The 59,182-nt window shown below is 41.8% G+C and overlaps 1 protein-coding gene across 1 annotated transcript; it reads left to right on the top strand.

Moving 5' to 3' along the window:
- The first annotated feature begins 3,576 nt into the window (after window positions 1-3,576).
- On the top strand, window positions 3,577-49,768 carry IGSF22 (immunoglobulin superfamily member 22). The gene is made up of 22 exons (XM_032232931.1): window positions 3,577-3,679; window positions 6,233-6,364; window positions 9,352-9,488; window positions 9,951-10,050; window positions 10,812-10,851; window positions 14,420-14,591; window positions 15,436-15,549; window positions 18,141-18,303; window positions 19,132-19,404; window positions 22,574-22,858; window positions 24,722-24,846; window positions 25,041-25,182; window positions 27,938-28,234; window positions 30,710-31,012; window positions 33,795-33,968; window positions 35,915-36,043; window positions 37,855-38,151; window positions 39,626-39,714; window positions 42,761-42,953; window positions 44,941-45,240; window positions 47,394-47,720; window positions 49,701-49,768. Exons 1-22 carry the CDS (start codon window positions 3,577-3,579, stop codon window positions 49,766-49,768), a joined length of 3,963 nt encoding a protein of 1,320 aa, XP_032088822.1.
- The last annotated feature ends 9,414 nt before the right edge of the window (window positions 49,769-59,182 follow it).

Genomic DNA, 59,182 nt, shown 5'->3' on the forward strand with positions numbered 1-59,182 from the left:
GGTGAGGGTACGGATCCCCACGGGGAGCTCGTTCCAGAGGGTCAGAGCTACCACTGAAAAGGCTCTCCTCCGCGTAGTGGCCAGCCGGCACTGGCTGGCAGATGGCACTCGGAGGAGGCCTAATCTATGAGATCTAATCGGTCTCGAGGAGGTAATCGGCAGGAAGCGGTCTCCCAAGTACCCAGATCCACTACCATGGAGGGCTTTATAGGTGGTAAGAAGCACCTTGAAGCGCACACGGAGATCAACAGGTAGCCAGTGCAGCTCGCGGAGGATAGGTGTTATGTGGGTGAACCGAGGTGCACCCACAATCACTCGCGCGGCCGCATTCTGGACTAGCTGAAGTCGCCGGATGCTCTTCAAGGGCAGCCCCATGTAGAGCACGTTGCAGTATTCCAGCCTGGAGGTCACGAGGGCGCGAGTGACTGTTGTGAGAGCCTCCCGATTCAGGTAGGGTCGCAACTGGCGCACCAGGCGAACCTGGGCGAATGCCCCCCTGGTCACAGCCGACAGGTGGTGATCAAAGGTCAGCTGTGGATCCAGGAGGACTCCCAAGTTGCGAACCCTGTCTGAGGGGTGTAAAATTTGACCCCCCAGCCTGAGTGATGGAATGCTAGCCAAATTGTTGGGAGGGAAACACAACAGCCACTCGGTCTTTTCTGGGTTGAGTACAAGCTTGTTAGCCCGCATCCAGTCTCTAACGGCCTCAAGACCCTGGTTCATCACGTCCACCGCTTCATTGAGTTGGCACGGGGCGGACAGATACAGCTGTGTATCGTCCGCATATTGATGGTATCTTATCCCGTGCCTCCGAATGATCTCGCCCAGCGGTTTCATGTAGATGTTAAATAGTACGGGGGACAGGACCGACCCCTGCGGCACCCCATATGTTAGGGGCCTCATGGTCGATCTCTGTCCCCCGACCAACACCGACTGCGACCTGTCCGAGAGGTAGGAGGAGAACCACTGCAAAACAGTGCCTCCCACCCCCACCTCCCGCAGTCGTCGCAGAAGGATACCATGGTCGATGGTATCGAAAGCCGCTGAGAGGTCAAGAAGAACCAAGATGGAGGGATGACCTCCATCCCTGGCTCTCCAGAGATCATCGGTCAATGCGACCAAAGCGATGATTTTCCCTAAGGCTCATTTTTACATATCTGAACCAGCGGTGGTTGCCAATTTTTTTTACCACCGGTTTGGGCGTGCTCCTGCACATGCTTGCACGTGCCGCTTCTGTGGATGCACAGAAGCGTCCGGACGGGTGGGAAGAGTCTCCCGCCACTGCTATTACTGGTTCGCCCGACCCAGGCCGAACTGGCAGTAGCTCACCTCTGATCTGAACACTGTATTGGTAACATGTTTCCCCTCTGTCTTCTTTTCTTTTCAACTCCCAAGTTCCTTCCGCATGTGCTTATAGGGCTTGTTCTCAAATCTTAAAGGCAATAATCTATGTTGTCCTTGTCTAAAAATGTTTCAACTTTTCAATTTAGAAAAAAATAGTATCAAGAACTATAAAATATTACATTTTTCAGGAAGGCCCTGAAGGCATTGAAGATGTGGTTCTATTAAAGGCCTAGGAATTGTAGATGGATACAAACCAAATCAAGGGGTTGGTGTGATTGTGTTTGTTGATGTCACCGGGATGGGAGGGATTATGGGTTCCGTGATGTGCATTTTTAGTTTTGTAACTTGCATGGAGTCAAGTTGAGCGACCATATAAATTTGTTTTAAAATACTCCTTTATAGGAGACCATTTGTAATTTATTTTGTAATTTTCAGAGTTTTTATATTTTGTTTTCTTTTTAGATAAGTTTGAATTTGTATATTTGTGTTGGAATTGGAAGAAAGGGCTGAAGCTTTCAGTCACACATCTTCAATGTGAATGAGCCTGGGAGATAGTATTATTGAAATTATTTCAGTTATTTACATCTTAGTCTTTTAATCAACAGAAAGGCAGTGCAAGTTATGAAAGTTGTCTTTGTCTCATATATTGGAGCTTGGGTGAAGATGTCAGTTGTGCCACCTGAAAGTGGTAGCACCAAGTAGGTACCCCAAAGTGGAAAGTAGATGCCTGATGGAAAGTAGGCCTGGGGCTGTTGACCTTAGGGTTAAGGTCCAGCCCCGATTAGAACGTATGTGTGTTGTGAATTTTAAAACTATTTTTTTACTTATTTTGCTTTTCTTTTTTCGTTGTAAGCCGCCCGGAGTCCTCCGGGATTGGGCGGCCTATAAATTTAATAAATGAAATGAAATGAAATGAAAGTCCTGGGAGCAGAGATTTGAGATATGTGGCCTATGGGCATAGCCATTTCTCCACAGTGCTTCTTTTATTAATTGCTCTAGAATCTTTATAGTTATTAATACCGTACATATTGGTTTGCAGTTCCTTGGATCATCTTCTTCTAAAGACAAAGACCACATTTGCCCATTTCCAGACATTTGATATTTCACAAGTTTACCAAGATTTCTTAAAATTATGCATCCATATTAAGCCAAACATTTTTTTTTCCTTCCCCCCACCCCCCGTGTTCTGGACAGTTCAATCTTTTTTCAGATATGTACCCCTTCCTTATACGTGGTAATCTAAGTTATTATTTTTGGTTTCACCTTGTTATTTTGTTAATTGACTAGTATTGTTTTTATTCCTCTGTTATCCATCACAGGAACATTCAGGCTGAAGATATGGGATAAACTGAGCCATCCTTTCCAATGTCAGTGCCTTCCAGATGCTGGGTTCCAGCTGCTTGAACTTCCCTGACCAGTGGTTCTCAGCCTTGATCAATTGACAATATATGGACATTACATGAGGGCTGGCTGGGGAATTCTGGGAGCTGAAGTCCACACATCTTCAGGTTGCTGAGGCTGAGAAATATAGACTTAAGTCAGTGGTTCAATCTTTTCTTCACTACTGGCCCCCTTTAAATACCATTCCCTCAAGTGCAGAGGCCATTAAAAAGGTGCTAGAATGCTAACGATGGAACTAAGAGATAGAGAGGAATCAGAGTACTACAAGGTATGGAATAGGTGGCTTGAAAAGAGATGTAAAATCAGTGCGTAAGGGATACATAGTAAAAACAATAAAAGGAGATGGTATGTATCTAGAAAGCAATAGAGATGGAAATATTGTATATACACGTATATATTGTAAAAATGAGAACGTATGAAGCAAAGAGGAATATGTATAAGACAACAGGTTGCAAAAATGGAAAACCTGAAAATTAGAAAAAAGAAATACCAATAACAGAAAGCTGCAAAAGTGTAATTGTGATTTTAATGTTTGGAAAATGCTGAATAAAAACACTTTTAAAAAAAACCTTTTGTGGCCAAGGACCACGGACCCCCCAAGACTTAACTCAAGATTTAAATCACAACATTTCTTCAAGCATTCACAGATCCCGTGTGATGACATTGTGTGGCCCCTCAGGAGTCCACGGACCACAGGTTGAGAACCGCTGGTTTAGATCAAGACCAAACGAAATAGAAGAGGTGCTTATATTAAATGATTAAAATGACTTTTTTTCCCCTCCTTCCACAGCTCTTATAAATTTTGTAACCTGTAAAAACATCAAAGTCATCATGGCAACTGCAGTCATGCAGATGAAAACTCAGGTCCAGCAACATTACTCCTCTGCCTCCAGCTCAGTGCAGCATATGACTCAGACAACCAAAATCACAGAAGGCAAGTACTGTAGTTGGATAATTATCTCCAGGAGTCAGGATATTTAAAAAAAAAAAATGCTACAGCTGTTTTTAAAGAAGGAACTAAATACAGTTATATTCATTCATTCTAAGTCAGCTAATGTAGACAAGTTGGTTAAATCTCGGTCCCCGCAAAGGATGTGGAACCGCTTTTTCACAACTACCCATCAATATTACTATCATCGGTACTTTTGCTTGCTCCAGGCTTTGTGTGTAGGAACTGTAATTCACAATTATGATTAACTTCCTGAATCTAATGTTTTCCAAATGGGATGTCTGTTATGGTCTGCAGTCCTAACAAACTGGTATTGCAGATTGCCAATTGCCTTTTAATTCTGCCATCCAAAACCAACGGAAACTCTCTGGGTGTCTTATATTTGTTACTTATTTTGATATTTCTAGGCTGCTTTGATACTTGCCTGCCCGCATTTGCAATTACACTTAGGCTTATATACCCACTCCATAGAGCCGTGATGGCGAAACTATGGCACGTGTGCCACAGGTGGCACGCAGAGCCCTCTCTGTGAGCATACGTGCCATCGCCAGCTGCTCTTCTGGTTTCCAGTAGGCACATGTGTGCTAGCCAGATGGTCTTTGTGGGCACCAGAGCACCAGAAAATGGCCTGAAAATGGCTCAGAAATGGCTTTAAAAATGTCCCCAAAACAGTCCAAAAATGACCCCAAAAAGGCCTGAAAACAGCCTGAAAACGGCCAAAATTAGACAAAAAACAGGCATGTGCATGCCAGCCACCTGGTCTTCATATTTCCGGTGCTCCGGCACGTGCACATGCATGTGCGTTCTGTGTTGGGCACTCAGTACCAAAAAGGTTCACCGTCACTGCTATAGAGCTTTACAGCCCTCTCTGGACAGTTTACAGTACCAGCATATGACCCTCAACAGTCTGGATTCTCATTTGGAGTTTGATCCTGACTAGCTCAAGATTGACTCAACCGTCCATCCTTCCGAGGTCAGTAAAATGAGGACCCAGATTGTTGGGGGCCATATGCTGACTCTGTAAACCACTTAGAGAGGGCTGTAAAAGCCCTGTGAAGTGGCAAATAGTCTAAGTCAGTGGGTCTCAACCTTCCTAATGCCGCGACCCTTTAACACGGTTCCTCATGTTGTGGTGACCCCCAACCATAAAATTATTTTATGTTTTCCATATTTTTTTAAATATGTGTTTTCCAATGGTCTTAGGTGACCCCTGTGACAGGGCCGTTCGACCCCCAAAGGGGTCCCGACCCACAGGTTGAGAATCATTGGTCTAAGTGCTATGGCTATTAGCTAAACTGCTTGGTAGTATAAACAAGGTATGCTCCGATTTCTGTCTTAATTTGAACTAAGCACAAAATACATCGGTTTGGGGAATAACATTCTGATTGCTATTACAAGTAGTCCTCAAATTATGACTTTTACATATCTGAACCAGCCCATTATGAGCCCAAAATGTATGTTGCTAAGGGAGAAATTTGCTGACTATTGCCCTATTTCATGACCTTTCTTGCCTCAGTTGTTAAGTAAATCATTGCAGTTGTTAAGTTAGTAACATGCTTGTTAAGTGAATCTGGCTTCCCCATTGACTTTGCTTGTCAGAAGGTCGCAAAAGTGGATCACATGACCACAGGACACTGCAATCATCATAAATATGAACCAGTTGTCAAGGGTCAACAGTCATAAGTGTGAAAAATGGTTATAAGTCTTCTTTTCAGTGCTGTTGTAACTTTGAACAGTCACTAAATGAACTGTTGTACATTGAGGACAACTTGTATATGGCTTAAAATCCTAAAATAACTCTTGTTCCATTTTTTCATGTCCTCTTACTTTTTTTTTTAATATAGCCATAATTATTTTTTTTCTTGGGGTCATAGTTGTTATTTAATAACTTATTTGAAATCTTGGATCTTTAAAACTCTAAATATAAAATACATGTATATATTTTATTTAAAAATTATATCTAAATAATAGAATCTCTAAATATTTAAAGATTTTGTATTCAAAGACAACTTGTAAAATATTCAATATAATTGTCTGCTTATGAGACAAGATTTGAATGCAAATGATTATAAGTTTTTTTAATTGATTATTAAATACAGACTCAAGCAAATTCTTGATGTTCTTTTTTCATAAATTGGAAAGGGTCCAAAGCATCAGAGAGGGCATGATTACATTAATAGCAAATAAATCCAATAGATATAATTTTTGCCTTCTTACTTGTTCTTTGGTGAAGGTCATGAGAAGATGATGTAAAATGACAAAATGATAACTTCAAAGGAAAGAAGGCTGGGGAAGATGGGATCCTTTTTCACTTTTAAACAGAATTTGTGGTGAATATTGAACTGTGAGATATGTTCTAAAGGTTATTGGAATGATTACACATATTTCTTTTAGTGCTTTGGTATTTAGCCTTCCATTGCTGGAAAAAAACATGAGCAGTTTTTTCTAATTATTGCTTTCTGGAGAGTTTTTTGGAGCTGCTTCTCAGATTAATGAAAAATATTATTTTGTATGACACATGCCTGCTTCTATCTGCAGAGGAAATTGTTTCCAAGAAATCCTCTTCTTCTGTAGAGTCCTTCAGCATGGTTTCCCATTCTGTGGAAATCCCTGCAGGACAGAGCATTCCTGAATTTCTGGAGAAGCCTCAGCCACTGACAGCAGCCGAAGGTAACCTCTTATTCATCCTGCATACTAGCCTTTCCCAATATATCCAGGTGTGTTACACCATAACTGCTTGGTTTTCTGCCACATTTATGTTCAAAAGAAAAGAATAAGTAGTCATTCTTAAGTAGAATACCAAGATTTCCAGCATTCATCTCTTCCTCACTGCCACAATTGAAACTATTCTAAAGTTAAATTTGGGAGTCAACGGTAATGGGGGGTGGGACAGAAAATTGGGAAGGAGGGGTTGGAATGAAGTCACTCCAACCGTAACATTTTGCTGCAGGCTTGACTTATCTCACAATGAAAAGCTGAAGCTGGTCATATGAAAAGACTCAACAAACTGTTCTCCACCATTCTCCTGCAATAGAGAATGCTAAATTGGTTGGTTGGTTAGTTTGTTTATTGAGTTTCTAGGCTGCCAGACTCCTAAACAACTTTGGACAGCTTCACAAATTAAAAGAATATATAAAAGCATTTCAACATCCAAGGCAGAGATGGTATTCAGCCAGTTCTGACAGGTTCTGGAGAACCGGTAGTGGAAATTTTGAGTAGTTTGGAGAACCGGCAAATAGGTTAGCCCTTCCCCCGCTGACTCCCAGTCTCCCACCTGATCTTCTTTTGTTGCCCTTAACAGGAGAACAGAGCTGGAAAGCAGGTTAGCAGGATTGGGAGGGAATGGGCATTTTGCAGTATCCTTCCCCTGCCACACCCACAAAACTATGCCACACCGACAAAACCACATCCACAGAACCAGTAATAATTTTTTTTTAATCCCACCACTGATCCAAGGGATAGTATAAATTCCATCCACATCCATCCAACTGAAAAGTTATATTTTCCCCAACACCCTAATCCTAGCCCTGGGGGGTAGGGGAAGCTCATTTATAAGATAGCTTGAAGGTGGGCAAGGGGAGAAGCTTTTAAATGTGTGGGGGAAATATTGTTTCAAAGGACCAGTGCTGTGACAGAGTGGCCTCATTTCAAGATCAGATCACTTCATAGATAAGTGAACCAATTCTGTTGGAACACATAGAATGGATCGTCTAGGAGAAGGACTGGCAGAGACAGGTAAGGAGTTAAATGAGACATCGGTTATGATTTTTTACATAGCCACAAGCAAATGGTGTTGACCATTATCCAGTTCTAACTAGGTGCTAACCATTAGTCTGGGAAGATTCCTGTGCTTAGACTTTAACAATAATTTATCTGGAACTTCTGCATGTGAACCTGGCTTTTTGCACCTGATAGGTTAAAACTGCAGGAGAAAGCTGTCCTTCAAGTAGCTAGGCTATACTATACATAGCTATACTATGTAAATTTTCTAGGTAATCACTAGCATCTTTAATTGCACCTAGCATGGGTGTTACATAGGCAAAGCAAGGCTTTTCTGTCATTGTTGCATCCACCTGTAGTTTCTCAGCAATGTTTAAGCAAATCTCATATTCAGTGCATTATAAGGCAGTAATTCCCCCATGTGGTAACTAAGGCATGAGTCTCATAAAGAGGGCTTCTTAATCTAGGAATGGGCACAAAGAATGTACAAGTTGAAGGTGTGGCCATGGCTTCCACTCCTTATCAAGCAAGAGCTGAGAGTTCAGGAAGACCTCAGATTGCTCCTCAGTCCTGATCAAAGGTGGAAGGTCCCTGCCAGAACTGGGAGAATCAAGCACCCACGGGCACTTAATCTTCCTCAGCTTGAATTTGACCCTGTTCCTCTCCATCCAGGCAACCTCCAGATATTGAGATAAGACTGTGCCTGCATCAGTCAAGGGAGTCAAGATGTACCACTGAGTATGTAGATCTTGGGACAGGTATTAATCATCAATGTGCTGGCGATACCCTACAAAATGCTGCTACCCTACAAAAAGACCTTGACTATGTGTCAGAACGGTCAAACAATTGGCAGCTCCAAATCTCAACCAACAAATGCTCTGTTTTACACATTGGCAAACAAAATCAAAACACAAAATACAAGCTGGGTGGATATGACTTTGTAGACAACCCCCACTCTGTCAAGGGCCTCAGAGTAGTCATCTCAAACAATCTAATTGCCAAAGTTCACTGTAACAACATTGCCAAAAAGGCATTAAGAGCTTTAAATCTAATCCTGCATAGCTTCTTCTCCGGTAATATTGAACTGCAAACTAGGAAATACAAAACTTTTCCTAAACCAATTCTTTAATACAGCTCATCTGCCTGGAACCCGCACTGCATATCAGACATTAATACAATCGAATGAGTCCAGAGATATTTCATGAGAAGAGTCCTTCACTCCTCTGCTTACATCAGAATACCTTATGACACCAGACTTGAAATTTTGGCCTTAGACAACTTAGAGCTTCGCCGTCTCCGATCCAACCTAAGCGTAGTACATAAAATTATATGCTACAATGTCCTACCTATCAATGAATACTTCAGCTTCAAGAGGTCTTTAAGGGGTGTGCATAAGCACACCAGAGTGCCTGCCATCTCTGTCCTATTGTTTCCTTGTATTTATATCCATTTCATGTATTCATAATCATGTTTATAAATATATCTGTTATCTAATTCATGCTTGATGAAGTAAAAAATAAATAAAAATAAAAATAAATACCCGACTCCAAACAGATGGCTAACCTGTCTTGTTGATCTCATTTAGTTGTTAAAGAAAGAGGCTAGGAGTCTTGAGGCTCCCTGAAAATTGTCCGCAAACGTGCAAATCTTGGACTTGGACTTAATCTTCGTAAATGTCAACGTCCACAAGGCAGTGACCGTTGCATTGTGAAGGCCAAAGGCAGAATGTCACGGATTACAGAGTTGTTTATCCGTGTGTTGTCCTACCATTGGATTCTCAGCTTGTTTCACGGTTCCGTCGCCACGGGAACCAACACTCCTCATTTATCCGGGCTTGTGACCGGCTATGGTTTCCCATAGGCTGGGTTAAACGTGCAAATCTGATACATTCAAATGCATTTGTTGTTCAACTCTCATTCTGTGTTGCTTGCCAACAGGAGATAAGGCTATATTCCGAGCTAAAGTGATAGGTAACCCCAAGCCCCATGTTACATGGAAAAGAGAAAGCGGGGTGCCACTCAAAGAGGGATCAAAGGTATTTTTCGACAGCATCAATAAAGAGTACGTCCTCAAGGTAAAAATGTGTGGCTTTTAAAAAGTTGCTTCTCTCTTTTGCTTCTTTCTCTGCATTGCAAAATAATGCTTTTTTTATTTTCAAGGGTGTTTCTACCATCTTATTAAAACTTTCTTTAAATTCTCCTTTGTTGAACTGAAATATGTCCACTTTCTACAGACTATGCCCCATTTGACCTCTAGAGTAGTGGTAGTCAACCTGGTCCCTACCGCCCACTACTGGGCATTCCAGCTTTCATGGTGGGCGGTAGGGGTTTGCTGTAACTCTGCTTTATAAATTTTATAAAGTAAAGTTACTTCCCTACTTTATAAATCACCATTACTGTGGAACTGGTGGGCAGTTAGAAAATTTTAATACTACCAGAAAGACAAAAGTGGGCGGTAGGTATAAAAAGGTTGACTACCCCTGCTCTAGAGCATTAAGGGTGCTTTCATTTTGATCTGTGTTGTTTTTTCATTGCAGTTAGAAAACCTCACAAGTGCAGACGGTGATCTTTATAAGTGTGTGGTTTCCAACAAGCATGCCGACATTATCTATACAGTGTCCCTGATTATAACTGAAGGTAAACAAGAAGCATACATTCAGAGTTGGGAAGAAAAATAACACCCCGTTTTCAATTGTCCCAAAGGTGCTTTTTTCAGACGACAACTGGACTTTCTTGTTTTTTCTTTGGAGACATTTCACTTCTCATCCAAGAAGCTTCTTCAGTTCTGACTGGATAGTGGGGGAAGGAAGGATTTATATTCCTTGCAGACAGCTGGTAATTTGCATCCTTTTAGGGTCGTTGAAGCACTTGGAGGTTTAAGAGAATCTTTACAGACTTTTATCCCATTTTCAAACTAGAACAATCCCTGTACCTCTTCCTTGAATAAAGGAACTGGATACTCCGAGGCAATGTATAATAAGAATATAATAAGGACCACAGATCTTTGGCCCACAATTTGCAACAACTCCTCTCTCCCCAACTTAACCAATTCTAGATATGTTAAAATTGTTGCTCCCCTCAATTATGCTGGCTGAACATTTTGGAAGTAGTAATCCCAATGTATCTGTGTTGAGTAATGAAAGACTGCCATGAGATATCCAAAGCATCTACATCTTGCTTCCTTTACACCAGAGTTTCTTGGCAACTTTAAGAGGTTGTAGACTTTGACTCCCAGAATTCCCCAGCTAGATGATTGACTCAACTTGCTGACTGGGGAATTCTGGGAGCCGAGGTCCAAATACGTTAAAGTTGGCAAGATTGAGAAACCCTGCCTTATACTTTTGGCTTCTTGGACTAATCCTCTTTTTTTCTCTTTTTTTCCATGATTTTTTTTAAAGGCCAAGAAAAGATAGATTTCAAAAAAATGCTGAAAAAAAGGTGAGATGCTTTCCATCTCTTAGCTTTAGTCAAACAAAATGTCATATCCGACAGGATCACAGAAAGTCTTCAGTCCCAATTGGGGCTGGGGGGAGACATGTCTTTAAGGCTTTACAAAAAGCAGATAAGGTTGGGGCATCTGTCTCGCTTTTTCTTTTCTATATTCCTACATTCATTCCTATATTCAGCTATTTACCAAACCTGAACATCCAGATTTGTAGCATCCAACATATTTCCTTGCCTCTCCTGAAAAACCCCTATCAGTTTGCAACAGTTTCCCCAGGTGTAATGAAATTGAGAATAACCTTGGGAGAAGTGTAGCCTAGACCAGTGGTCCCCAACCCCCGGTCCGCGGACCGGTGCCGGGCCGTGGAGTACCTGGCACCGGGCCGCGCAGCAGCCGGGGGACATGAACAGCTGCCCAAAGGTCCGCGCGCGCGCTGGTGGAATCCCCGGGCGCTGCTGGTACCGCCGCCACCGCCGCCCCCTGCGAAACCCAAGAGCGGCTCTTCTCCTGCGAGGCGGCTGGCTGAACAGCTGCCCAAAGGTCCGCACGCGCGCTGATGGAATCCCCGGGCGCTGCTGGTACCGCCGCCACCGCCGCCCCCTGCGAAACCCAAGAGCGGCTCTTCTCCTGCGAGGCGGCTGGCTGAACAGCTGCCCAAAGGTCCGCGCACGTGCTGGTGGAATCCCCGGGCGCTGCTGGTACCGCCGCCACCGCCGCCCCCTGCGAAACCCAAGAGCGGCTCTTCTCCTGCGAGGCGGCTGGCTGAACAGCTGCCACCGCCACGCGCCTTCCTGCCTCAGCCGCTCCGTCGCTTCCAAGGAACGGCGTCAGCGGCGGCAGCTTTACTTCTGAGGCGCTGCACACTTCCCCAATAGTCGTCACAGCCCAAGTAAGAGAACGGGAACTTCCCGCCTGGCTTCCAGCCCGCACCGAAAGGGGGCCGTTGGGGTTTTTTGTGGAGCTCGGAAAGACGCGCGTCAGCTGTGCGCGTCCGCCTCCTCGGGGCCACTTTTGCCCAAGCGCCCGAGGCAGCCAACCCTGGTAAGCAGGTGGTGGTTAACTGGCGCCTTTGCTGCAGGTTTTTCTGGAAGGGGCCACTGCCGCTGTCCGGAGGTGACCTTGAGCTGCTCGCTCGCTCTATGCGGGGCTGGTGGGGCTGTGACGCTCGGAGGTGGCGCGTGTGGGAGTGAGAGGCGCGGGGACTGGCTTTCTCCGGACCGGTTTTCTCCGGGGGGGGGGGAGGCGAAGGACCAGGCTGCAGCGCAAAGGCTCCTGGGCCGTGCGCAAAAGCTCCTGGGCCGTGCGCAAAGGCTCCAGGGAAGAGAGCCCCGTGCGCCCCTGCGCACGCTCAGCGGGCCACGGTAAAATTATCAAAGGCTGACTGGTCCGCGGCGATAAAAAGGTTGGGGACCACTGGCCTAGACGACAGTCAGAAAAGAGATATCTCAGCCCACAGAAGGAACGGGATGGGAGTAGAGAAAACATATCAGAAAGGACTTTCCATAGGTCTCCGGAGAATAATGACATCAATCCCCTAGGATACTACAATCCCCTGGATCCCAGAGAGATTGGGCAAAGTTGGGCTGTTCCCAAAAAACTAATTATGTATTGAGCCTCCTTTGATCCTAAATAGTAAAACACATATAAAATGAAGAGGTACCATATTTTTCAGGGTATAAGATGGACCAGAGTATAAGACAAACCAAGGTTTTGAAGAGGCAAATTTTTTTTAAAAAAAGTTTTTGCACTCTGCAGACTTCCCAAAAAAGGCCCATTTTTCACGAAAACAGGCCTGTTTTTTTTAAAAGGCATGAATAGCCTTTAGGAGGCTTGCAGAGTGCTCCTGGGGGGTGCCCCCCCCAAATAAGCAAAAAAACCAGTCCATTTTTCGTGAAAACAGGGCCACTTTTTGTCAAAAAAGGGCATTCATAGCCTTTAGGAGGCTTATAGAGTGCTCCTGGGCAAAATTGAGCACAAAATGGCCTGTTTTTCACTCATTTCTGCCCTCCCCAGCCCCCAGGAGCACTCTGCAAGCCTCCTAAAGGCTCTGCACAGCCATTTGGGGGAAGGGGCGGGGTTTTGGGAGGCAAAAAAATGCTATATTCAGTGAATAAGAGGCACTGAGATTTTCAGTCTCTTTTTTAAGGGAAAAAAGTGTGCCTTATACTCCAAAAAATATGGTAACTAAGGGAAAGAAAGCCAGTTTGGTATACTGGTTAAGAAATAAGCTGGGCCAATCACTCTCTCTCAGTCCCAGGAAGCAGGCAAGAGAAAACCACTTCCAAAATCTTTTCAAGAAAACAGCAGGAGTACCTAACAAACAAACAAACAAACAAACAAACCTCAACCCTATAGTAGAAATGCAAGCAAAGCAGTGGTGGGTTCCAGATTCTGTTCCAACCAGTATGGTTGGAATGGCCCTGGCGTTACCCACATGCCTCCGCACAGTGCATGCATGCGTCGTACTTACCTGCGACGCTTCCTCAAGCCTCCATGATTCTTCAGCTGCTATCGGTATCCGGTGCTCTGGGAAGCCTCCGGTAGCCTGTACCGGGGTATACCGCCTGCAACCCACCACTGAAGCAAAGGTAATCAACTCTGGGCAATCTAGGCATTCCTTGACTTACAACAGTTTATTTAGTGATTGTTCAAAGTTACAACTACACTGAAAAAAGTATAGTTATGACCATTTTTCACACTTATGACTGTTGCAGCATGACTTGAATTTATGACGGTTGCATTGTCCCGGAGTCACGTGATCACCTTTTGTGACCTTCTGACAATCAAAGTCAATGGGCAAGCCAGATTCACTAAACAAGCGTGTTACTAATTTAACAACTGCAGTGATTCACTTAACTATGGCCAGAAAGGTTGTAAAATGGGGGAAAGCTCACTTAACAAATGTCTCACTTAACAACAGAAGTGTTGGGCTCAATTGTGGTCATAAGTTGACTAAGCCTTGAAAAGACTATTGGGAGACCATTGAATTTCTTCAGGACAGTCTCCAAAGTCAGAGAAGCAGTCAGGAAAGCTTTTTTTTTTGCCCAAATTAGCCTGATGGGGACCATTCCTATTACTGTCTCAAGGAACTCATCTATCTGGTTCTGAATATAGTCAGGGAGAAGGAAACTGACTGGAATTGTCTAAAATGGCAGGAAGAGTCTCTTTGCACTGGAAAAGGACTTATAATGTCAGCTGTTGCCCTGAAATGTTTTAGTAATCTCCCATTCAGGTACTAATCCATCCTATCATGCGTCATGCTTTGAGATAGCTGGGTAATACATAAGAGCTTTTCACCTAATTTCATGAATCAGGTTGCTTCAAGAGGCTTTTTCATGATATTTTAGTGGGTATTATCAAGATAATATAGAGAATAATATTGCAATTGGGTAGCTGTTTGGGGTTAAAGTACTTGATGAAATTATTAATGGCTTTCCATTCTCTTCTCCTATAGTTAAAGATGGAACTGTAACTCTGACTGGGGGTTAAGGGAGAAGGGTTCCACAAAAGAACTTATGTGGTTTTATGACAAGCCCATTGATTTTGTCTGTCTGTATGTAGGGGGCTTCCTACTCCAAAGAAGGAGAAAAAAGTGATTGATGAAAAAGAAATGCTGGAGATCCTCTCCCAGGTGCCTAAGAAAGACTTTGAGAAGGTCTGCATGGAGTATGGTTTCACCGATTTTCGAGGACTGCTTAAAAAGCTGAAGGAGATGAAGAAAAAAGAAGTTGAGGTCAGTGATGGATTCACCCAGTCCTTGGATTCTTGAGTTGCCTTATGTGTGTGTCATAATTTAAATATAGGGCCATAATTTTCCTTTAAAGGGCTATATATGCTGTCAGTCTGCTATGGGAAAATGATTTTTTTCCTGACCCTATAATCCCTTTCATCAAGGTGGAATCAGGGCAAATGAATGGAGCTGAGCATTTACTGTCTGGATGCCCTTCCTGATGCCTATGTGGAGTTCGCAGCAGATATTTTTCTCTTTGCGCCCTGATATAGAAATATCTGTTGTTGCCTAGGATTGAACTCTCAGCCTCCTGAGTGCGAGGCAAGGATCTTCATTTCTAGGCCAGCAGTCCCCGATCTTTCCAGCTTGGTGGACTGGTGGTGGGGAGGAGAGAGGATGGTTCCATATGAATGGCAGCTGCATTGCACATGTGCACCCACTGCTTGCACAAAGGGAGCGGTGTGCGAGTGAAAGTGCCTGTCACTCATGCAAATAGTGCAACAATACAAAAGATACGTATAAAATTTCTGCCAGAATATATTCGTTGGTTTGAAGATGCTGAAAGATTATTAGTTACTGATTTTCTCTTATATATACAGCAAAATATAAACACACTAAGTTCAGCTGTTCCTATTTTGGTCAGAGGCTTAACAATGCAGCATCCTTACAAGTAATATGGGAAATACGTTAAAAGAAAAATATTGGATTACAGACTCAAGAGATTTATGGTCAAATCCATGTATCCAACATGAGTATTACACAAGTTGCAATAAGTAAATGTAACAATAAATAAGGATAAGAATAAATATAAAAAATATCTGAAGATTGATCTACTTTTATGTTTCAGGCTATAAAGATTCTAAAACCCTTGGAAGATGTTTCTGCTAAAGTGGACTCTACAGCGATATTTGATTGTATTCTGGAACTCAGGGATGCCAATATGAAGAGGATGTGGTTAAAAGTAACTGTATTTTTATTTATTGTAGCTTATTGTAACTTATGAAAGTTGGGTGGGTGGGTGAGAGCAAAGGCTATGTTTTGTGTACAGCAAGATGACGAATCTCTTCCATTCTGGGAACTGAATCTGGTGCTTGATTGAGGTTTAGAAATTGCAGCTATGTTGACAAGCAGTCCAATATTCCATCCATCATACATACACTTTCACAGTTATTGCAGGCCAGAAAGCCTTATCCCATCGCATCTCAGCATTTCTCTCCAGGTTTCTGTGAGTCTGTTGTGAAAATCAACGGACAACAGTCAGCTTAAGCAAATTTGCTAAGATCGATAACAAAACCTCATTTTTGAGGATAAGGGATAAGGCTTTTTGGCCTAACAACAATGCTATCAATCACCGCTTTCCCCACAACTACCGTATTTTTTGGAATATAAGACGCACAGGAGTATAAGGCGCACCAAGATTTTGAAGAGGCAAATTTTTTAAAAAAGTTTTTGCACTCTGCAGATCTCCCCAAAACGGCCTGTTTTTTTGCGAAAACGGGCCTGTTTTTTCCACAAAAGGGGCATGAATAGCCTTTAGAAGGCTTGTAGAATGCTCCTGGGAGGGAGTGAGGAGGCCAAAAATGAGCAAAAAACAGCCGATTTTTTTTCTCTCATTTCTGCCCTCCCCAGCCCTGATGAGCACCCTGGAAGCCTCCTAAAGACTATGCACAGCCATTTTGGTGATGAGGGTGGGGTTTCGGGAGGCAAAAAATGCTGTATTCAGTGTATAAGACGCGCCCAGATTTTCAGCCTCTTTTTTGAGGAAAAAAGGTGTGTCTTATACTCTGAAAAATATGGTAATTGCTGTTAAGGAGCAACAACACTGAGTAAGATCAATGGAAGGATTGAGTAAAGTATCTCTCCGCCTACACTAAGTCTCTCCTTACCTCCTGAGCCTATTAGCCCTTCATAAGGCCCTGAAGGGTTGTTTTTTTCTAGGCATTTGGACCAAGTAAGTCTTGGTGATGGTGATGTAGTTTTATCCAGGAAGTATTGTTTAATTGGAGCATCATGAGTTTGTACTTTTGTGATGTTTTTAATTATTGTAAACTACCCAGAGTCATTGCTATGAGATGGGTGGCTCTGTCAATAATTTATATAAACAAACTTTAGCCTGATCAGAAAAATACGCAACAAGGGGACTCAGCTGCATCTTATAGATTGTAGGTGAATCAACCAAGGGCCAAATATAGACTTTGATTGTGCAGCTTGTAGCTTAAAGCCACCTTGATGAGAAATTACTTCTGCAAGGCAGCCAGTAAATTTATGTTCCATGAAAAGATGAGGTGGGAGATTTAGTTGCATTGTAATGCATAAGAAAAAAGATAAAGGAATCCCTACAGATTTTACTCCACCAGTCGTTGCCGACTATAGGGGGCAGTGCTCATCTCTGTTGCAAGGCCATTGAGCCAATGCTGCCTGAAGACAATTCCGTGATCATGTGATCAGCATGACATCATGGAGCACTGCTACCTTCCCATCATAGTGATACCTATTTACATCTACTCACATTTGCATGCTTTCAAACAGATAAGTTGGCAAGAGCTGGAGCGAGGACAGGAGCTCATGCCATCACTTGGTCCTTGGGTCTCGAACCTGGGCTTCAGGCTTTCCAGCCAACAAGTCCAGCATCTTAACCACTGAGTCACCACACTGCCTTTTTGCTAATGCATGCCCAGAGGAAAATGCTCTGGATTTCATTTCATTTTGTTCACTTTATCTACTTTACAGAATAGATTAGCTGCAATATACTGTATTTTTTGGAGTATAAGATGCACTGGAGTATAAGACGCACCAAGATTTTGAAGAGGCAAATTAAAAAAAAAAGTTTTTGCACTCTGCAGTCCTCCCCAATATGGCCCATTTTTTGTTAAAAAATCAATAGCATGAATAGCCTTTAGGAAACTTATAGAGTGCTCCTGAGGACTGGGAGGGGGGGCAAAATTGAGCAAAAAACACCCTGTTTTTTGCTAATTTCTGCCCACCCCAGCCCTGAGGAGCACTCTGGAAGCCTCCTAAAGGCTATGCACTGCCACTTTGGTGAAGGGGTGGGGTTTTAGGAGGCAAAAAAGGCTGTATTCAGTGTATAAGACACACCCAGATTTTCAGCCTATTTTTTTGAGGGGGAAAAGTGTGTCTTATACTCCGAAAAATGTGGTACCTCTAAAGTAATTATTGCTTTATGAAATGTCCAGCTGAATCCATGCATTAATTTTGTAATAAATGTCATTGTTTGGAAATTTGAATTTTACTTACCTTGGAGCCAGTTACTGAATGTGGAGTTTTAACCTGGAAGTTGTCATTGCTCAAGGAGACATGATTAATAAGACAGAACATTCATACTAAGAGCTCAAACAGGTATTGTGCTATGAATTTATTTCATCCTTGAGGGTGCCAATCATAAAAGAAGATGATGAACCAGGCGGGGGAGCAATAATAGGGATAGATAGAGATAGATGTAGCTATCTTACAAAGCCCTCTTTCTTATTTCAATAACACGTTTGCCGTGTGTTTACTGAACCTTTCAAAAACATCACATTTTCTTCTTTCTAGGGTAATGAACCCCTGCGCCTTCAATATTCTTTAGGAAAATATGACGCAAAACAGTTAGGCACTAAGTTTATGCTGTACATCGCGAACGTCAATGAACGTGACATTGGTGCCTACTCTTTCGTCATAGGTGATAAAGTTCTGTCTGCAAATTTGCATGTAATCGGTAAGTTTGTTTTCTTTCATTTAATATGAGAATGATGAAAGGTCATGTATTCCACTTGTATGAGTCATAATCGTTATCTTTTCTTTAGAGTCAGGGAGTTGGGAGCTGCATTGAAAAGTTTGGGTTTTGGCATCAAGGACGTCACAAATCTACTGGAAATATTTTTTTCTTAAAAAGAAAACATGTTACACTGAACATCACAAGCTTCTGAATTTTGACAGTCTGGAAAAAGTTGAGAAACTCTAGGGGGAGCAAAAAATGTCAGAGTTTTTTGGGTAAGAGTACATGCAGCTCCCAGGCCAGGCACATATCCAGTTGTGCTACAGAAATACAGATAGCGTTCAACTTACAATAAATATTTAGTGACCGTTCAAAGTTACAATGACGCTGAAAAAAGTGACATGACCATTTTCACACTTACAACCATTGCAAGCATCCCCATGCTCATGTGATCAAAATTGGGGTGCTTGACAACAGATTCATATTTATGATGGTTGTAGTGTCCTGTGGCCCTGTGATAATCTTTTGCGATCTTATGACAATCAAAGTCAACAGGGAAGCCAGGCTCACTTAACAACCATGTTACTAACTTAGAAACTGCAGTGATTCACTTAACAACTGTGGCAATAAAGGTTGTAAAATGGGGCAAAATTCACTTAACATCTTTCTCGCTTAGCAAACAGACATTTTGGGCACAATTGTGGTTGTACGTCGAGGACTACCAGTATGCAGAACTGAGATGTGGAAACTGTATTTTTAAAAGTTTGCCATTGACAAGCATCGACATAACCAGCAGCATTCATTCTGAGTTTTATCTTCTTTTGACAGATGAGCCTCTGCAGTTTTTGTCAGATCTGAAACCCATGAAAGTAACCGAAAGGCAAACTGCTGTGCTTGAGGTCCGCCTTTCCAAAAAGGTCTCCAACTTTGTTTGGAAACTGAATGGAAAAGAGTTGAAGCGGGATGATAAGTACGAGATCATCACCTCTGAAGACGGCTTGACACACACCCTGAAAATTAAAGATGCCCGCCCGAGTGACATGGGGAAGGTCAGCTTTGAAGGTGGAGGCCTGTTGACAGAAACCGAGCTTTTTATTCAGAGTAAGAGATGCCAGGGTTAACTATTTCCTATTGCCTGAGTTTCAGGCAAACAATTGATGCTTTACCTATATTAAAATGATGCTATTTAGTACTGAACTGAAGGTGAAAATAGGATGCTCTGTTTTCTTTTTCTGATAATTCACTTGTTCCTATTTTTACGTTATGTTTGGTACTGAATAGCAGATGAATCTTTGGCTTTACCAACTATTATTAATTAAGCCACATGACAGTGAGAATAAAATACTGAATATCTGAAAGAATTTGTGGCGTAAAACAAAGTATTCAGGGGTTTGGCATAACCAGACGTGGGTTCCGGCTGTCACTACTGCCGGTTTGCTCAGGGACGCGCTGTGGGTGGGCACTTGATGTGCGCTATACATGCATGTGTGGTACTGTAAAAATGCTTCTGCGCATGTGCATAAGCAAAAAACAAGGTGGTGGTGCCTATAGCACCGCCAATAGAACCAGTTTGGGGGCGTGGCCAGTCGAGTTACTATCTACTCAGCCGAACTGGTCTGAACTGGTAGGAACCCATTTCTGGGCATAACAGAGAAACAAAAACACAGTGAGAGATGTGAAGATAAAATATTTTTTGTAAACCTTTCATCTGATGTCTCTTCATTTCAATGTTACAAAATGCAGCGTACATCAAAAGACTGATTTCGAGATGATCTGTTTTTCAACATTGTTTCATTTTCCACAATTCCACAGAATAAGGGAGTATAGAGTTTAGAGAAAAAGATTAGCATAGGAGAACCCCCCTTGGTTAGCCTTTCCTGGCTCACTGTCTTGGCAGACAGCTTGACTTGTTCCTTTGATCCAGAGAATGTTCCCGCTGGAAAGTTACTTCTATGGCATTTCTTATTTTATTCTTTAATTAGAAAACGAGCGGAAGCTAGACACCACAAGACTGTGGGGCAGAGATTGCAATCTTCCCATAACACAGGATCATGCAAGTTCTACTGTCCCAAACATGTAGAGCAGGAGTCCCCGACTCCCTGGTATGCGCCCCAGTGCTGGGTTGCAGCCCATTTGTAACCAGGCCGTAGAAGGGGGGGCACGTATGTGTGTACACACCTATGAAGCTGCATCCCCTCTATCACCACTGTTACCACCACCATTTCTGCCAATCCACCAAACCAGAAAGGTTGGGGATCATTGATCTAGAGAAGGGATATGTTGCTCTAATTTACAAGAAAGCAGGAACTATGATATCTTAGCACTTCCCTGATCAACACAGCATCTCCCAAAATGGACACTGTTTGAGCTCTGTGTCACAGATATGTCTTAGTTATTTTTTAAAAATTCTAGATATTTTTTTGTTCCATAAGCATTCTCAATATTGCCTCAAATCCCATTCACAATTTGTCTGCCATATCTTTCCATTATCTGATACCTCCGTGCCATAAGAGCCTTGTTGCTGTCCAAGGCACTGCAACTGAAACATGTCTTAGTGGTACCATTGCAAATGGCATCCAGTTGGGATGTCCAATTTAGATCTTCTCTGAACTAAGAACAAGCCTGTCAATGACTAAATCCCTTCCCTTCTCTAGTTTTTGACAACTTGGCAACATTTCTTTCCCTTTTTGGTATGCTTGATGCAGCCCTGCCATTTGTAGCTCAGAAGCATCAGAACCGAGTTGATGCTTTTCTGAAGGTATTTATTCATCACAGGAAAGATTAGAAGCATCCATTCTGCCTTGGATGTATGATAATCTCTTTCGAATGAGACTTCTGTTCAAGATTCAACTCCATCTGAAACACTGTCCTAATTCCATACTGCTAATTCATGTAGATCCAAGCAATGTGTCATACAAAGGTGACAGGTTTTATTTTTTACCAAAAAAAGGATTCCTATCTGCTGTTTTCCAAGAGATTCCAAAATTCTTTATTGCTATCCACCAGTTTTCAAAGAGACTCCAGCAGCAGTGATCAATAAATATGTGCTCAGCATTATACTGCCAGTAATGTTCTAAAGCTTGTCTCAAAAGTGCTTTTTCAAAAGGCAACTGGACTTTATTGTTGTTGTTGTTGTTTTGAAGTTGTTTTATTTCTCATTCAAGAAGCTTCTTCGGTTCTGACTGGATGGTGGGGTAGGATTTGGAAGTACCATGGGATCTGGATGACTGAGAATCTCCATAGACATTTGTTGTAAAGCTTGTTCTAAGGAGTAGTTTCTCACAGCACAAAACTTTAGACAGCCACAAACATAGAGTACAGTTAGGGAAACCTTATTAGCTACTGTGGCATTGATAGATATCTATATACCCTTTTGCTACAAAACCACCAGTGTTTTCTGAATGAATATGAAGGTGCCTAAGGGGATCTGTAAAAAAAGATTACAAGTATGCTTTTGATTTTATAGAGAAAGCAAACATATTTATGGGCAATAAGACTATTTTAAGATTCCACATTTATATTTTCATAAATTGCTTCCTCATTTCCAAGCCTTGGTCACCTTTCCATTTCCTTACTTTGCTGTACATCAGCATGCTGCTTGTAGCTACCAATCTTGATTCCCAGACATGATTTGCATAGCATTGTGTTGTGGCCCAGCAGGAGCCGTTGGAGCTGCAAACAGACTCCGATAGCAAGGGGCCTTATGAGTCGGCTCTGGAATAGCTGGAGGACCCTGGACAGGGTTCCGACTCCGAGCAGGGCGCAGAGAGGCTGGTTGGCCACCAGGAGGCGCCTGAGGCGTGGAGCAGCGGTGAGAGCTGAAGGGAGTGTGCTCATGACGTCAGGCCTTGGAGTAGTGACGAGGAGACAAGGGAGGTGGTCCTGGATGCCCAGCAACACCAGGCAGATCGACAGAGAAAACAGCTACGCAGTTACAGAAGATAATTGGACACAGCTGGTTGTAGTTAGGCTCCTCTCAAGATTGTATTTAAGGAGGGACTCAGGGAGGAGTCTGATTTGCAGGATTCAACTTCATTCGTAACACTGGAGAAGCTGTTATCTGTCTTTGTCGAAGTCTGAGTTGCTGCCAAGCTTCTTATCTGTTTGTTGTGCTTGGCTTTCAGCCAGCGAGATTTATGTTTCCTGTTAATAAAGTGCTGTGAAATTCCAGTTAAGCTTGTCTCGGCATTCATTACTGGACGGAGGAGGGGGTCAGAACAGCATTGATTGAACCATACGCAACCAACATCTGTCTTCTCTCTCTCTTAAGGAACACCAATTAAGTTTGTCAGAAACCTGAAGAACGTCCGAGTCAAGGAGAAAAGCAAAGCTTGCCTGGAATGTGAGCTGACCAGTAAAGATGTGATGTTGAAATGGATGAAGAACGGGAAGGTGATTGAAAGATCTTCCAAATTTACCATGACCCATGAAGGGAAGATGGCAGAACTGATCATAGATGATGCCGAGCTAAGTGACTCGGGAGAATATATGGTAATTGCCACACAAGAAAGTGACCCTACAGAATACTACAGCAATTGTAATGTAACTGTGGAAGGTAAGAGTTCGAGACAATACTGTATGCATTGCAGGGGTGAAATTCAGCAGGTTCTGGAGAACCGGTAGCGGAAATTTTGAGTATGGAGAACCGTCAAATACCACCTCTGGCTGGCCCCAGAATGGGGTGGGAATGGAGATTTTGCAATAACCTTCCCCCAGGAGTGGGAAGGGAATGGGGAGTTTGCAGCATCTTTCCCCTGCCACGCCCATCAAGCCAAGCCCACAGAACCAGCAGTAAAAATATTTGATCTTCACTACTGATGCATTGCCCTGGTTTATGAGTGATAAGTTTTGAGTGGAAGAGAATAAGAAGAAGGCTGGTATGGTGTTGTGTGACTTTCAATCTCAAGTTACAGATGATTCCAGCTGCTTCATGAGTACCTGACTATATTCCGTGTTCTTTTCTGAATAAGAATGACAACTTTTAGTGGTAAAGGTGAAGGTGAAAGATACATCCAGTGCATTCTCTTTTTCCAAGTAAACCTGGAAATTTATAGCCAATTTGCCCATGAAAGGATATAATGCAGTTTTGGATAGAGAAACTAAGACATAAATCTAGCGTCTACTGGTTATATAATCATCACTCTATCCACAACAAAGGTTGTTTGTAGCATCTCAACTATCTCCCCTCCAGTCAACAACATCTCTTCTGGTTAGTCAACTAGAGGCAGTTCTTATTCTACAAGGGTAAGGTTTTCCCATCCCCACCCTCCCCATTCATCTGCACCAGGTAAAACAACAGGACAAGCCTTTTCCCCAGAGAACTTTATGACTGAATGGACTTTGAATCAGGCCTCCCTGGTTCAGACCAAAGGGCTACTATAATTTCTGGATGCTTTTGCAGTGTCAGTGCAGGATTCTGGATTGCAGCATCAGTCCTTGATTGGTTGCGTGCTTCCTTTTGTCTGCGTTGGGGAGTGACAGCAAAGCTGCTGGTTTTCTTATGGTGATTGCATGTAGACAAAACGCTGGTGCCAGTAGCAAGCAAACTCTGGTTTGTGTAAGTTCATTAACCCTGAATTCTCCAGAAGCTGTTCTGTGAGTTATAATCATTCTAGCAGTAGTTCTTGATAATGCAAAAACATGTGTGTATGCGCGCACACATACACATGCACACACGTGTGTTCCAGGACAGAACTGTGCATACCTACAGCAAGTCCTGATCCTCTAAATTGGGGGTGGTTGCTTTCCAATTATTTGGCTGCTATCTGTGACATGAGAAAGGAGGGAAGCAACTTCTCCATTCCACAAGGCTGGGTACATCTTCATCCAGCTCTGGTCTCAGTGCTTTTAGATACTTCACTGCTCTCTAGCATCCTGGAAGACTGCTGCAAAATCAGACGTGGTATGGAACAGTGGTGGGATTCAAATTATTTAACAACCAGTTCTCTGCCCTGATGACCAGCTGGGTAGGCGTGGCTCGGTGTCATGTGACTGCATGGGCGTAGCCATCTCAGTGTCACTCATGTCCATGGGCACTTCGCCTTAGCTGTTACAATGTAATAAGGGTTAACCGGAGAAGTGGTTTCTGTAAGCAGGGCAATAAAGATTAGGCTAGAAACAACACCAGAATGTTTCCTTCCTGCCTTCTTTACAGGATTAGCCCTGTAAAATGGGAAAAAACAAAGATTTCTTCCAACAACCGGTTCTCTGAACTGCTTAGAAAGTTAGCAACCGGTTCTCCCGAATAGGTGAGAACTGGCTGAATCCCACCACTGGTATGGAGGTACACCAAGACCGATAGCTTTCTCTCAATTAATCCGCACTAGCTTAATGAAGGTTATTCTTTCCCATGCTTATCTCATTCATAAATCCATCTTGGGCCTTCCCTGTTCTGATTTCTTTCCTCCTCTATCCTCAGAGAGATTTGCTACAGTCAAGAGTGGCTTATCAGATGTCCAAGCAGCTACAGGAGACCCAGCGGAGCTTTGTGTTGTCCTGAATGATGAGAGAGTGGAAGGTGTGTGGCTGAAGGATGGCAAAGAGGTAAGTGGTAAAGAAACCTGGGCCTTCTAGAATCATAACGTTCATACCTCAGGGCTCAGCTGAGGACTCTCATGGGAAAATGGGCATCATGCTAAATTAGGATACTTGAATAGGTCCCAGGGAGACCTGAGTCACGCAGTGGGTTCCTGTTTCTAATTAGAACATGTATATTTTTCAAAAAAATATTTCTGCAGATCACAGATATGAGAGGAATCCAGATTGTCAAGCAAGGAGCTGTGCACAAGTTGATCATTGACAAGATGGGTGAGGAATTTGAAGGGAAGTATACTTTCAGAGCAAAAGGAGCAGAAAGTGAGGCCACCGTCAGCATCGCAGGTACGGGATCCTCTCTGCTCTGGGATTGTACTTCTGGCTTTACTCTTCTTGGGCTTCCATTACAAAAACATCAATGGTTGTATTCAGCCAGTTCAGACCGGTTCAGGCGAACCGGTAGTGGCGACCTGCAGGTGAGCCAGCCCACCCGCCCCAGCTCTATGCCATCCTATTTAGCCATGTTTTCTTAGTCACATGCATATGTGCAAGCCACGCACACAAGCAAAGCGCATGCGCAGAATGCACGCATGCACACGAAGCGAGCGTGTGCATGCGTGCACTCACAGTTTCGGTGCACAGCGAACCCGGTGGTAAAGTTATGGGAAACCCACCTCTGAAAAGCATGGTAGATATCCACCTGGTTTGTGGTAGTTACCAAAATATTATTCGATGCAGAGTAATACAAAATTGTATTCATGTGTCCTGAGTAGCATGTCTTTTGCTTAGCCTGAAGCAGGAAGCCAAGCAACCGTAGTTTATTCAATAGACCATGAATAAACAAGTCCTGGCTCACCATTATCCATTAACCAGATTGAAAGAAACTCCACGTTCTGTGAAGTTTTACTAGGAAATCTTTTGCTAAGAACAGTTATTATGACATGCAATACAGCAAATAATTTGACTGTTAAATACATAAGTTTAGACTCTTAAAATGGGAGCAATTCAATCAAGCAGAACCATTCTGCTTCAGATGCTGAGTCCAGGCCTAGTTGTTAGTGCAATTTCTGCTTGAACGTTGTATTATTCAACAATGAGTCCTACAACATACTAAGCCATATTTTAAGCATTGTTGAATAAATCGGAACAGTTGGGTTTCCATAGCATGTTAAACAGCAAGCCCTACTAACCTCTACAATCACAGAACACCAAAGTCAAATAAAGCTATTATGCTTAATGTAAAGTAAAAACGTCATCAACGAATATATACTGCAGATCGTTGTCACGTTAAAAGGTCGGTTAATAAGTGAAATGACCTCCACAACTCATTTGATACGCGGTATGTGAATCACTCAGATCGCACTGTTGTATGTATTGTAATTTTTTTTTCTGGAAAGATCTTAATTTTACCTCAGGAATGCTATTAGGTCAGTGTTTCTCAACCTTGGCGACTTTAAGTCCTGTGGACTTCAACTCCCAGAATTCCCCAGCCAGTTATGCTGGCTCTGGGATTCTGGGAGTTGAAGTTCACAGGACTTAAAGTCGCCAAGGTTGAGAAACACTGTACAGGGTGGGGCATAACCTTTTCCTAGGGGGTCACAGCAACACTTGTAATAACAACACAAATAATTCATACACCATTCGAAAGCCCATCAAAAACTGAGTTTATTGACACGATTTAATAGTCAGTATGACCACCATTAGCCCTTCGAACAGCATTCAAACGAGGTGGATTGATAAACGTCGCTCCAGCATCGCGAGCCTCTCGAAAGGCAATGCATTTTATTCTGTCAATGATCCTTTGTTCTTCCGAATCGAATTTTCCAGCCATTCTTAAAGCAAATTTAACATTTAATAGCTCATTCAATTCAGTTTTTTATGGGCTTTAAAATGAGGTGTCGCGGAAGTTGTAAACTGCTGTCGATCTTGCTGTGACCCCCTAGGAAAAGGTTATGCCCCACCCTGTATTAGGTAATCCTTGACTCACAACCACTTTTTTTAGTGACCATTCGAAATTAAAACAGCACTGAAAAAGTGACTTATGACCATTTTTCATATTTACAATTGTTGCAGCAGCCCCCATGATCATGTGATCAAAATATGAACAGTTGGCAACTAGCATGTACTTTATATCCTGGGAACATGTGATCAGCTTTTGCGAGCTTCTGACAAGCAAAGCCAATGAGGAAGCCAGATTCACTTAACCAGTATATTACTAACTTAACAACTGCGGGGATTCTCTTAACAACTGCAGCAAGAAAGGTCGTAAAATGGGACACAAAACTCACTCAACAAATGTCTCACTTAGCAATGGAAATTTTGGGCTCAATTGTGGTCATAAGTCAAGGACTACCTGTATTGCAAAGTCTATCATTGTCACTAATGAAGACTGAACAGTGAAACAGACACATTTGCATAAGCCTGATAGCATCTTCTAACCCTGTCTTAGTGAACCTTTTCAGCACCAAGTGCCGAAACGGGAGAATGTGCTGGAAACCAGAAGAACAGCTGCCCGCTGCACATGCACGTGCTGGGAAGATGATCTTCTGGTTTGCAGCACAGGCATGTGCACCGGCCAGCTAGTCTTCACATGTGCATGTTTACCAGAAACTGGAAGACCAGGTGCCCGGTGCGCATGCACTTACTGGAAATCGGAAGAGCAGCCACCGGGCACATGCATCAGAGGTGGGTTCCTACCATTTAGGACCGGTTCGGCCGAGTAGGTAGTAACTTGGCCTGCCATGCCCCTGAACTAGTTCTCTCTTGTTTTTTGCTTTTGTGCATGCGTAGAATCATTTTTTAGTACTGCGCATGCGGGTGTAGCACGCATTAAGCGCGCAAAACGCATCCCTGAGAAAACCGGCAGTAGCAGCAGATGGAAACCCACCCCTGACACGGATGCATGTCCGGCAGCTGCTCTTCTGGTTTCTGGTGCTCCCAGGGACTTGAAGACCAGCTGGCTGGTCCCCTGGAACCCAGAAGAGCAACGGGTGATGGCTCACGTGCCTGGAGAGATGGCTCTTTGTGCCACTTCCAGCATAAATACCATAGGTTCGTCATCATGGTTCTAACCTATTTTCCCATCGTTTCTTCTCTTAAGACCCTCCATTTATTGACCCTTCCCTCCTGGAAGCTTTTGCTGCCCATCCGGTGACTGTGAAGGCAGGACAGACAGCTTTCATTAAAGTACCTTTCAAGGCCAAGCCTTTGCCCAAGGTCACCTGGTTTAAAGATGGCATTGAGGTGACCGAAGAAGAGAGAGTCACCATGGAGAGGTCCCATGACCAGGCCATGCTCACCATAACAAAATGCGTGAGAGAAGACACTGGAAGCATCATGTTGAAGCTGAAAAGTGACTGTGGATCAGCCACTGCTCAATTATTTCTTAATGTTATTGGTAAGTTCGGGATGATAACTCTGGGCAGTCATATGTAAAGTAGTGAATTGTCAAAAGTGCTGTATGTATGTATGTATGTATGTATGTATATACATATGTGTGTGTGTGCGTGTATGTATGTATATGTGTGTGTGTGTGTATACAAAGGCAACAGTAAAATATTGGGCTTTCTGTCTGGATGGTCTCTTGTTACTGTTGCCTTTGTAAAATATTGGGCTTTCTGTCTGGATGGTCTCTCGTGATGAGCCGATGGACAGAGAATGGAAGCAGTTAGCTTCCTCCCATAATTGGGGCTTACCAGGGGTTGTGACTTTAAATATATACCTTTCTCCCTGGCTCAGCTGATAACGGATGAGAGCCTGTGGCTTAGTGGTTAACACATCTGCCTAATCTTATCACAATCTTGGAAGTATTTAAATAGATTTGTGATTCTAAACTTAAACCCAGGATTTAGAGGTGACCACAGGGTGGAGAGCAAAACAGACATTTTAGCAGAACTGGTGCCGGAATTAAAGTCCCATCCTTTTTATACAAGCCTTCATGTCATAGGCACATATAATAGAATAACATATAACAGAATAACAGGATGGACCTTGGAGGTCTTCTAGGCCAACCCCCTGTTCATGCAGGAGCCCCTATGCAATTTAGACACATGGCTGTCCAGTTTCTTCTTAAAAACCTCCAGTGGTGGAGCAACCACAACTTCTGAAGGCAAGCTGTTCCACTGGTTAATTGTTCTCACTCTTAGGAAATTTCTTCTTAGTTCCAGGTTGCTACTCCCTTTGATTAGTTTCCATCCATTGTTTCTTGTCCTGCATTCAGGTGCTTTGGAGAATAGCTTGACTCCATCTTCTTTGTGGCAGCCTCTCAAATATTGAAACATTGCTATCATGTCACCACTAGTCCTTTTTTTCTCTAGACTAGCGATACCCAATTCCAAAATATATAAAAGAGGCAGGCTTGGATCATGGCATGACTTCTGCCATCTTGCCTGCAGACCAGTGGTGGGTTGCAGGCGGTACACCCCCGTAAACACGTACCGGTGCCTGGCAGAAGTAGTACCCACTGTACCGGAACAGTGCTTTGGAGGGCCCACCCACCCGCCCTCGTTCCTGTATTTGTAGGAAATGGGCCATCTGCGCACCCATGCACAGTGTACAGCACCTGCACAATGCTCCGGCGAGCAGCTGGAGGATCACAGGTGGTGGGTGCGCATGCCTGCACAGTGCGCATGCTCGTGGTGCATGCCCGGCTCCCATTGCAGCGTACCAGTTGCAACGGGAGCCGAAACCCACCACTGCTGCAGACACCCCTGCCAGGATACCCAGGTGGTCTCTATAGGAAAGAAATAGGTGATTATATGTCATTCTTTTTGGAAGTAATTCTGACTGTATGGCTGCAAGGGCTGAGAATTATAGTTGCTGACTATAACACATTTGAATGCAATTGTTTAAGGAAAACTGGAATGGATGGAGAATAACCAGAAAGAGAAAAGGAGCAAACCCAAAACACAAGGGCTTCTTAATGCTGTAAAACGAATTTTAGAAGGCGAATGGTAGCATATGAAATTCAGAGCAAGTATTAGCAGCAGATTCTGGGGGAGATCTCAAGTGCTCAATTTTATACTATTAAGCCTCTTTGGTGCTCTGATGGTCTAGGAACTTGCTGATGTGCAATCAAAAATTTAAAACCAACCTGTGATCAAATGAGGAGCTTCTATACGTTGAAATTAAGGCAGATTAGGCAAGCCTCATGGTCAATTGGAATCCCCAAAACACTAAGCCAGTGATGGTTAACCTTTTTGTGCCGAGTGTCCAAAGTGTAAGTGGGCAAATGCACGCGCGCATACCCCAATCCCCAAATTGCAATGCGAACACCCACCCACGTGTGCGCCCCAGCTCCCATTTTGGCTTCCAGGTTGATGCAGGAGGCTTTAAAGGTAATGACCAACACCTTGAATTGTGTCCAGAGACCAATAGGTAGCCAGTGCAGGGGGGGTCGTGACCTCGGCAGTTTCTCCTCCACACGCCAAGGCTTTCTCTTCTATTCGTGCCTCCCATGCCTTCCCGATCTCCGCAGTTTCTGCTCAGTGTGCCCAAGCTTTCTCCTCCATTCCTGTCACGGAGAGGCGCCTGTGGAGGGTGGAACCTGCAGAGATCCTGGGCAGCAGGAAGGTAGGAGAAAGCTAGAGCGCACTGGGGGAAGAAAGGTAGGGTGTGCTGGGGGAAACTGCGGAGATCGGTGAAGGGCTTGCCCCTGCTCATGTGCGGCAGAGACCTGAATACCAGCTGGCTGGCAGGAGGCATGCGCGTGCATGTACGGTGGAGCCTGGCTGAGGCAACAGCTGGCATGCCCGCAGAGAGGGCTCTGGGTGCCACCTGTGGCAGACATGTCATAGGTTCGCCACCCCGGCACTAGGCTAAGCTATTCCAATGATGATTTCGGTTCATGACCACCAATATTCTTGTGCTTCAGACAAACCAAAACCGCCCCAAGGAAAAGTGGAATTCTTGGAGACATCGGGGAAGTGTATCAAAATGAAATGGAAGGCCCCAAAAGACAATGGAGGCAAGCAGGTGACCCACTTTATTATCGAACGGAGAATAGTTGGGAAGAAATCCTGGATCAAAGTTGGGGAAATTGAAAGCAAGCATACCACGTTTGCCACGGATAAGGTGGAAGAAGGGAAAGCCTACCAGTTCCGAATCCTGGCTGTGAATTCTGAAGGGGCAAGTGAACCACTAGAAACAGAGGAAGTTTTCGCCGGGAATCCCATTGGTAAGCATCTCAATACATTTGATAGAATTCCTGAACCAAAGCAGCCACGGGAACTGAAGAATGGTATTTGAGCTTCCTCAAAATTTTACTTTAATTAGGGTCATTTATTTGGGATTAAAGCCAGGTGAGAACACCCAAAAAGGAATTCAGTGATAACAGTTGTCTTTAATAGTCGAAATTTGATCACCACATTTCTTGAAAAAGAATATTTAACTCTCGTATGCTGAAAAGCTTGTCCTTACATCAATGGGAACACAGCATGATGTGGTCATATTTCACTGTATTGTGATATTTACCAAAGCACCCATAATGAATTACTAACCCCTTTTCTTAACCCATTTTCAGTTCAGACTGAAGAATTCTAGGTGTATCTTCTTTTGTTAGCCAAAGACCCCAAGATAATGCTTGCTGTTGCCAATGCTTGCTACTTTGCTGACAGCAAAGTAGATGATGCAGAATATAGGCCTTTTTATCAGGTCTTTCTTTTGTTTGTTGATATATGATGAGCTCCCCTCCACAAGACACCCATCTGTCTGGGATGCTGTAATTTGGAGCAGAAGATTGGGGTCAGTGGCTCTAATGGTCCTTTCTGGATCTGGAATCCTATGATTCTATGCTGCTATAATTCCTCTAGGACAGTCCTCTGTTCTGACCCCCCTCGTCCCACACCAACACACTCCGAGTCAAAGATACTTTACAGAATTTATTAACAGACAGACAGGTCCTTGGCAGCAAACCGGCACAGATAAGCCTTGGCAGCAATCCAACACAGATAAGCCGTGGCAGCAATCCAGCCTGCCAGGCTCACAATACTGTTCTCCAACATTCGTTAATGCGTTGACTTCTGCAAAAGGGGCATGTGCACAAGCAGTCCTTTTATAGTCTGGAGAGGAGCCTAATTACCAGCAGCTGAGTGCAATTACCTCCTGTAACTCCGCAACTGTTCCTTATGCCTATTAACTCTCCAGTGCTAACAACTCACTGCTGACATCAGGATCACACTCCCTTGTTTCCTCCCCACTGGTCCAAGGCTCAGGCGCCTCCTGGTGGCCAACCAGCCTCTCTGCACCATGCTCATAGTCGGAATCCTGTCCAGGGTCCTCCACATCCTCCAGAGTCGACTCATAGGGCCCCTCGCTGTCAGAGTCTGGTGGCAGCTCCAACGGCTCCTGCTGGGCCACAACCGTCCTCTAGGCTAAACTTTTTGTCGTTGCATGCCGAAAGCGTGTGCCCACACCCATAATGCAATGTGTGAGTGACACCGCTCCTGCCCCCTGCCCCCCTGTGCATTTTGCACCCGATTCCCCCGTGCTCCCCCCATGTATGCGCATGTGACCCCCATGCCCTTTTGAGCCTAGCAGGCTTCCCTGCAGCCTCCTGGGACCAAAAACGGGCCGGAGGGCACTGCACACACACACATCATGCCCCATTTAGGGCCTAGCAGGCCTCCCTGCAGCCTCAAGGGATCAAAACTGGGGTGCGTGTGTGTGTGTGTGTGTGCTGCTGCACCCCCCCATGCTTCCCTCCACCCTCTGCACATGCGAACCCCCTGCCCCCCCTCATGTATAGCAGAGATCTGAAAATCAGCTGGCTGGCAGGAGGAGCATGTGCATGCACTGTGGAACTGAGCTGGGATGACAGCTCACATGCCTGCAGAGAGGGCTTTGCGTGCCACCTGTGGCACCCGTGCCATAGGTTTGCCATCATGGCTCTAGGAAATTAGGGGTATTTCAGGAGGCATTTTTGCATGTTTAAATACAAAATGTAAATATAATGGTGATACAAACAATTAATCAGTACTACTGTTATTATATTATTAGACAAGGTAAAAGCAATAGGAAGGCAAGGCAGAATGGAGAATTATAAAGGCTAAACATGAATGCCGATACAGAAGGCTGTATAATTACTTTATATTGTTATGTGTTCTGACCCCCCTTCGTCCTACACCAAAGCATGCCGAGACAAAGATACTTCAAGGATTTATTAATACACAGACAAGACCTTGGCAGCAATCCAGCACAGATCAGTCCTTGGCAGCAATCCAGCACATATATAGTCCTTGGCAGCAATCCAGCACAGACTAACCTTGGCAGCAATCCAGCCTGCCAAGCTAGCCACGAGAGTTCTCCAGCTCTAGTAAATATGTTGACTCCTGCAATGAGCATGTGCACAAACATTCCTTTTATAGTCTTGAGAGGAGCCTAATTACCACCAGCTGAGTGCAATTATCTCCTGTAACTGCATAACTGTTCCTTACGCCTATTAGCTCTCCGTTGCTGGGCATCCAGGACCAATTCCCTTGTCTCCTCCCCACTGCTCCAATGCATGACGTCAGGATCATACTCCCTTGTCTCCTCCCCACTGCTCCAAGGCTCAGGTGCCTCCTGGTGGCCAACCAGCCTCTCTGCGCCCTGCTCAGAATCAGAACCCTGTCCAGGGTCCTCCACATCCTCCAGAGCTGCTTCATAGGGCCCCTGGCTGTCAGAATCTAGTGGCAGCTCCAACAGCTCCTGCTGGGCCACAACAGTTATGTATGTCTTGTTTTTTTTGTTTTTTTCTTGTTATGTTTTTCTTTCTGTTTTTAAAGATTAAAATGCTTAATAAAAACTATTTTAAAAAGGGGGGCTATCTCAGGAGGCATTTTTGCACATTTCTATTTATACATTTGAATGTTGCTTCTATATCAGGTCTGTGTGTAAAAAGATACAGAAAAGCAATTAGGAATTAAAGAATCTCCTTCTACTTGTGTTCTGCATCATCACACTTAAACTTTTTCCCCCAGATCCTCCAGGGCAAGCATCTCAACCTCAAGTTACTGATGTTTCCAAAGAGGCTATTACCATTACTTGGAATCCTCCACCTAATGATGGTGGGTCTCCAGTTACAGGTTACATTGTGGAAAGAAGGAAGAAAGGTAGCAACCTTTGGGTGCCTATATCCAAGGAACCAATTCAAGGTTAGCAATTTCCATTGTGTAACATGCGACCCAGTTTGGTTTAGAGGTTAAGGCATCAGGGTAGAAACAGGGGGACTGTGAGTTCTAGTACCATTGGCACAAAGCCAGCTGGGTGACCTTTGGCCAGTCCCCTTTTTCTCAACTTTAGGAAGGAAGCAATAGCAAATCACCTCTGAAATCTTGCTCAGAAAACTACAGGGACTAGTCCAGGCACTTGCCAGGAGTAAAAAACTGACTTGAGCACACATACATACACACAAACACACACACACACACACACACACACACCAAAGGTGGGTTCCGGCTGCTGTGACTGCCAGTTTGCTCAGGGACGTGCTGCCCATGCTTGATGCACACTACACAGGCATACGCAGTACTTAAAAAATTGCTTCTGTGCATGCGTAGGAGCAAAAAAACAAGATAGCAGTGCCTATGGCGCTGCCAAGAGAACTGGTTCGGGGGCGTGGCAGGCCGAGTTACTAGCTACTCAGCTGAACCGGTCCGAACCGATAGGAACCCACCTCTAACACACACACACACACACAAAAACACATGAGAAATCCTATTGTTTTATTGAGTTAGTTTTCTAAACCTCTTCCATATTTGCTTCCAATTTACAGTTAATAGCATGAAAGTTCATCAAGATTTGAAATATGTGTTTATGAGGGATCCTTGATGCTCTCTGAGCTTCCTTGCTTTTTTTCCAGACATTTCATTGCCCAAAGTAGGTGATGTCGCCTAGTTTGGGTAATGAAACGTTTGCAAGAAAACAAGTAAGCTCAGAGAGCCCCAAGGACCCCTCATTTCAACCCTGAGCTACAAATATTCTCTTTTATGTGTTTATGTGCCCAGCAGGTGGCAGCAAAATGTCACAATGTGATACAATTTAGAGATTCTAGGTAGAAGATGATAGCTATATGATAGATAGATAGATAGATAGATAGATAGATAGATAGATAGATAGATAGATAGATAGATAGATAGATAGATAGATGATAGATAGATAGATAGATAGATAGAGAGATAGATAGATGATAGATAGATAGATAGATAGATAGATAGATAGATAGATAGATAGACAGACAGACAGATAGATAGATAGATAGATGATAATAGGTAGGTAGGTAGGTGAGTGGGTGGGTGGGTAGGTAGGTAGGTAGGTAGGTAGATGATAGATAGATAGATAGATAGATAGATAGATAGATAGATAGATAGATAGATAGATAGACAGACAGACCCAAAATCCATGTCAACTCCCAGCAGTCACACAGACTGTCTCCCATATAGCCCTTCAGATCTTCCAAAATGCATGTATTGCCATTCTAATTGACTTCATTCACCTCACTGCTGATGGTCTCCTTATTACCTTCTGCCTTTCCCAGAATTATGGAATTCTTAAAATCCAAAATATAATTTGATCTACACACACACCTACCTACCTACCTACCTACCTACCTACCTACCTACCTACCTACCTACCTACCTATCTATCTATCTATCTATCTATCTATCTATCTATCTATCATCTATCTAATCTGGATTTGGATCTGTAAATAAATCAAATCATCTTTTGGACTTGAAGAACATGAGTGTGTGTATTGTGTGTGTGTGTGTGTGTGTGTGTGTGTGTTTTTGTGCGCTAAGTGAAGGGAAGATTATTTCTGAAAGGGATGAGGGAAAAGCAGAAGAATATACTAATGTATACTGTCTATCTTTCTGTCTGTCTGTCTGTCTGTCTATTTATCTAATCTGCCTATCCATCTATATCTCTACCTATCATCATCATCATCATTTATCATCCATCTATATTTGAATATATATATACTACTTTGTTATGACCAGGTTTTTAAGTGGGATGTTTATTTGAATATTTTTAAAATTCAGAATCCTTTCTGTCATTTATTTTGAAAGCTAAATTATTTCAAAAATGTTGTTTTTCTTGACAGATACTAAGTGTACGGTGGATGGTTTACTGGAAGGTGCAGAGTATGAGTTCCATGTCATAGCCGTGAACCGAGCAGGGCCTGGGCTTCCCAGTGGTGCTTCCAACTCAGTTGTAGCAAAAGATCCCATCAGTATGGTTCTACTTTTAATTTATTTCTAGTGTCCAATATGTATATGTATGGTGTGTTTGTGTGTGTGGGCATGGAGAGTGCAGTTCAATTTATGAGGTTCATTATACAAGCAGAACATAATGGGATAATCAGGGAACTTGATTGTGGCAGCTTATTGTTACTTGCTGCTGATTGCTTCATTTCCATTTTGTAATGTCACAGTCATTTAAATTTCAACATTTGACAAGGTGATTCTCTTTCAAATAATACCGAGGTGGCCTAAAGGTGGTGTTGGCCCAATTACACAGCAACACCTATCAATCAATCTTTATTACAGTTACTGCAACATCTATTTATTGTAAGTCTATGATCTTATAATAACAATAAACTAACAATACAAGCCATGTGAGGGAAAAATGATTCCAGGCTCCTGAAATAAATATTTCCTAAAGCATTTACCTGACCTCTGATGTATCTTCCAAGCTCAGACCAATGGTGCTAAGATCAATCTGTCTCCTAATGATAGCTATTGACTTGGTTTAAGGCACAGAAGAAGATAGGCTTGTCCAGCGATTGTTAAAATAGCTGTCATCCATCACTGCATGCTGGGGCTGAGTATTATTGTAATTCAGCAACTCCTGGTGGGCTATCAAAAATGAAGATTAGAACATGACACAGGAGGCATGGGGTATTTGGTTATAAGCTAAACTGAGAAGTGAATACTAACATTCTGATGGTGATTTCCAAGGACACTATGTTTCATGCTAGTTTTCCAAAATCCCCTGCTAAGGAAAGCCTGCAAATACTAGCATCTAAGGGTGACTTTTCAATTTTGGAAGTTTCCAGAAGCCGAAAGAACCCTGTCACCTGCTAAAATGTGCCAACTTTCCCATGGAGTCTGACTGCTTTAAAGAATGTCTATTAGTATAGCAAAATTGGCATCTATTCTACATTTCCACCTAAAAATGAGGAAGTAGGCCATCACTGATTTATAAGCCATTCTTCAGTTCTTTTCCACTATCTTTTTTAAAGTAAATTTTCCAAGTAGTTTTTAGATTCACAGAGCTTTATTTGTGTGGGGTAATAACCGAATTCCTGCCTGATGATATATTCTTTTAACATATCAAGTCCAAAATATGTAAGGTGACCAGATTTTCAGATTGGTAAAGAGGGACACCTTTGACCGGGGGGGGGGGGGAGCTGGCCGCGGCAGTTACTGCCAGCCCGCGGCCTCGCTAGGGAAGTCTGGTCACCTTACTCATGCAGCGTGCTAAATGGATTCCAGCCAATCAGTGAACTGGCTGGGATGGAAAACTTTAAGCACACCGCGTTTTCCATCCCAGCCAGCTCACTGATTGGCTGGAGTCCAGGCCAATCAGTGAGCGGCAGGCTGGGCTGGCTTAGATTTTTAATGTAGATAGAATAGATGGGGGAACGGAACGAGTGAGCTAGCGGCAGCTGATGATGGGCGGGGGAGCCAGCGAGCGCCAAAATAAAACGGGTTTTTTTGAGAACTGGGCGGGACGCGGGAAAAATGATGGAAAGTCGTGCCTGTCCCACCAGATGTGAGGCGTTTGGTCACCCTAAGAATATGCCTATATAAACTGGCCCAAAGGCTAGCATGGCCCAGTAAGTTTTAACTGTACATTTACCAATTCTTCACATGCGAAATGCCTTGGACCAGATGACACTCATGAATTTGAGAGGCAGAAATCCTGCCAACTCCACTGGATTGGAAAACTTGAATGGTCCATCCCTTCAAATGACATGCTCTTTTCCCCCCCAATAACTTACAACTGTGTATTAATTACTGATGTTTGCTATTGACGCAGAGCCTCCTGGGCTGGTGAAAGGGTTGCACGTGGCTGATTCTTCCCAATCCAGCATTTCGTTGGCATGGCAAGAACCTGATGAGGGTGATCCACCTTCAGGGTACATACTGGAGATGAGAGCTGAGGACACCAAGGAATGGTCCAAGTGTACCAAGATCCCAATTTCTGGCAAATGCTACACAGTGGGAGGTCTGCAGGAGAGACAGAAGTATTTCTTCCGCATCCGAGCTGTCAATGAAGCCGGGGTGGGAGAACCAATTGAACTGAAAGAAGGTGTTCTGGCTATGCCGCCTCCAGGTAAAACTTATCCAATCCAGCCTTCATACAAGCATGTCTTGACTACTGGTATGTTAACCCTTTTTCAGAAAGTGAGAGATACTGAATTTGATCTAGAAGATGATACAGCATATGAATGGATTTTACAAATCCAGAAAGCATTCTGTCAACAAATCTAAGAAATTGGACAACCATTTATCTGAAATGGTACAGGGCCATGATGGTGAACCTATGGCACGAATGCCAAAGGTGGCATGCAGAGCCTTCTCTGTGGGCACCTGCACTGCCACCAGCTACTCTTGTGGTTTCCAACAAGTGCATGTGCGCCAGCCAGCTGGTCTTCATGCACACTGGAGTGCCGGAAACCCGAAGACCAGCATGCGCATGCTAGTTACCTGAACTTTGGATTTACGGCACTCCAACCCGTGGGTTCATCCACATGTGCATTTTGGTTTGAGCACTTGGTGCCGAAAAGGTTTGCCATCACTGGTATAGGGTCTCCTGCTTGAGCAGGAAATTGGACTAGAAGCCCTCCAAGGTTCCTTCCAACTCTGTTATTCTCTTATTGTATTCATTTTTTTCCTTCTTATGTTAGGTTCAACCAAATAAACCCTAAAGTGCCATTCATATGTATCAAGGGAAATATTCTTTAGCAATAAGAAGCATTGTTCATTATTCCTTCTCTCCCCCAAAGTTATTCCTTTTTCTCAAATGGAAAATCAGCTAGGTATATTTTTTTCTTCTCCTGAAAGAAAGGTTATTTCTATCCTGTCAAACAAGCAAATTCTAATTAAGTTCAGGTTAGGCTTGGAACATTTAAAAATGCACGTACAAAAAACTCATGGAAAATATTTGTGTGCCTGCAATTTTATTTAGTTTGCCTCTTAGCTACCTATGCTGCATTGCAGATCAGTTGTGATAACCCTTGAATATATAGTCTAAATATTCTTCCTGAATTAATTCCCACAATTTTGCCATTGGAATGGAAGGGTGGTAGTAACAGCACAAATAGACCCTACTGTTTATTCAGGCATCTTTTTAATAAATATCTCGCTTGGAGGCTATTGATTATGCATACAAAAAGTTCTAAATTTTACCCACAAGACCAAACTATTAGTCAAGTACAGTAGGATCTCTGGTCACGAACACGATCATGACCAAATTGAGTTGCAATCAAAAAATTCACATTTTTTTTCACTGGCAATTTCCCCCTTCCACGCCATTTATTTTTTGTAAGCACCAAATTTCCAAAATTAGGTTTGGGTCACGACCAAATCGGATTGCGACAAAAGTTACGGAACGAATTATGGTCGTGACCAGAGGTTCTACTCTACTGGCAAGACTGCCCTAAATGAGTGAATAATGTCATTCAGGATTTCCAATGTTTCAAACTTCTCATTCTCTCTCTCCCTCCCTCCCTGCGTGCCTGCCTGCCTCTCTCTCTCTCCCCCCTGCACCTTTTCTCTCTCCCCCCCACCCCCGGTATGTTGTGTAGCTGCTCCAAAGTTTGACCTGACTGTCAGACTAAAGAATCATATGGTGGTTCGTGCTGGGACTGCCCTCTGTATCCATGCTTGCTTTACTGTAAGTTGTCTGTTTTTTTTTCAACTGCAATATTACATTTTAAAATGTTGCATATCCATATCTTTGGAAATTAGTCAAATCGAGACTAGTGAGATTTTCAGCATAAAGGTCTGGAATGTTGGTATAGCAAATAATTTATATGGAAAAGGGCCAGGATTCAATACTCTAGTTAGGAGTAATCCTTGTTTATTGATTGCCTCCTCTGCAATTCTAGTAGTGATGAAAATTAGATTTGTGACCAATCCTTGCATTTATAACCTTTGCAGGCCTGTAAAACAAGGGCAAGCTGAAATAAGATTGTAAGCAGTTTCACTTAGTGACCACTTTATTTAATGACCAAATTGCTGGTCCCAATTGTAGTTGCTAAATGAGGACTACCTGTAATAGGAAATGATGGGAGGAGATATCTGAAGATATTTGGCCTGAGATACTCAAATGCCGTTGTCAGATATAGATAACTGTTCTGATCTCCTCCTCTGTCCAGTAACGAATGCCGAGACAAGCTAAACTGGAATTTCACAGCACTTTATTAGCAAGAAACCAAAACCTCGGTGGCTAAAACCAAGCATAACAAACAGATAAGAACCTTGGCAACAACTCAGACTTCGACAGATAACAGCTTCTCCAGCGTTAAGAATGACGTTGAATCCTGCAAAACCAGGCTCCTCCCAGTCTCTCTTTAAATACAATCTTGAGAGGAGCCTAATTACAATCAGCTGGGTCCAATTATCTTTTGTAATTGTGTGGCTGCTCTCAATGTCGATCTATCCGGCGTTGCCAGGCATCCAGGACCACCTCCCTTGTTTCCTCATCACTGCTCCAAGGCATGACATCAGGAGCACACTCCCTTCGGCTCTCACTGCTGCTCCACGCCTCAGGCGCCTCCTGGTGGCTAACCAGCCTCTTTGCACCCTGCTCAGAGTCGGAACCCTGTCCAGGGTTCTCCACCTCTTCTAGAGCCGATTCATAAGGCCCCTCGCTGGCGGAGTCTGTTTGCAGCTCCAACGGCTCCTGCTGGGCCACAACAGATAACTTACATAGATATTGATATATTCTATAGATACATCTATTTTCTATATAGATATCTATATAACTATATCTATATGTACATCTACATCTGTACATCTATATCTATCCTATATCTGGCTGTACAATGGCTCAATGGTTAAAGATGCTGAGCTTGTCAACTGGAAAGCTGACAGCCTGGGTTTGAGACTTGAGCATCGCATGACAGAGAGGGCTCCTGTCCTCGCCCGAGCTCCTGCCCATCTAGCAGTTCGAAAGCATGCAAATGCAAGTAGATAAATAGGTACCACTTTGGTGGAAAGGTAACAGTGTTCCATATTTTCATGCTGGCCACATGATGATCTCTGGGACAATATAGGCTCCATCAGCTGAGAATCAGAGATGAGCACCAGCTTCTTAAGTTGGTCTCAACTGGATATATCTTAAGATACATCCATGTATACTATAGAGATATAAAAACCAGTTTGATCTAATAATTAAGGCACCAGGCTAGAAAGTGGGAGCTGCTCAAAGGCGATCAAGCTGGCCACTTCCATGCTGGCTATTCAGAAAGGTTAAAAACTGGATATCTTTAGAAATATTTTCGTAAGTTTCCGTAAGATGGCACCTTGTTCTCATTGTTCTCCCCCCCTTTATATTGTTTATGTTTTTGTTTTGTAGTTTTGTATGGTTATTGTTACTGTTACTGGGATGGATTTTAATTTGTCAATGAATGTTTTCATTCTTGTTTTAAACAGTATGTCGCTATAGTTGCTACTTAAAAGTAAAAATCTCAAATATCTGAGATGTAAAGCATAATATCTGAGGGTCGGCAGTTCAGCGGTTCGAATCTCTAGTGCCATGTAATGGAGTGAGCTCCCGTTACTTGTCCCAGCTTCTGCCAATCTAGCAGTTCGAAAGCACGTAAAAATGCAAATAGAAAAATAGGAACCACCTTTGGTGGGAAGGTAACAGCGTTCCGTGCGCCTTCGGCTTTTAGTTATGCTGGCCACATGACCATGGAGACTCTTCGGACAGCGCTGGCTCTTTGGTTTAGAAACTGAGATGAGCACTGTCTCCTAGAGTCAGGAACAATTAGCACATATGTGCAAGGGGAACCTCTAACTTTATACATATTCAAGCTGCTACTTTTCCTACTCCTAATCTATAAGAGAGACTAATGCCAGTTGGGATATTGGACTAATTAAGGTTTTATGAACCCTGTAATTGCTGCTCAAATCTACACCAGGAGACTTCATTGTTGGGGCAGGCCAAGCTTTCCACAATAGGGATTCCTTCCGATTCTCCCATTTTAGCCTGAATTGTTTTTATGATTCTGGAGTCCTTGTTACTCTGCTGCTTGTTTCACAGAGTAGTTGACTGGATGTAGAGATATAACAATTGCTCCAGGTGGTCCTTTAATCACAATAGCCTCAAAGAACCTACTTGGTGGTTAGGGGTGATAAGGCTCAGCTGACAGAGTGACTTGAAAACAGGACTGAAGCATTGGTGGGTTTTAAATTCTTGGTAAACTTATTTCCAAGCAAGCAATACTAATCTCTGGGGAAAATAATTTGTTTTTCTCATGACAATATGTTGGATGAATGGGGGCAGGGGGAGGATTAGGAAAAAGAGATGCAATAAGTCAGATGAGAAGGAAGAGGAGGAGGAGGAGGAGGAGGAGGAGGAAGTAGTTATAGTCCATTAATTTGATGACTTTTCTGCCATCTGCCCTGATTGTTCAGCTTCTTCATACTAAGATTTCCTCTCCTGATGGAATACTTCCATATATAAAAATTTCAGTATCCTATAGGATGCATTTTTTTTAAAAAAAAACAACAACCCACAATGTGGAACTAGCAAGATCCAGAGAATTTCCTGTTCATCTAATTCTCCTATTTTTCCTCCCTCTCCCTCCTTATAAGGGAGCAGAACTCTAAATAGTGAAAATATTTGATTAAAAGATTGGGGGGGGGGGGAAGAACCTAGCATGAGAAGGCCCCTCTCCTGTTTCCTTTCAACCTACTTTTGTCTCCAACAGGGTTCCCCTCCTCCCAATGTTGTGTGGCAAAAAGAGGGGGTTCCCACAAGGGGGAGAGAAAGCATTACAAAAGGCAAGCATCACTCCCAGTTCCTCATCCATAGCACCAAGCGCTATGATTCTGGGCTCTATCGGATCGTGCTGAGTAATGACTATGGAGAGATCCACTACGACATCAATGTTCGAGTGACAGGTAAAGGATCAGAAGGAGGGATAAGTGGGGAGATGTATCCTGCCCCATCTATTGATTTAGCCAAAGAGGGCAGTGAGGATGCACTGTCAATGCTGAGGAGGTAGGGAAATAAAATTTCTGACTCAGGCATTCTCTCTCCACCCCACCCCCGACTCCTCCACCTGAAAATAAATTGTATATTATGTACACTGAGAGTTTATGCACCAAAGACAAATTCCTTGTATGTCCAATCACACTTGGCAATAAATAAATAACTATTCTATTCTATTCTATTCTATTCTATTCTAATTCTAATTCTATTCCATTCCATTCCATTCTCATTCTCATTCTATTCTCATTCTATTCTGTTCTGTTCTAATACTCATTCTATTCTAATTCTATTCTGTTCTCATTCTATTCTGTTCTATTCTATTCTAATTCTATTCTAATTCTATTCTAATTCTATTCTAATTCTATTCTATTCTAATTCTATTCTATTCTATTCTAATTCTATTCTATTTCTAATTCTATTTTATTCTAATTCTATTCTATTCTCATTCTATTCTGTTCTCATTCTATTCTGTTCTGTTCTATTCTAATTCTATTCTATTCTATTCTAATTCTAATTCTATTATATTCTCATTCTATTCCATTCCATTCTTATTCTATTCTATTCTATTCTCATTTTCGTTCTCGTTTTGTTCTATTCTAATTCTATTCTAATTCTATTCCATTCTCATTCTATTCTCATTCTATTAATTCTATTCTAATTCTATTCTATTCAATTCTCATTCTATTCTCATTCTATTCTATTCTTATTCTTATTCTATCCAAGGCCAAAAAATAATATTGCAGATCAATGTGCACTAAATATTAAGGTCCAGGCTGCCTCTGAGAACATCTCAGCCCAGGAATTTATTAGATCCAAGATCAAAAGTCATCTAAGGAAAAACACTCACTCTTGATTTATTTACAATACAATAGCAGAGTTGGAAGGGACCTTGGAGGTCTTCTAGTCCAACCCCCTGCCTAGGCAGGAAACCCTATACCGTTTCAGACAAATGGCTATCCAACATCTTCTTAAAGACTTCCAATGTTGGGGCATTCACAACTTCTGGAGGCAAGCTGTTCCACTGATTAATTGTTCTCACTGTCAGGAAATTTCTCCTCAGTTCTAAGTTGCTTCTCTCCTTGATTAGTTTCCACCCATTACTGGAAATTTCTCTTTCAAGAACCACAATTTAGGATGTGGGCAGGGAATGTTTCATTTTTGGATGAGACTGTAGAAGCTTAAAAAAATCTACACATATTTGAAGAGAAGAAACCTGGAATTAAGGAGAAACTGCCTAACAGTGAGAACAATTAACCATTGGAGCAACTTGCCACAGAGTTTGTGGGTGCCTCATCACTGGAGGTTTTTAAGAAGAGACTGGGCAGCCACTTGTCTCAAATTGCATAGGGGCTCCTCTTTGTGCAGGGGGTTGGACTAGAAGACCTCCAAGGTCCCTTCCAGATCTGATTCATTGAAAGAATGGCTAGATACTAATGATTAAGCAATAATCCAAGACATATGGATTATTTTGGTTATTAATTTGTTTTAATCAGTCTTTTTCAGCTGTAGAGAGCTCTTTATATTCTTACGATTTTTATGATTCTGAGTAGCTAATGTTAAGGTCTACATTTCTGCTCATGAACCATGGACCAATAGTATAAAATACCCATAACGTCAGCCAATTGGGGAAGGGCAGTATACATTACAATGCTTGTTTTGGACAATTTGCCACTCTTTATGGCTTAATATCTCAAAGCCAGATCATCAAAGGTATATTTTAAAAAACAAGGATTTAATGTTGTAAGCTGCCCAGAGTCACCTCACAATGAGACTGGCGGCAAACACATTCAATAAATAAATAAGAAAAAATTGTCGTAAAAAATTGCCAGGGATTAGCTGATGGATGACTAGAAAGAGAAAGGAAGCTCTGGTTCACCTTTTGTATTTCCATCTTAGACTTCCCAAGGCCACCTACTAATCTGAACCTCTATGAAGAAGTGCCAAACACTGTAACACTGAAGTGGGACCATTCTCCAGATGTGAAGGAGGATGACAATGCCCATTATGTCATTCTAAAACGTGACACCAGCACTGCCACTTGGTTCACTGCAGCAGAAAAAGTGTACAGTAACAAGTACACTGTCACTGGTCTGCTTCCTGGCAGGAAATATTTCTTCCGGGTGATTGCCCGCAATGATATTGGTGACAGTGATCCTTTGGATTCAAAAGATTCCTGGCATATCAATAAAGACATAGGTAAGTATGGATGCCTCTATAGTGATACGTAGAGCAAAATATTCTTTTGTGATGTGTTTCAGTGGATCTAACTGCACTTTGCCTTGGATTTCCTGCAAGTGGAAATGGAAGGACCTGTTGGATAGCTGACAATAGCAATATTACTGGTGCATGCTGCTGGTTTAAAATAATAGTTTTGTTTAGTTTGTTACAGATGAAGGTGTCATGACTGAATAATCATTTTCCCAAATGTACTCTCAAGCTGGAGATAGATAGACAAATAGAAAGAAAGAAAGATAGATAGGTAGAGGTAGATGTAGAGATACACAAACACACACACACACACACACACACACACACACAGATATATTAGCCTAGTGGCTAATACAGCTGCCTAATATGTAATACAGCCCAGGTTCGAATCCCAGTAAGGGTATGGCTAGCTGATGAGAGCTAAATAGCTTGTAATAGATCTATACTAGTTTCCCTTTATTTATTTATCAGCACAAATGCAACACACACACACACACACACACATATAGTACTTGTGTTTTTGTTTTTTTTGTTGTTTCTGTCTGGATGGTCTCTTGTGACCAGCCGAAGGACAGAGAATGGAAGTAGTGATCTTCCTCCCACATATATATATATATAGGTTCGATTCCCAGCAAGGGTATGGCTAGCTGATGAGAGCTAAATAGCTTGAAATAGATCTATACTAGTCTCCCTTTAATCAGCATAAAGATAACATACATACATATATACATACATACATACATACATACATACATACATACATATATATATATATATATATATATATATATATATATACGCACACACACACATACAGAGAGAGAGGAAGGGAGGGAGGGAGGGAAAATACTTAGGGGTGTGTTTTTCAAACAAGGACATTCCAGCCAAATTTTCATGTGGGATATACATGTGTTATACATTTCTTACAAAGGGGTTGATGTTTGTGTATGAATAACCAATTTTTCACTTTGTAGTCTGCAGTCTCGCAGGTTTTTCACTCTTCAATTAAATCTGAAAGGAAAGCCATATCCAAATAGAAGGAGATTTTTAGATTATAAAGTATGATAGGAATTGCAATGTGGTATTTTTTTAAGAGACAACAAAGTTATCAAGGAAAAAAATAGCAACAAATAAATTCTACCATTCTGCAGCAGTAAGATAAGCTTCAAACACCACCCACCCAAAAGAAATTAGAACCAATGTGGGATGGTGTTTAAGATGCTGGACTTGGAGAGGCCACATTTGAGGCCATCCTTAGTGTTGTTAGTCAGAGGATGAGTTTTGACTAGTCACTCTCTTTCAGCCCAAACTACCAAACAGGAACAGTGGGAACAACTGTCTGAGAAGGTGAGAAGGATGGCTATACAAGAGAGCCAGTTTGATGTAGTGGTGGTACTTCACTTTTCACTCTTATGGGTAGTATGTGTCTTCCTCAATCTTGGTCCTTTGAGGATTTTGCCTAGGATCTTATCTATTCTTTACACCAGGGGTCTCCAATCCCCGGTCTGTGGACCAGCACCGGGGCTATAGCATGCCAGAAACTGGGGTACGCAAACAAGCGAAGCCCCATTCACGGGAAGCAGTCTGCACATGAAGCCATGCCCCCTCTGGTCCACAGAAAAACCTCTCTCCGTGGAACCGGCTCTGGTACCCAAAAGGTTGAGGGGGGGGTGCTACTCTACACTCCACTCTGCTGGACAGAGAATTCTGATGTTGTTCCTGAAATCTCTTGGAGCCACTCTCCCAGCTTATGAGTCATAGCTCTACCCTCACCAGAACCACTTTGGCCTTTATTTTCTACATCCTCTTTCATTCCTCCTTCAGGCCCTGGTATTTCTCCAATGATAATAATCTGTTTAATTATTATTTTTAATCTGTTCATGTCATCTTGTACTCCTGGAAGAAAGGTGGGAAATGAATGTAACAAAGTAATTTTAAAGCAACCTAAAAATAAAGATGAAGATAAAAAAGGAAGGAGCTTGTTGTATAAGAGGGGGAAAAAAACCTTTCAGGAAACTTGAGGATTGATTTTGCATGGTGTTTCTGTCAATACATAACATAGATGTACACAAACAGGGATACGGCTGATGAAATGGACTCTCTTTTGCAGCCCATAACCAATCTCATTGTTTTGTTGACAGAACTTTTCCATGCCAAGATGAAGGAGTACCATGAGCGGGACTGGAGCCATGCTCCACATTTTATAACTCCCTTGAAGAACCACCTAGTGTGCCGGGGTCATGACTGTACCATGAGTTGTGCTTTTTTAGGAAACCCCCGCCCAATGATTACATTGTACAAGGGCGAAGTCAACATCACAGCCCATTCCAAATTCTGGTACAATTCAACCAGTGGGGTCTGTACACTGATGATTCCCACATGCACTGCCAAGGATAGCGGCGAGTACTCCATACTAATTGAGAATGAGCTTGGGAAAGAAAAATGCAGTGGTACCTTGACAGTATATGGTAAGTTATCTCTCCTCCTTTGGCATAGATTGAAAATAATGGTACTATCCCATTCAATTTAATATGTTCAGCCTCAGAAGAGAGCCAGTTTGCTCCAGTACAGTAGTTAAGGCATCAGGATCGAAACTGGGAGACTGTGTGTTCTAATCAGCTGAGTGACCTTAGGCCAGTCACACACTCTGAGCCCTAGGAATGAGGCAACAGCAGGGATGAAATACTACCAGTTAGGTTCACCTGAGCCGGTAGTAAAAAATGCTTTAAAAAAGTTTTTTTTAAAGGGTTCCGATGATTGTGATTGTCGGAACATTTTCTAGCCCTTTTTAACTGCTAAACTGTTAAAAAATGCTTTAAAAGGTTTTTAAAAAGTTCCAATGACCAGCTGTGCAACAGTTAGCTGTGCAACAATTAGCTGGGACACGGATTGTCGGAGCTTTTTTAAAAAACCTTTTTTTTAGCATTTTTTAACTACCGATTCAAGAGAACTGGTAGTTAAAAAATGCTGAAAAACATTTTTTAAAAAGTTGGTCATCCCCACCCAGTCACATGACCCCCACCAAGCCACGCCCACAGAACCAGTAGGGAAAAATTTTGAATTTCACCACTGGGCAACAGCAATCTATTTTTCCAAAACCCAGTCAAGAAAACTGCAGGGACCAATCAGTGGTGGGTTCTGGATCCCGTTGCAACCGGTATGCTGCAACGGGGCGTCCACCATGTGCATGCGTACTTATCACTCGCGACACTCCAGCTGCTCAGCGGAGCGTTGTGCAGGCGCTGTATGCTCCATGCGCGAAAGCCCTGATCGGCCTAAATACAGGTAAGGAGGGCAGGTGGGAGGGTGTGCCCTCCGAAGCACCATACCAGAATGGTACCAGGTGCTCCCAGCAGGCACTGGTATGCCCATACTGGGGTGTACGGATTGTATCCCACCACTGGAACCAGTACAGTCAATTGCCTGGAATCAAGTCTAACTTGATGCCACAAAAAAAAAGGTAATTAAAGTCAGATAAGATTTCTGCTGAGAATTACTTCTGTTGAAGCTGATACTTTTTGTACCAGTTCAGGTAAAGAACCTGAATATTTTTCCCCTCCTGACAGGGAGACGGCCACAGCTAGGGGAAATTTCAAAATTTTGATGAGGCTGCAGATCGTTTAATTCAAAAACCTGACATTTTTATATCATGAATTTAAGGAATGCCATCAAAGGAGCTTTTCTGGGAATGCTATAAAGCCCTTGATGAAGGCCTTGAGTCACCTAATGTCAAGGGAGATATGTCAAAGTTGACATCTTGGGGGTTAGTGTACTCAGTTACAGAAGAAGAAGGAGGAGGTTTGAATGGAGCTACTAACACATTGGGATCCAGAAGAGAAGCCTATTTCATTCAGTTTCATTGTTGCATGTAGTCACTGCTTCAGCCAGTGCCTATCTAGGCCAGGGATCTCCAACCTTGGCAACTTTAAGACTTGTGGACTTCAACTCCCAGAATTCCTCAGCCAGCTTTGGAAAAGCTGAGTACAAAGCTGCAAAGCTGGCTGAGGAATTCTGGGAGTTGAAGTCCACAAGTCTTAAAGTTGCCAAGGTTGGAGACCCTTGATCTAGACCACCAACCCAATGAGGAAATATTCAGGTTCAGTTCTTCAGGATCCACAAAAGGTCTTTTTAATTTTTGTTTTTAGAAAGTTATTGAACACATATATTTGCCTAAAATTCTTGCAAGCCAGGAAGTACCATAGTTATTACATGCAATTACTTTTTTAAAAAACTTCCTCCACCCCCATCCCATTATCAAGTGCTGACCTTAAGAATAAGAGATCAATGCCTTCAGAATTTGATTACGAACAGAATTTTTCTGCAGCTCAGTCATGAAAATCTATTTATTTATTGAATTTGTACAGGTCCCCTTATCACAAAAAGCAATTTTGGGTGCCAACATTCAATAATGCAGCATCCCTTAATATTTTTTATCCCTTCTCTTTTAGAAAAAGATGATAGAAGCATTTTGGACACAGTTATTGGCAGCCTGCAGAAATCAAAGCATCTCATGTGAACTACATACTGTACCATATACACCTTTCAAGTATGGTTCAGCATCATTCAGACTGTTTTGGGTTGTGTGTGGTTTGAGCTCTTTGGGACTGTATAATTATTAGTAGTCCTGTAATGCAAATAGGATGCTGGTAGTCAAGCTGTCATAGGGACAATAGATAGTCAGCAGAAGTAGCCTGCAGAACTCCATTCTAACCACTGCGCCATCACAGCTTTTACAATGCTGGTTTTCTCCCATTTCCTGGACCATTGTTACAATGCCTCAGGTATGATATCATCATCAATAACTGATGCCAGTGGATTCCTTAAAAATACCACAGGGTGATGTGCTTTGTGTTAAATAAGCTTACTTTACCTAATACGAATTCAGAAGCTGGCAGCTGCAGGTCTTTGTTCTCATGCTTCTCCCTATAATATTGGCATGTTGAGTGTGGAGGTGGTTCAGGGTACACAAAAGGAACAAGCAGCTATTTGGTTCAACTGTCACAATTGTGTTCATGGAGGAAAGAACCGAATGTTACCTCTTCGTAACCTGGAGAAATGTAACAGCTAAGCCTAGAACCTGAGAGTCAGGAATTAAACCTTTTGTATCCAGCAGAGATAGTTTATAATTGCAGCCTTTCTAATGACTTCCTGTTCTCAACAGTGAATAAAACCAATTTTTAATCTCAAACAGGAAAATAAATATTTTGATTGGCAAGGAATCTCTTTATAGTTCTCCTTTTGTTTTTTTTTTTGTATCCAAGCAAACTATAAACAAATTGTAGCATAAATAAATTACAGTTAAGCTACAGTTAATTTCAACATGCTAAAGTTTCACAGAAAAATCCAGTTTCTGCTTAAAATATTCCAGAACAGACTATCCTGTGCCAGAGACCATTTCTATTCTTATGAATTTCTCAGAAATAGGTTAGGTTCACACATTGTGTTATGCCAAAAGGGGTGTGAAAAGGTTGGTTTTGGTGAGAGATATAATATAGGAACGTAAGCCACCATTAAGGGCTTAACCAAAACTTTGCCCTCCCCCCTCCCCATTATATCTGATTCAACAAAATTATAACTTTAAAAAAATCCATCAGTTGGAGTGTATGCACATGCATATGAATGACGAGAAAAATGCAAAGGCACAAACAAAAATGAAAAGACAGAAAATCCCTCTCAAAATATTTTTTTACAGAACTAAAAGTTCAGATGTTAAAAGTAAACCTTGGCAGGAGAGAATAATGTGTTAGACATTCCATTTTGTCAGTAAAAGGCAAAATGTTCATACATAGAAACTGAACTCATGTCTTCTCTCTGGGGTTCTAAATCATGTGTAATAGTTTTCTCCAGAACAAAACAATATTTTAGCTATAGCTCATGGACATTAAATCAAACTCTTTTGGTTGGGTATATATTTTTTTTAATAAGTTCAATGTTTTTAGAATATAATTTCATATCACATTCTCATATTTAACCTTTATTTCTTTTACCAATTTTAAGAACAAATCAAATGATGCCACCATAGAACAAACAAAAAATACTTGTTTTAGTGTCCACTCCAAAACATTACACTTTCAACTTAAACCTTGCAACATGTCCTATAGCGTAAACAAGTAAACTCTTAAAATAATGAGACACTAATGAAATGTTCCCCAAAACTCCAACCCACTGGTTTATTAGGACATTCCAGTCTCAGTGTTAGGGCACCTTATGCTTCCCTTTAATTTTTTATCCATTCATTCCATACAGCTCTCTGAAGCAACAGAATATACTGTAAATACATTTTCTGCCTGGCATCCTAATAAATTACGCTGTCATTCCTTAATCTACTCCTCACCAGCTTTCCACACTTCCTCACAAAATGTATGTCTATATGAAAGGTGGACTTTCCCTGCTTTCAGTTTTACTAATAATTACCAAATAATGCACCACACATGGTCCTTTTGCCTAGTTTTCACTTTATTTATATGTTATATACAGTATTTAATACTGAAAATTTTATATATATACATATATATATACACACCGATATATACATTGTACATGCACAAATGTACACACAACTGAACATTCTTGAAACTGAAAATTAAAAGAAATTAAACTAAGCACAAAAGAAAATTTTGCATTGTATTTGCTTCTAAGTTGATCCTAACATTAAGTATCTTTGCAGTTATTATCCACAGATTTTTAAAGAAAAAATTGCTAGGAATCTAACAGAATTTATCCTGGTTTTGAATAGTGGTGAAATCATTGTTGAATAGTGAGAAAAAACATAATTTGCAATGCAGTAGACATTATCTGAGTCTCATTCATATCAAACAATATTAAATGGTAGCCAGCATTCAATTTGGAGAGTTGCTGACTATTAAACGCCATAAATAGACCTCCAATAAATACAAAAGGGGGGAAAATGGTATGAGCTTGTTTATGCAAATCTCTTAATTATTACTAAGTTCTCCCTCATTATTTCATTTTATTCCAGGACTGCTTTTGCATAGTAACTGAATTCCCACCATATTCTCAAACCATTGAAACATCTAAAATAAAAACCATTACTGAGGAGTCTGCCTGATCGCCAGACAGAATTTCCCACAACTTCAAATGCTCTTACTCTTCATGTTTTCTTGTGCATCAGCAATCATCTCCTCCAGCAGTCTAACCACACAAACTCCTTCCATCTATGGTCCACTACTGGGTTTATAAGCATCTTTAAATTCAAATCCAATAGTGCCATTATATATATTTTAAAAATCTAAACATTTCATGCTTCAAACCAGCAGGAAAGGGAGGAATTGTGTTAGGAAGACCCTCGCATGTTCCCTCCCCCCCCCCATGATCATAGCTAATAATGCCATTCTGATAGCTGCAGCATTAATTATGCTATACAGTAAGGGAAATGGGTTTTCATTGGTTTTCCAAAATCACTCTATTCATTTTTTTGATGTCTTTCATCTCAGGGAATTGAATGGGATGGAGTAGGGGAGTGCCAATAATTGGCAAATTACTAATGTAAGCATACTTCCTCTCAAAATTCTCCTCTTTACAGTGGAGGAATAAAAATCACTGTACCTTCTCAGAACTTGATTTGAGCAGTTAAATTCAATGGTATCTAGTTTTTTTCTACAATGCACCAGAGTATAAACCAGCTCCCAATTTATAATCTTTTCAGAAACATAGTGGGAAATGTAGATGGAAGTGTTTCAACAATTAATACACAACAGGTCCAAATCCACAGGAACAGAAATCCCAGATCCATTCTTGTCTTTGGCCACTAATTGTTGGCTGGTGAATTGTTCTCAGTCCTGTATGTATCATCTTTGGACCCAACTCAGGGAAGTAGCTTTGTGTGTTAGAGCAGGGGTATCAAACTCGTGGCCCACGGGCCGGATGCATCACATGCTGGCCACCCCAAATTTTCACATCTGAGACAGTGAGTCTCTTTATAGTAACAGAGGCTATAATAAATGTCTTTGATTGTTAATACTTCATTGCTTTTGCTTTTCCATGAGGCACATATTCTAAATGTATACCTAAAAGCATATGATGTGAACAGAAAAAGCACATGCTGGCAAATTTATCTATTAAAAGAGATCCACAAATCACAGAAAGAGGATTGAAAGGTATTGGATAAATGGTACCTTTTCCAATAACTCTGTTGCTACATAACATTTCAAACAGTCCATGCTTAACTCTACATCACCATACTAATTGAAAATATTTTATAGCATCCTTTAAGCAAAGTCTTTAGTAGTAACACTGTTTTTGTCCTGAATTGTATCTTCTGCAAAGACTGGCACAAAAATAGGACTTGTTTTTCATCTGCCTGGGGAATGGCCTTATTACTGTTGTTAACACAATCAAAAGATGCCTTATGCAAAGTGGATAAAGGTTTTCACCTGATTGTGTTCTTTCATTATGATGGGAATGCAGAGAAAACTGAGCAATTCAGTTAAATGTTAATTTGATTTATAAAGGGATTTAGCAAGATTGTGATTTCTATTCTATTCTATTCTATTGACTGCAACAAAATAAGGAGACAGAGTTTTAAAGAAGCACAGGATGGCTATTGTTGTACATATACACACTTTATGCAAAGTTTTACAATAATGAAATCTTCTCATCTACACACCAAAATGTCATTTTTACAGCATAAGGAAATTATATGAATTATACAGCCACATTTGCGAACATTTGCAAATAATTTGGGATCATTATTTGAATGATCCCAAATTAAAACCCAAGAGCCTTGCTTCCCTTCATGCTATTACTTTCAGTTTTGTTCCCCTCTTCTGTACAGATAAATAGTTCTTAAAAATGCTGGCCATTGCATTCACATTTTTTTTCTAAAATGTTACTTGAAAACAACATGGCATTCTTTAAAACAGCTATGCAAACTCCAGAACATAAACGGAATGCTGTATATATGAACATGCACGTGCTTACTACATACATGACTTCCATTCTGAAGAAAAGCCACCACACATTTCTTAGATTATCCCTGTGAGGTAGATAGGCAAGCATTATAATTCAGAAAGGCAAAGATGTTATTGCAGGGAGACCGGCTCCTCTAAATGAAAAAAAACAACAACTCTGGAAGTGTAGCAGAGTTTGGCAGTTTTTGACATTAAAAGCTCCAACAGTCCCTGCACCATCCAGGGAGAATAGATGTGCAAAAAGAGATGAAGAACCTCTTCCCTTTGAAAAGAATGCAAGCAAAAGGAGGAAAAACATTTTGGTGACATCCAGAATTGGTTTACTTATTATTCTTCATCGAGGCACGTTGCAAGATGGAAAGGCTTTGGTCCCCCTGAATGGTTTGTGTCCACTCATCTGCTCCTACAAGCAACCTGATCTGTCTCAATCTTTCCTGCCTAGTCTCTGACCTCTGATGCCATGAAGAAAGCTGGAGGAAGGGATAGGAGAATGCCTTCTACAGGATAGGAAAGATATGTGAGAATTTCCTTTCTCAGTTACGGATCCTTTGGAAGGAAAAACCTAACATATCCTGTGGTCCTTTAAGATCCATACAACTGCAAGCTGAAACTCTTTTATTAAAGCCAGTTTGATTAAGGATTATTTTCACCTGTGCTGCAAATGCCACTACAACTTATCAACATTGCTATCTTCTCCTTTGCAATGATCCAGCCCCTTTCAAGGAACTGGATTCAATGATGTATATCGCAATTTCCACAAGCAAATCTAAAGTGTTCCTGCAAGGAGGGAAGGATCAAAAATTCCAGAATGAAAGATTTGTATGTCCTGGAACCTTGTATCTGATAGTCAGCATTCCAGGTTTTTCTCTCCTTCATTGGGGTTTATCATAGTAATCTTAAAATGTCTTTGTGATCTGTTTTTTTCCCCTTTTGGTTCAGAATAAATAATAAGGGGTTACCCACCCCCACCCCCAAAGAAAATCTTTTAAACATTCAACAGAATTTCTTTATCTACCATCAGATGGGCTCCTCCCATGGATTTTATTCACTTTTCTTAATCTTTCAAAACTTTAAAAGATCCCCTTTTAAATCTCCATGTATCCAGAAGCAAGTCTATTTCTCACTGAGCAGACACACTTTTTTGTGTCTAATGAATTTATCCATTGGCTAATCTAATGAGGAGAAAGGAAGAGGGATGCTGAGGTTGCAAAAGTGGTGTCTACAGAAGATATTTAGCAAGATGTGGCAAAGAATTCATAGTTCATTTGCAAAAAACACTAACCTTAGTGATGAACTTTAGTCCGGCTTTTGGTGGCTTATTATGTCATGGGAACCCAACCTCTTTATGGTTGAATGTAGGAGAGCCCAGAAAATTGGTTAATTCGGTAGTAAAATAACAGGCAGTTGTATGAATGCAGTGATTTTTTCCTACATTAGATTTGATGGCTCTTTTTCCCTCGTTCAGTCACTTCTTTTCTCAGACATATGCATATATTCTATGAAGGGGAGCATCTTTCCAATAACTTGGAAAGGAACTCAGGAACTATACAGGTAGTCCTTGACTTACAACAGTTCATTTAGTAATCCTCCAAAGTTACAACGGCACTGAATAAAGTGACTTATGACCATTTTTCGTACTTATGACCGTTGTAGCATACCCATGGTCACGTTACTTGGCAACTGGTTCATATTTATGACGGTTGCAGTGTCTCTGGGATCATGTGACCTTCTGATAAGCAAAGCCCAAATGGGCAAGCCAGATTCACTTAACAGTCATGTTACTAACTCAACAACTGCAATGATTCACTTCACAACTGTGGTAAGAAAGGTAATAAAATGGGGCAAATCTCACTTAACAAATGTCTCACTTAGCAACATAAATCTTGAGCTCCATTGTGGTCATAAGTTGAGGACTACCTGTGTAATCATCACCTGCTTTCTGAGTCCTAGAATATAGAAAATATGAGTTAACTGTGAAAGAACTTTCCCCTTTCCCCTTTTTGAAATAGTCCCATTCCATTCCTCCAGGTTTTCATCCCCAGAAGAAACAGCAACCAAAAGATAGGATTATTTATGTTAAACGTATTTTGCAGAATTGGGATAATTTGGAGAAACTTCAGGTGCTCAGGGTTTCTGTGATGATCAGAGCAGAGTTCATACTGAGAGTGGATGAGCTGAGACTAAAGAGTTTGCTAAATCCTCTTATTCCTCTTTCACCCAGATGGGTCTCAATTTCCATTAGGAATGAAATGTTGACTATATTATCCAACAACATTATAGGTTATCCATGCTCTATCCTTCAAATCAGGCCTTTCATTTAAGCCCACCAGCCTGCCCTAATTTTTAGGAAATAGCATCCTTCACAACTTTTTCTTGTGGGCCCTGGTGGTGCTGGATTGTACTAGAATTTAAAAATCCAGAGTTTCTTATGGGCATGTTGATTTTGTTTCATCCCAGTTCTGTTAGCTCTTCTTAGAAAGTAACCAACCAAACTAATAGAAAATTTTAAAAGCTGTCAATATAATAGAATTACCATATTTTTCAGAGTATGAGACTCACCTTTTTCCCCCACTAAAAGAGGGTGAAAATTTGGGCGTGTCTTATACACCAAATGTAGCCCCATCCACCCACTGGTCGCCACCCTTTGGCCTCTGCCTCCCCGCAATTTACCTCTTTGCAGCAAACCGGGCTCTGGAGGCTTCAATAAACTATAGCAATCCCTGCACCCTCTAACAGCGGATGATGGGGAGAAATTGAAAGTGAAACTAGCTGTTTGCTTCACGTGGCAAATTGCTAGGAGGCAGATTTTTTTCTTGTGTTAATGAGGCTGTTTGCTGCAAGGAGGTAAGTCAACAACTATAAATGCCTATAGAATGTTCAAATTGTTAGACTTATTCTTTAAAGACTGCTTTATTATTGTTTTAGACAACTTAACAAAATGAAGAGGCTTTTTAAAAATAAATGCTTGATCTGAAGAGGCCCAGTGCTATTGTTTTAAAAAGTGCTATTCTTTTAAATAGCAGAGAATAACTATACTTCCAGAAAGCACATTTTAACAGCATCTGTACACATATAGTATGAAATATAACACTACAAACAGTGTATATTGTCTGTACTGTTTGTTGCAAGGAGGCAAATTGCTGGGAGGCAGAGGCAGATATTTTTCCCTTGTTTTCCTCCCCAAAATCTAGGTGCATCTTATACTTCGGAACGTCTTATACTCCGAAAAATATGGTACATATTTTATGACTGTTCGGATTTCTGGCAGATTATCCCAAGGACAACTTTGCCATATCATAGTTGAATTTTATATATTATACCTTAAAGCAGAAGACCCTAACAGCTACTTTGAATTTCCATTTTGAGCCAACAATTCCTTTATGATGAACAGCAGAACAATCTAGAGAACATGTTAAACCAACATATCCAATATTTTTTTTTAAAAAAAACCTCACTCATATTTACACACTCATAGCATATTTTATAGGATATGTAGAAGTCTTGGGAAGTACTGATGGAAAACTATAAAGCATTTAAAATGTATTACAAGCACTGTATTACATAAACATTTTCAGATGAAAAGTGTGGTAGATTGAAATTTTAAAAAACTCTCATATAGTCACTGCAGAAGTAGCTTTCTCTAAAACAAATGGTATTTACTAAAATCAATTAGGGGTCTCTAGCAACTCCAAAAACTCTAAAATATTTGCTTGACAATGATGGCTTGGAAAAAAATAATATCTGAGTAAGGAAGCTATAATGGTACGGATTCCCCCGCACTTGCATGCTAGTCATTTCTGGCTCTAGGGGGGTGGTGCTCATCTCAGTTTCTAAGCCAAAGAGCCAGCGCTGTCCAAAGACGTCTCTGTAGTCATGTGGCCAGCATGAATAAACGCCGAAGGTGCATGGAGTACTGTTATCTTCCCACCAAGTGGTGTCTATTTTTCTACTTGCATTTTTTACGTGCTTTCAAACTGCTAGGTTGGCAGAAGTTGGGACAAGTAACGGGAGCTCACTTGGTTACACGGCGCTAGGGATTCGAACTGCTGAACTGGCAACCTTCTGATTGACAAGCTCAGCATCTTAGCCCCTGGGACAACCAAAAATGTTTTTGTCGTTTACTACACTGGTAGATGATCTAAATAGTTCTCAATTGCATGATATTAAACTGAGAAATTTTAAATCACCTCGTTTTAAAAAAAATAAACCCTAAATATTTCAATCTTTATTTCAACAGAAGTGCCTTCTTTTTACTCTGCAACTTCAAAGCAGTTCTGAAACCAATCTTTGTCTTGAACACTACTAATTAACTCTGGGTTGTATGATAGCAATCAACGAACTGGACCATGTCCAGAGGAGGTTGACAAAGATAGTTAAGGGCTGGCAGCCAACCTCTGGCAAAGGAAGGCTGAAGAGTGAATATGATAGCTATCTGTAAACATTCAATGGATTGTCACAGGGTTGATGCAACAAACATCTTCTCTGCTGTTTAGGGGTAAAATTACTATGCTTAAATTACAGGGAGAGATGACTTTTAACTCAGTATTAGGAAGAACATTCAGATAGCATGAGGCATTTGACAATATAAAAGACTATCTCAAAAAGAGATGGTTCCTATTATTATGGTTGGTCACAGTCATTCAGATATTTAGACTGGATATGGCATTTTTGTCCTCCTATTGAGTCCTTCCCAAAACCCTGGGCTCTGCAGATATTATTGTTTAATCACATTCAAAGTATTGTCACAGGATGTAAGCTATTTCAAGTAAAGCTGTCTTTTGCAATTAACTGGTGATGCTCCAGATTTTTCGGAGATTGCACCCAAGGACCCATCACTATTGGTGTTATCTCTGCTTTATTTTGCCACAACAGTTCTTCTTCTATTTACATTATTATTATTATTATTTGTGGGGAGTGTAAATGTTGAAACCAGTTAGCCATTTATCAAGGCTGAAGTGGCAAATGAGACGTTTAGGTCCCTACCAACTCTGGAATGCATT

This window comes from Thamnophis elegans, chromosome 1 (genome assembly GCF_009769535.1).
Source record: "Thamnophis elegans isolate rThaEle1 chromosome 1, rThaEle1.pri, whole genome shotgun sequence".
Taxonomy (NCBI): domain Eukaryota; kingdom Metazoa; phylum Chordata; class Lepidosauria; order Squamata; family Colubridae; genus Thamnophis; species Thamnophis elegans.

Coding starts and splice junctions, on each gene's coding strand:
- IGSF22 (XM_032232931.1), top strand. CDS start 3,577: ATGGCAACTGCAGTCATGCAGATGAAAACTCAGGTCCAGCAACATTAC. Junction 31,013..33,794: donor TTTCGCCGGGAATCCCATTG/GTAAGCATCTCA, acceptor TTTTTCCCCCAG/ATCCTCCAGGGCAAGCATCT. Junction 45,241..47,393: donor GCATATCAATAAAGACATAG/GTAAGTATGGAT, acceptor TTTTGTTGACAG/AACTTTTCCATGCCAAGATG.